The sequence below is a fragment of the Ovis canadensis genome, chromosome 1, assembly GCF_042477335.2.
Source record: "Ovis canadensis isolate MfBH-ARS-UI-01 breed Bighorn chromosome 1, ARS-UI_OviCan_v2, whole genome shotgun sequence".
Classification (NCBI taxonomy): domain Eukaryota; kingdom Metazoa; phylum Chordata; class Mammalia; order Artiodactyla; family Bovidae; genus Ovis; species Ovis canadensis.
In genome coordinates, this window is record NC_091245.1 from 258,695,978 (window position 1) to 258,759,252 (window position 63,275).

General features: G+C 42.5%; 1 protein-coding gene and 1 long non-coding RNA gene across 3 annotated transcripts; both read right to left on the reverse strand.

Moving 5' to 3' along the window:
• Positions 1-305: 305 nt before the first annotated feature.
• Positions 306-40,427, reverse strand: LOC138426722 (serotransferrin). The gene is made up of 17 exons (XM_070289438.1): positions 39,970-40,427; positions 37,912-38,081; positions 30,548-30,656; positions 29,638-29,814; positions 28,610-28,757; positions 27,781-27,836; positions 27,115-27,293; positions 26,242-26,419; positions 24,719-24,870; positions 22,301-22,391; positions 21,672-21,710; positions 20,190-20,345; positions 15,305-15,449; positions 13,522-13,586; positions 9,363-9,547; positions 7,981-8,167; positions 306-496 (listed from the first exon to the last, which is right to left on the reverse strand). The coding sequence occupies exons 1-17, from the start codon at positions 40,010-40,012 to the stop codon at positions 462-464; spliced, it is 2,115 nt and encodes a 704-aa protein (XP_070145539.1). The 5' UTR covers positions 40,013-40,427; the 3' UTR covers positions 306-461.
• An 8,119-nt stretch (positions 40,428-48,546) lies between these two features.
• Positions 48,547-58,346, reverse strand: LOC138426727 (uncharacterized). Of its 2 annotated transcripts, none has more exons than XR_011251725.1 (4): positions 57,947-58,346; positions 56,990-57,093; positions 52,122-52,206; positions 48,547-49,901 (listed from the first exon to the last, which is right to left on the reverse strand). It is a non-coding gene; the product is annotated as an uncharacterized lncRNA (long non-coding RNA). The 2 variants fall into 2 exon arrangements; XR_011251728.1 differs by having other exon boundaries at positions 52,122-52,244; positions 57,947-58,254.
• Between the last annotated feature and the right edge of the window lie 4,929 nt (positions 58,347-63,275).

Consider the following 63,275-nt stretch of genomic DNA (forward strand, 5'->3'; position numbering starts at 1 on the left):
TATATTATTTTTCTGTACTGCCTTGAGCACTCTATGTCAATATTTACTCTGCATCCTCCTTCCCGCCCTTTCCCCAACAACATACACACACACACACACACACACGTACACACCTGATTCAATCAAGCCTTTTACACTTGATTTTATTAAAATGACCATGCAGACCCCTTTTAGAAAGAATTCCTACTTGGACTGTACCCAGGAACTGTGGCTGTGGGAAAGAGCAAATGAATCTTGAGCTCTGAAGGAAAGGCTAGTTATAGACCAAGCATTAAGGGGGGGAAAATGAAGTTTTTTTTAAAAGATAAAACCAATAATAATGTTTATTTTTATTTTATCCTGCAGAGGCGCCACCACCAAATTGTGAGGGCAACCAAATCACTCAGACCAGTAAAACCAGATGCAACTTATGGGTCCCATGAGCTCCCATCTCCATCAGGTGTTGGCTCCGCTCTTGGATTTTAAGGTTTGTGGAAAGTGCATGCTTCCAGGAGTTCTGTGGGGGCAGAGCAGAGGGGTTGGACAATTAAAAATCTTCCTATATTTAGTTCCTGTTAAACGAATCAACAATTAAGCCCAATACAAAAGTACTCAGACCAGTTACCCTCCTCCTCTAGTGGGTGAACCTGACCCTCCTCCCAATGCTTCCTCCTCCTGCCTGCACACTGGGCAGTGCCCCACACCAAGGTCAGTCACAGGATTTCCCTGCCTTGCATCATCCTCTCCCTTATGTCCTATGGGCAGGGCTCCCACACCTGAGTCCATGTGGCTGGAATGAGCCTAAGAGAATTATCCTCTCAGATCCAGGCAAGGAACTAACATAATGAGATGCACTAAGCACCAGGCCTGGCTAGTTCCCCTGCTGGGGGCTAGTTCCCTTGCTGGGGGCTAGTCTCCACCGCCTCAACAGAACAGTAGCCAAGGATCCTTAAATCAGAATTATGTGGGCAGCTGTTAAAATACAGAAATCCTGAACCTGGCACAGACTTGCTGAATCAGTATCCCAGGGCCTGGGAATCAGTATCTTAAGGAATGTGGCTAATGGACCTGTACTCTGCAGTTGAAGAATAACCTCCCTTGAGCTACATGGTATTCTCCCAAATCTTCCAAATGATTCCAAGTCATTAAATGATGTCCAACATAGCTATAGCACAAACTGGTATTCTAGATAAGTGTAAGCACACCTTCTTTTGTTGTGCTGTGCTTTATTGCACTTTGGAGATACTGTTTTTTTCCAAATTGAAGGTTTGTGGCAGCCCTGTGTCAAGCAAGTCTCCTGGTACTATTTTTCCAATAGCGTTTGCTCACTTCCTGTCTCTGCATCACAGTTTAGTAACTTGAAATATTTCAGACTTCTTCATTACTGTTATTATCTTTGTCATGGTGATCTGTGTTCAGTGATCTTTGATGTTACTACTGTTAATTGTTTTGGGGCACCACAAACCATGCCCATTACTATGGCAAACTTAATTGATAAATATTATGTGTGTTCCTGCTGCTCCACTAGCACAACAATGTTGAAATTAGGCCAATTAATAGCCCTACATTGACTCTAAATGTTCATGTGGAAGGAAGAATTGCTCATCTCTCTCTTTAAAACAAAAGCTAAATGTGATTAAGCTTAGTGAGGAAGGCATGTCAAAAGCAAAGATGGGCCTCTTGTGCCAAAGAGTTAGCCGAACTGTGAATGAAAAGAGAAAGTTATTGAAGGAAATTAAAAGTGCTACTTCAGTGAACACAGAAATGATAAGCAACAGCCTTATTCCTGTTACAGAGAAAGTTTTAGTGGCCTAGATAAAATATCAAACCAGTCACAGCATTCCCTTAAGCCAGAGCTTCAGCTGCAGCAAGACCCTAACTCTCTTCAGTTCTGTGAAGGCTGAGAGAGGTGAGGAAGCTTCAGGAGAAATGCTTCAAGTGAGTACAAGTTGGTTCATGAGGAGGAAAGAAGTTGTCTCCGTAACGTTACAGTCAAGGCGGAGGCTTCCCTGGTGGCTCAGTGGTAAAGAATCTGCCTGCCAATGCAGGAGACACAGGTTCAATCCCTGGTCCAGGAAGATCCCACATGCTGTGGGGCAACTAAACCTGTGGACTGCAACTACTTGAAGCCTGTACCTCTAGAGCCCGTGCTCTGCAACAAAAGAAGCCGCCCCAGTGGGAAGTCAGAGCACCGTAGCAGAATAGCCCCTGCTCACCACAACTAAAGAGAGCCCACACACAGCAACAAAGGCCCAGTGAAGCCATTAATAAAATAAATAAATGAGATTTCTAAAAAATAAAATAAAAGTGCAAGGTGAAGCAGAAAGTGCTGATATAGAAGCTATAGTAAGTTACACAGAAGACCTACCCAAGATAGTTCATAAAGGTGGCTATACTAAATGAGATTTCCAATGTAGATGAAACAGCTTTCAATTGGAAGAAGATACCATCTAGGACTTTCATAGCTGGAGGGGAGAAGTCAGTGCCTGTCTTCATGATCAAATGATAGACTGACTCTCCTGTTAGGGGCTAATGCAGCTGGTGACTTGAAGCTGAAGCTAGTGCTCATTTACCATTTTTAAAAAACTTAGGGCCCTTAAGAATCATTCTCAGTCTGCTCTGCATGTGCTCTGTAAATGGAACAGCAAAGCCTGGATGACAGCACATCTGTTTATGAGAGTGTTTACTGCATATTTTAAGCCTGCTGCTGAAACCTACTTTTGCATTCCAGTCCGCTATAATGAAAAGGACATCTTTTTTGGGTGTTAGTTCTAAAAGGTCTTGTAGGTCTTCATAAAACCATTCAACTTCAGTATCTTCAGCGTTACTGGCTGGGGCATACCCTGCTTATTTAACTTATATGCAGAGAACATCATGAGAAATGCTGGACTGGAAGAGGCACAAGCTGGAATCAAGATTGCCAGGAGAAATATCAATAACCTCAGATATGCAGATGACACCACTCTTATGGTAGAAAGTGAAGAGGAGCTAAAAAGCCTCTTGATGAAAGTGAAAGAGGAGAGTGGAAAAAGTTGGCTTAAAGCTCAGCATTCAGAAAACGAAGATCATGGCATCTGGTCCCATCACTTCATGGGAAATAGATGGGGAAACAGTAGAAACAATGTCAGACTTTATTTTGGGGGGGCTCCAAAATCACTGCAGATGCTGACTGCAGCCATGAAATTAAAAGATGCTTACTCCTTGGAAGAAAAGTTATGACCAACCTAGATGGCATATTGAAAAGCAGAGACATTACTTTGCCGACTAAGGTCCGTCTAGTCAAGGCTATGGTTTTTCCTGTGGTCATGTATGGATGTGAGAGTTGGACTGTGAAGAAGGCTGAGCGCCGAAGAATTGATGCTTTTGAACTGTGGTGTTGGAGAAGACTCTTGAGAGTCCCTTGGACTGCAAGGAGATCCAACCAGTCCATTCTGAAGGAGATCAACCCTGGGATTTCTTTGGAAGGAATGATGCTAAAGCTGAAGCTCCAGTACTTTGGCCACCTCATGCGAAGAGTTGACTCACTGGAAAAGACTCTGATGCTGGGAGGGATTTGGGGGCAGGAGGAGAAGGGGACGACCGAGGATGAGATGGCTGGATGGCATCACGGACTCGATGGACATGAGTCTGAGTGAACTCCGGGAGATGGTGATGGACAGGGAGGCCTGGCGTGCTGCAATTCATGGGGTCGCAAGGAGTCAGACACGACTGAGTGACTGAACTGAACTGAACTGAACTGATTGAAGCCTACTGCTCAGAAAGAAACATTCCTTTTAAAATATGACTGCTCACTGAGCGCATACCTTGTCACCCAAGAGCTTGGATGGTGATGTACAAGATTAAAGTTGCTTTCATGCTTGCTTCCTGGTAGCTCAGATGGTAAAGTGTCTGCCTACAACGTGGGAGACCGGGGTTCAATCCCTGGGTCAGGAAGATCCCCTGGAGAAGGAAACAGCAACCCACTCCAGTATTCATACCTGGAAAATCCCATGGACCGAGGAACCTGGTAGGCTACACTCCATGGGGTCACAAAGAGCTGGACACGACTGAGCAACTTCACTTCATGCTTGCTAACACAACATCCATTCTACAACCCATGGATCAAGGAGTCATTCCAACTCTTAAGTTTTATTATTAAAGAAATATGTTTAATAACTGCCATAGACAGTCAGTCTTCTGCTGGATCTGGGCAAAGTCAACCGAAAACCTGGAAAATATTCCTCATTCCAGATGCCATTAAGAACATTTGTGATTCATGGAGTAAGGTCAAAATATCAGCATGAACAAGAATTTGAAAGAAGTTTATTTCAACCCTCATAAGTGACTATAAGGGATTCAAGATTTCAGTGGAGGAAGCAACTGCAGATGTGATGGAAATATTAAAAGATCTAGAATTAGAAGTGAAGCCTGAAGATATGACTGAATTACTGCAAATCTCATGATAAAACTTTAAGAGATGAGGAGCTGCTTCTTATGCATGAGCAAAGAGAGTGGTTTCTTGGGATGAAATCTACTCCTAGTGAAGATGCTGTGAAGATTGTTGAAATGACAAAAAGATTTAGAACATTATATAAACTTCACTGATAAAGCAATGGCAGGACTTGAGACGGTTGATTCCTATTTTGAAAGAAGTTCTACTGTGGGTAAAATGCTATCAAATAGCATTGGATGCTACAGAGGAATCAGTCATGAAAGAAGAGTTGATCCATCAATTTCAGGCTTCCAGTTGAAGATGGCAGACTAGAAGGATGTGTACTCATCTCCTCCTGTGAGAGTACCAAGATCACAACTAGCTGTTGAACAACTATTGACAGGAGAATGCTGGAACCCACCAAAAAAAGATACCCTACATCCAAAGACACAGAAGAAGCCACAGAAAGATGGTAGGAGGGGCACAATCATGATAAAATCAAGTCCCATACCCTCCAGGTGGGTGATCCACAAACTGGAGAACAATAATACCAAAGAAGTTCTCCCACTGTTGTGAAGGTTCTAAACCCCATGTTAGGCTTCTTGGCCTGGGGATCTGACAAAGGCACTGGGAATCCCCAGGGAATCTGATCTTGAAGGCCAGCAGGATTTGATTATAGAATTTCCACAGGACTGAGGGAAACAGAGACTCTAGTCTTAGAGGGCACAAACAAAATCTTGCACACACCAAGACCCAGAAGAAAGAATGACCCCACAGAAGACTGAACCCAAACTACCTGCTAGTGTTGGAAGGTCTCCTGTGGAGGTGTAGGAGGGCAGGGGCTCATAACAGGAACAGGGGCACTGGCAGCAGTCCTGGAAAGTCCCCGTTGGTGTAAGCCCTCTTGGAGGTCACCATTAACTCTACCATAGAGCCCATAAACCCCAAGGCTGGATCACCTCAGGCCAAAAAATCAGGGAGGGAGTGCATCCCCACCCTTCAGCAGATAATTGGATTAAAGCTTTACTGAGCAAAATCCTGCCCACCACAGAAGGACCCAGTTTTTCCCACTGCCAGCCCCTCCGATCAGGAAGCTTACACAAGCCTCTTAGCCTCCTCCATCAGAGGGCAGACAGAAGAAGCAAGCAGAACCACAATCCCACAGCAGCTAGAACAAAAACCACATTACAGAAAGTAAATCAGTATGAAGAAGCAGAAAGTTATGTCCCAGATGAAGGAACAAGATAAAACCCCAGAAAAACAACTAAATGAAGTGGAGATAGGCCACCTTTCAGAAAAAGAATTCAGAATAATGATCGTGAAGATGATCCAGGATCTTGGGAAAACAATGGAGAAGATGCAAGAAATGTTTACCAAAGACCTAGAAGAACTAGAGAACAAGCAAACCGAGATGAATAATACACTAGAAGGAATCAATAACAGAATAACTGAGGCAGAAGAATGAATAAATGACCTGGAGGACAGAATGGTGGACATCACTGCCAAAGAACAGAATATAGAAAAAAGAATGGAAGAAGACAGCTGAAGAGACCTCTGGGACAACATTAAACGCACCAACATTTGCATTATAGGGGTCCCAGAAGGAGAAGAGAGAAAGGACCTGAGAAAATATTTGAAGAGATAATACCCGAAAACTTCCCAAACATGGGAAAGGAAATAGTTAACCAAGACCAGGAAGCACAGAGAGTCCCAGGCAGGATAAGTGTGTTCAAGGAGGAACACACTGAGACACACAGCAATCAAACTGACAAAAATTAAAGACAGAGGTAAAATACTAAAAGCAACAAGGAAAAATGACAAATAACATGCAAGGGAACTCTCATCAAGCTATCAGCTGATTTCTCAAGAGAAACTCTACAAGCCAGAAGGGAATGGCATGATATATTTAAAGTGATGAAAGGGAAGAACCTACCACCAAGATACTCTAGCCAGTAAGACTCTTTTTCAGATCGGATGGAGAGATCAAAAGCTTTCCAAACAAGCAAAAGTTAAGAGAATTCAGCACCACCAAACCAGCTTTATAATGAATGCTAAAGGAACTTCTCTAGGCAGGAAACACAAGAGAAGGAAAAGACCTACACAAAATAAACCCCAAACAATTAAGAAAATGTTAATAGAACCATATATATCGAAAATTACCTTAATTGTAAATTGATTAAACCAACCCAAAGACATAGACTGGCTGGGCAGATGAAAACTTGTGCATGCATGCACTCCCATTTACCACATGACTCTGCTTGACCCATCAGATTGTGTGTAATTATTATATATTGTTAGGCTAATCATGTTCCCATTATGACTTGCAATTGTAATTATCTTTTTATTTTTGGGGGGTCTGGCTATTCATTGTGAAAACTAGTAAACATCTTTTTCTATTGTGATTATGAACCTTTGGCCTATCTAAAAAATTTATGACATTTTGATTCTACTTGTTTGATTTAATATGAAAAGCATGTTAGAATTCTAATTTTAAAAAAAATAGATATGCAGCAAGCAAAATAAATGAGTAAATAGGTTGTGTGTAGGATAAAAAAGAAATACATAATAAAAATATTTCAATAATAGTATCCTTTAAATTTTTTTCCAATGGTATTTATAATATCTAAATTAAACTGTACAATTTTTTAATGTATCTCTGATTCTCTAAAGAATCAAGAGAAAGTTTTTGTAATTTGTGAAAATAAAGGTTAAAACCCAGTCATCAAGGATTAAAAAAAAAAAAAAAAGAGTCGATTGATGGGGCAAACTGAATTGTTGTCTTTTTTTAAGGAACTGCCACAGTTGATCTGTCAGCAGCCCTCCACCAGCAAAGAGATTATGAAGGCTCAGATGAGAGTTAGCAATAAAGTATCTTTAATTAAGATACATACATTGTTAGACATTTTTTAGACAATGCTATTGCACACTTTATAGTGTAGTATAAAGGTAACTTTTATATGCGCTGGGAAACCAAAAACTTCATATGAGTTGCTTTGTTGCAATATTCTTTTATTGCAATGGTCTGAAACTGAACCTGTAGTATCTCTGAGGTATGCCTGTGGTGTGTATAGCAACTTTAGAGTTACTGGTACTTATCACCATTCAAGCTCTCAAGAACAGCGCCATGTAAAAGAACTCTCTGCAATGCTGGAAATGTTCTCTTTTGTCATCTATGTGGAGACATAGGTATCTACTGAGCACTTGAATTATGGCTGGTGTGACTGATTTAAAATTTTGTTTAATATGAATATAAATTTAAATATCCACAGGTAGCTAGAGGCTACCATTTTGAACAAGGCAGCCGGGTATAAAAAAGGTGTTCAGAGCAGAGCACTGGGCATGGGCACATAGCTCTCTTCTAAGTAATCGCATGGAATTCTGCATGTCCAGTGCCATCAGCCCATGTCCCCTTACCATCTGCCCATACAAGTAGCCTTTCACTCATGCTAGGCTGCATTGTTCCCTCATCATTTCATCTAGTCAATGGATCATCTCCTGGTGACTACAGTCTGCCCCTCCTTTTTAATCCAGCACCCAGAACCCCAACCATATTCACTCTGCAGGTTCCCCATGCTGTTCCTCCTACTCACTTGAGGTTGAGCATTGTCTCAGGTTAGTCATAGCTCTGACGTAGTCATCCCCTAAGTAGGAGTCATATGTTTTTTTCGCAATTGAAGCCAAACATTTAGTGTCATCCCTGAACAGAAGGTCCTTGGAAGTTGATTGGAATAAACAAAAATTGCTCGTGCAGTCGGTTACAGCTTTTCCGAAATCAGCCTGTCAAATGGACAGAAAGTACATGAGGATCTGTGGAAAAGAGCCGCTGGGAACACATGCATAGGATGGAGGAAACTGGAATCTGGGAACCAGCCCTGGGAAGAAAGGGAAGCTGCAGGGGATGCCTCGGGATCTTTCCACATCCATCCCTTGGCATTCACACAAATATGGGCCCCAAATCTAGGCTTCCTTGAGGCCCCAAAATCCTTTGTAGGGTCCAGCCTAGTCCCATCTCCTTGGGGAAGTCCCTCCCTCCCACCGACCCACTGCTAACCTCTCTGATCTCTCTTCCCCACTTCATTGGCCATGGCCTTGGGGATGACTGCCAGGAAATGAGAGGACAGAAACATGTCCCTTTTAAGTATTATTATCAAGAAGGTATTAAATAAGAGCCACCCAGTGAGGGGTGGTACAGGTAGCTGTTAGCTGCATCTCTGATCCTAAATTGATGAGGCTGGACTCGTCCACATCTTCTAAGATTATAAATGAAGTAATGATTACAAAAAGTTTAGCATTCTATCTAGCACTTAGGAAATGTTCATTAAATGTTCATTATTAGTGTCATTTACCTTAAGAGGACCCACAAAGGTGTGCTATCTTCATTTTTTAAAGGAGAAAACTAATGATGGATCAACAGGCAGGAGGCTGTCACTGAGGGGAGTTTGGTCTTAAGGGGTGGAAGGGTCTTTAGGATTAAAATATTCAGACAGCCCCTCTCCCCACAGGGCCAGCCCTGGGTTGGTTGTTTTCACCAGAGGACAAGCTCCCTGAGGGTAGGGTTCCTGGGTTTTTCCACCTTTTGGAATGGTTCTCAGTCTGTTTAAGCAAAAGAAACACAGTCCACATTTTATGACTTCTACCCAGAAAGAGTTGGGAAACAGGATTAATTGCCTTCATTTTTTTAAAAAAAAGGCAGAAGTGGGTAAAATGAGGGTACCACAGAGCAAGGTCAGGGTCTAGCTAGAAGGCAGATGCTTGGACCCTGGAACACATGCGTCAGTTGAGGTCTGATTTCCAGCAAGCAGAAGATATGAGTAGAGCCAAGTCTGGGAGATCCAGTCCACCCTCCATACCTTTACAGTTCTAACTTCCAGGAAAAGAATGCAGGAGTGTGGGCTTCTCCTCGCCTGCGAAATCCCTCAATAATCCATACCCAGACAAGAAAAACAGTTTGGAGTCCCTGGCTGGTCCATACCTGCTGTTTGTTTAATATTCGCTCCACACAAGTCGCCTTATCTTTCCGTGAGACCACAGCATGATTCGGAGCTCGGGCCAGGTAGCAGTTCTCCGCATCTTCCACAGCTTTCCTGGTGCCATCCTTGCATAGTAGTTCAAAATCTCCCTTCTTCAGATCTTTTGCCCATGCTTCACCATTATTTCCTAGGTTCAGAAAAGGTGCATCAGCTAAAGCTTTGATCAAAACACCCTCACTGGGAGATGTGACCACCCTCCACTAGCATGTGGGGGGCCTGGACCCAGTGGCCGGCAGAGGTTTCACTGATGTGGAGAGGAAGAGAGTTACCAGGAATTCCCTGGGGCCATTCCTTTCAGTCTTCCCAGCCACACAAGGGAGAGTGAACCACGTTCTGTGGATGATGTTCAAAAGGATCTTCATTTCTGCTAAGTTCCAAATTCCATTTAGACTCCAATGTAGGAAGCACATGACGCTCTAAGCAGATCAACAATCTCTGTACTATACCATCTGGCTGTGTGTGTGTGTATAGTTGCTCAGTCGTGTCCAACTCTTTGCAAACCCATGGGACCGTAGCCCACCAGGCTCCTCTGTCCATGATTCTCCAGGCAAGAATACTGGAGCAGGTTGCCACTTCCTCCTCCAGGGGAATCTTCCTGACCCAGGGATCAAACGTGCAACTCTTGGGTCTTCTGCAATGGCAGGCGGATTCTTTACCCCTGAGCCACGTGGAAAGCCCCATACCATCTGGCACTAGCAAGCAAAAGAATCTTCCCCAGAGGCTCTTTTGGAAGGTAGCCCAGTGCTTGAAATCTGGCTCATTCACACTAGTTCTATGTAAAATGCACAAACGCCTCTGTACATGAAGGCCCATATCCTGTTCTCAGCCCCTTGCTTCATCTTTTCTGTATTCTCTCTGAGAAAAGAACATCTCACCCATTCCCATGGTTTAAGTTCCTTCCTCCTGAGGCAATTCTCAAATCAGCTTTCCTGGTTTTTGCTTCTCTCCTAAGATTGCAGTCTTTTTCTTAATCTAATTTTCTCATTTAATTGAACAACAAAGTAAAAATACCCCTTTTCCTACACTCTTCAAATATACACTTTAGATTTTGATAGAAAACTCCAAATTGCCTGCCTCTCCTCCCACCAGTATCTGCACTTATCTTGCTCACCTTTTAACTTCTCGCCTTTCTTTTCTTACCACTCCCTCCAATTCAGTACCTTCTAAATGAAGTCCATCCTCCTTCTCTCCAAACCCATTCTGTTCTAGTTAGTAATTTATGCATTTATTCAATACTATGTTCCCATCCCTCTGTAGGACACAATCTTATTAAAAGTGGGAAATAGCGCACAAACCGAAAACAAAAGTGCAGGGCACAGATAATATCATTTTATATTTTGTGTAACACTCTCTAGATGCTGTGTGAGCAAGGCAAACAGCACAGTGAGAGTGTGTTAACTCGGGAAGCCTAGTTGGAGAGGGCAAGGATTCAGCAGTGTCCTGTAACATGTGTAGGACTGAGAAGAGAAAGGACTGCTTCTCTGAAGGGGGATGCAATGCTCTGGCAAGATTCAGGGACAGCTACATGCCTGGTGTTTCTAGTGGGTGGGGGAGAACAGCCCCGCTGGAACAGAGCCTTGGGCAGTCAGGCTAAAAACGCCCTTAAGATGGATGTGGGATAGAGTATGGCACTTTGTTATTCTTGTTTGGTTGCTAAGTCATGTCCAATTCTTTGTGACCCCATGGACTGTAGCCCACCAGGCTCCTCTCTGTGGGATTTCCCAGGTAAGAATACTGGAGTGGGTTGCCATTTCCTCCTCCAGGGGATCTTCCTGACCCAGGGATCAAACTCAGGTGTGCTGCATTGCAGGTGGATTCTTCACTGCTGAGCAACTACGGGAAGCCCTAGTGGGGCACTTAGGTAACAAGAAAGGTTGGTCTGTGAGAACTTAATGAATGGAAATCAATGTTAATGTGTGAGCTCCAAATAGGACAATTAGGAAAAATGAGAAGGGAGGTGATTTGGTCTGGGTTAGGGGCAGTGGGCATCTAGAAGGGCACGATAAAAAATTTTCTTTCCAGTAAAAATAATGCTTGTTTACTGTGGCTAATTTGTAAAACACTACATAGTTTTAAGGAATAAGACTTTGAAACCCAGTATAATTCCACAGCATTCACTTTCAACATTGATTAATCTAGGCTTGACTGACAGGACCTATAACAAAGTCCTCCGTAGGGACGAGGCTGTGTGAAGAGAGAAGTGTAAGGAGTTTGGATTTATTTTGGTTCAGGTTGCAGTATCAGTGTACTTCGTACATAAACATGACCACAGGGCAAACAGAGATCCTAGGATGGTGTTTAGGTAGGGAGTGTATAGGGAAGTAGGCCTCCTCTATAAATTCCCCTCAGAAGGTTATGGCTTTGGGAGTCTTGGCAAAGAGAACTGAGGTCTAGAGAGGAGAGCCCTATTGGAAGGATACAAAGAGAAATCAAGGAGTGGCAAAGAACCAGCCTAGGGTAACACTCAGGTAGCAGGAAAAGGACAGCCCTTAAAGGGAAAAGCAAAAGTTACACGAGGGGTGAAAGAAAAATTAGCCAAACCAATATTCCTTCAAGTAAGGACTTAGTAACTTCTGCGTAACTGACACTGTGATTGGTGTTGAGATGTAAGAAAAAAGTAGAGCTCCCTGTGACCATATTTTATTACAGAATGTGATGAATTTAATAATAATAGCATCATGGACAGAGGATTCTGTTGTGGGATGGAGGTGTGCCATTGGGGAAGGCTTCTTAGAGGAGTTGGTCCTGCACTAGAAGAAAAATTTGAAGTTGGGTAAAGGGAAGAGGGCTTCCCAAGTGGGTTAGTGGTAAAAAATCAACCTGCCAATGCAGGAGATATAAGAGACACAAGTTCAATTCCTGGGTCAAGAAGATTCGCTGGAGGAGGGCATGGCAACCCACTCCAGTATTCTTTCCCAGAGAATCCCATGGACAGAGGAGCCTGATGGGCTACAGTCCAAAGGGTCAGAAAAAAATTGGACATAACTTAGTGACTACACACACACACACACACACACACACAAAGGGTTATGAGGGAGGGAGGGACGTAATACTGCCTGGACTCTAGGGGGTGGTGTAAGCTGTTAGTGATACAGCATGGGCAGCTGGAATGCTCATTCTTACCAACATTTAAAAAACAGCTGTCTTGTTTTTAATGTCATAGCCATCTAATATCCACCCACTAGTTTTAGTACCCATTGATTGATGGTCCTGGCTTGAATCGATTATTGCTATATTGGTTGCCAAACGATAGTTGTTTAACTTCATGATTTTTTTCTACGTCTGTAATTAGCATTCTACAATAAAGAAGATGTTTCCCTTATACTCATTCATTTAATCAGGATGGATTCATGTGTTCTTATTTTATTCAATGGGTTGTTCAGTCTTACTACTGTTATTATTTCTTGTAGTGCTCAAAATGTCAGATATGGCCAGTGGAGGGCTTTCACAATAGTTCCAATGTGCTCTGACACGTTCCATCTCTCTGAGCACTTCAGCAAGATGCTCTTCGGTTCACCTTACACTTTTCCTGCCCCAGCCCCAGAATCAGCTGTTTTTCTGAGGGGCCATGGTTCCTCCTCTTGGAGAATGGTTTTAGAAGCCAAAGTCCTGGTGCTTATTCCTACAGGGGTGCTACTGTCTGTATGTTTTTCCGAGTGGATTTATAATATGGTTAAATATATATATTGGACCTAGAAATATGAGAAATAGTTATAAAGGGCCTTTGAGGGATAAGTTCACTAATTTTGAATAGGGACTGTGGATGTGATGAGTATTAAACCACGTTAGTATAAATTTCCTGATCTTGCTGATTATAATGTAAGTATGTAAAAGTCCTTGTTCTTAGGAGTATTTAGGGGAAAGAAGGCATAGTGCCTACACCTGTGAGAAGGCTTCTAGGAGAGATTTCAGAGCCACTGGGAAGCTCATGGTCCTCACCATTCTGCCTACGCAAGTGGATGCGTCTCTCATCAGTGAACAAACAAGTTGAAAATCACAGCTCTGGACCCTGACAAGAGCCCCTAACACTTCTACAAAGACATCCTGAACACAAGGGAACCAGCGACCCTGATTTACGGGGACAAAGTGTTGTGCACATACCATCAGTGTTCTGTTTGACAGTCTGGTCCTTCACAAAGGCCACATCTCCCTTCTCCACCAGACACCTGTGGAGTCCCAGACGGGGAGAGAGAAGAAAAGAGGTCAGAGTTACATCTGTCATTCAGAAGGGCCATCTTATAATCCAAGGTTTTTTAAAAAAATTTTTTAATTAGATGATAATTGCTTTACAATGTTGCGCTTGTTTCTGCTGTACAATGATGTGAGTCAGCTATACATATACATATATCTCCTCCCTCTTGAGCCTCCTTCTCACCCCCCATCTCACTCCTCTAGGTCATCACCAAGCACCAAGCTGAGCTCCTGGGTTATACAGCAACTTCCCACTAGTTATCTATTTTCATATATGGTAGTATATACCTATATATGTCAATAAGATTATCCCAATTTGTTTCACCCTCTCCTTACCTCCCTGTGCCCACAAGTCTGTTCTCTATGTCTGCATCTCTATTCTTCTCCTGCAAATAGGTTCATCAGTACTGTTTTTCTGGATTCCATATATATGCATTAATATACAATATACAATTTTTACAATATTGTTAAAAAACAATATGTTTTTGTCATTCTGACTTACTTCACTCTGTATAACAGACTAGGTTCATCCACATCACTACAGATGACCCAATTCATTCCTTTTTATGGCTGAGTATTATGCCACCTTAGAGAGCCAGGGCTGGCCATCTGATATCAGCAACTGTGACCCCCATTTGATCACTAATCTTATATATTACTAATATAAGTAATAAAAAGAAAACAAAACCTCTGATACGCTTTGTAGTTATACAGTTGCAGTTCTATATATTAAATTCTAAACTCTGGCACATTTTCTCCAACAGGTCTACATCCTTTCCCAAGCATCAATACAGATATTAGAGGAGCAGTTTTCCACCAAGCTGATTCCTTATGGACAGTCTGCTTGTGAAATTGGAAACTTGTGGACAGTGAATTGTTCTTATTCTAACTCACAAGGTGGTTCTAACTAGAAAATTGCGATAATCTTTGTTTTTCCTTTGCTAGTGAGCAGTTTAGTTATGAATACCACCATCATTGTGAAGTTGATGGATTCATGAACTACCAGGGTAGCAAAAGCCCAAGTCAGACAGGATAGTTAAAAACTAATAAGGTCATAAAGTGCATAGGTGTCTCTTTAAAAATGGTTGAAATTCCATGAGACAGAGATGTAAGCAAAGATGTAGAAATCATGGGCTTTCCTTTTGTGTATTTCCGTGGCCCCAGGCCCCCCAGGGGTGATTGGAAGAGTGTGCGCCAGATGCTTGACTCCTGCGCTTATTCAATTACGGCAGGGTTTCCTCACCTGGCACTAGTGACATTAGGGGCCAGATAATTCTTTGTTGTAGGTTGCTGCCCTGTGCATGGAGGATGTTCATCAGCCTCTCCCGACTAGCTGCCAGTTGCACCCCTTCAACCCTGCTGATAATCAAAAACATCTCCAGACACCGCCAAATGTCCCCTGAGGGGCAAATCCCTCCCCTGCTACCCCCTGCCATTGAGAACTGCCATGGAGAACTCCTGACCTGCACTATACCACCAGTCTTTGCTGTCTATGACAGCCAGTTCCAGAGATGGTGTCCCGGAGGGGCTTGGATGCCTCTTCACACAGGTTTCTACATATGTTTGTAAACATGCCACCCTAACATGCAGGACTAATGGGCTAGGAATGTAAGAATCTCACCTGAGCTCCTAAAAGGAACTCTTGTCAGGGCTGGGATTATTATTATTTTTGTATGAGGATTATAAGACTCACCTGAAAGCCCCTGTATAGCCATAGTATCTTTCATTGCTGTTGGGAACACACTCCTTTCCTGAACCCTTCTCTGAGCCAATGCACAGAGCACAGAGACTGGAATTTCGCTGAGATCCAGGTGCACAGCCTGCGCTGAAATATTCATCTGTTCAGAAGGACAAGAGAAAGTCAGCTCTTCCTGAGTCAGTATGAGTGGACTTTATCTAACACATCACAGGTGTGTGTGGCCCAGGTTCGGTAGAATGCTTATTATGTGACCTGCCATCAACTCAAGAGTTGCCAGGTGGTAGGCTCTGAAAGCAGAGAAGGCAATGGCAACCCATTCCAGTGTTCTTGCCTGGAGAATCCCAGGGACAGCGGAGCCTGGTGGGCTGCCGTCTATGGGGTCGCACAGAGTCAGACCCGACTGAAGCGACTTAGCAGCAGCAGCAGCAGCAGCAGGCTCTGAAAGAAAACTTAACTGAGGCTGGAAATGGTAAGTAACCATTACAATTCAGGTGGAGGGGACTCCATCAGCCTCCCAATAGTGTCATTACTCACCTAAAGAGAGATGAGATGGAAATTATGTGAAAGGTGACTGAAGCAGGTGTAAAATTGAAGGTCTCATTCCCTGAGTTGTGCCATTTGTTTTCAGGTGTGTTTTTTTTCCTCTGATATTTATTAGAAGAGCTTTTATTTACATTTATTTATAAATATTTATATATTTATGTTTAAGAGAAGAACTTAGAACTCCAAACCCAAGAAAATTCTGGGGAAATCTCACTCACAGCTCAGTGGCTCTCCCATGGCTGTATAACTGCCAGGAGGCTCAGGAGAGCAGATGTGGTGCCCTTGCTGGTGGGGAACAGAACTCCTGAAGTCGCCCCAGCTACCTTCCTGGCAAACTGATGTCACAGAGCATGTTAGTGCAAAGATGTGATTGCATCTCTGAATCTGAACCTCCTCTCCAATACACACAGGACTTGCCTGGCTCTAACTGTCTTTAGAGGCCTCTCCTTTTAAAGTTGCTACACATATTTGGAGGTGACGGGGGAAAGTACTCAGGAAGTTAAAGTAAATAAGAACCACAAGGAAACATATCCATGGTAAACTTATGCACAGATTTTAGGAGGTAGAACTAAGGCCCCACCTGAAGATATTCAGAGGACACAGAGAACAAACTGATTTCCACCCCTTCAAACGGGCCTAAGAGCTAAATCTGCCAAGATCTTAAAGAGACCTGAGAATCCCTTACACCATATTGCCTAGAAAGCTCCATGGCATGGCTTGTAGCCATCCACCAAATGGCCATTTCCTCTTGTTTCTCTGTAATAAAGATCAAGTTGGGTTTTTTTCTCTTAATTTTTTTCTCCATTAATTTTATATTGAGATATAATTGACGTGTGTGTGTGTTAGTTGCTCAGTTGTGTCCAACTCTTTGAGACCCCTGGACTGCAGTGTGCCAAGCACATTATATTAATTTCAGATGTACAACGTGATTCATTATTGTGACTATATTGTGAAATGATCACCACAATAGGTCTAGTTAATATCTATCAGCATACAGGGTTACATTTCTTTTGCTTTTGGCTAGGACTCTCAAAGTTATGTTGAATAAAAGTGGGAAGAGTAGACATCCTTGTCTTGGGGAATGCTTTTAGTTTTTCATTGTTGAGTATGATGTTAGCTGTACGCTTGTCATATATGGTCTTTATTATGTTGAGGTACGTTCCCTTCATGCCCACTTTCTGGAGACTCTTTGTCTTAAATAGATGATTGTTGTTGTTGTTCATTGCTTGATCGCTCATTTGTGTCCGAATTTTTGCAACCCCATGGACTACAGCACTCCAAGCTTCCCTGTCCTTCACCATCTCCTGGAGCTTACTCAAACTCATGTCCATTGAATCAGTGATGTCATCCAACCATCCCATTCTCTGTCGTCTCCTTTTCCTTTTGCCTTCAGTCTTTCCTAGCATCAGGGTCTTTTTTAAAGAATTGACTCTTCACATCAGGTGCCCGAAGTATTGGAGATTCAGCTTCAGCTTCAACATCGGTCCTTCTAAGGAATATTCAGGACTGATTTCCTTTAGGATTGACTGTTTTGATTCTCCTTGCAGTCCAAGGGGCTCTCAAGAGTGTTTTCCAACACCACATCTCAAAAGCATCAATTCTTCAGTTCAGCCTTCTTTATGGTTCAATTCTCATATCCATACATGACTACTGGAAAAACCATATCTTTGACTATATGAACCCTTATTGGCAAAGTATGTCTCTGCTTTTTAATACACTGTTTAGGTTTGTTATAACTTTTCTTCCAAGGAGCAAGCATCTTTTGATTTTGTGGCTGCAGTCACCATCTGCAGTGATTTTACAGCCCCCGCAAATAAAGTCTTTCAATGTTTCCATTGTTTCCCCATTTATTTGCCATGAAGTGATGGGACTGGATGCCATGATCTTTGTTTTTTGTATGTTGAGCTTTACACCAATGTTTTCACTCTCCCCTTTCACCTTCACCAAGAAGCTCTTTAGTTCCTCTTTGCTTTCTGCCATAAGGGTGGTGTCATCTGTATATCTGATGTTATTGATATTTCTCCTGGCAATCTGGATTCCAGCTGGTGCTTCATCCAGCCTGGCATTTCCCATGTTGTACTCTGCATATAAGTTAAATAAGCAAGGTGACTATATACAGCCTTGACATACTCCTTTCCCAATTTGGAACCAGTCCATTGTTCCATGTCCAGTTCTAACTGTTGCTTCTTGACCTGCATACAGGTTTTCCAGGAGGCAGGTCAGGTGGTCTGGTATTCCTGTCTCTTTAAGAATTTTCAACAGTTTGTCATGATCCACACAGTTAAAGGCCTTAGCATAGTCTATAAAGCAGAAGTAGATGTTTTTCTGGAATTCTCTTGCTTTTTCTATGGTACAACAGATGTTGGCCATTTGATCTCTGGCTCCTCTGCCTTTTCTAAATCCAGCATGAACATCTGGAAGTTCTTGGTTCATGTACTGCTGAAGCCTCGCTTGGAGAATTTTGACCATTATCTTGTTAGCATGTGAAATGAGTGCAATTGTGCAGTCGTTTGAACATTCTTTGGCATTGCCTTTCTTTGGAATTGGAATGAAAACTGACCTTTTCCATTCCTGTGGCCACTGCTGAGATTTCCATATTTGCTGGCATATTGAGTGCAGTACTTTAACAGCATCACCTTTTAGGATTTGAAATAGCTCAGATGGAATTCCTTGACCTTCACTGACTTTGTTCATAGTGATGCTTCCTAAGGCCCATTTGACTTCACACTCCAAGATGTTTGGCTTTTGGTGATAGATCACACCATTGTGGTTATTTGGGTCATGTAGATCTTTTTTGTACAGTTCTTCTGTGTGTTCTTGCCACCTCTTCTTAATATCTTCTGCTTCTTTTAGGTCCATACTGTTTCTGTCCTTTATTGTGCCCATCTTTGCATGAAATGTTCCCTTAGTGTCTCTAGTTTTCTTGAAGAAATCTTTAGTCTTTCCCATTCTGTTGTTTTCCTCTATTTCTTTGCATTGCTCACTTAGGAAGGCTTTCTTATCTTTCCTTGGTATTCTTTGGAATTTGCATTAAGTTGGGTATATCTTTCCTTTTCTTCTTTGCCTTTTGCTTCTCTTTTTCTCAATTATTTGTAAGGCCTCCTCAGACAACCATTTTGCCTTTCTGCATTTATGCATAGATGATGAATTTTATCAAAAGCTTTTTCTGCATCTATTGAGATGCTCATATGATTTTTATTACTTAATTTTTAATATGGTATATCACATTAAAAATTTTTTTCTTGTGATGAGAACTTTTAACAGCTACTCTCCTGGCAACTTTCAAATACACAGTATGGCATTAACTATAGTCACCAGGATATACGTTACATCCCTATGACTTATTTTACAACCAAAGTTCATACCTTTTGACTACCTTCACTCAATTTGCCTATCCCCAACCCCTGCCTCTGGCAACCACCAATGTTCTCTCTGTGTCTGTGAGCTCAGGTTGTTTTGTTTAGATTTCATGTATAAATGAGAGCAAATGGCATTTGTCTTTCTCTACCTGTTTTATTTCACTTATTTCACATAGTATTCTCAAGGTCCACCCATGTTGTTGCAAGTGGCAAGATTTCTTTCCCTCTTATGGCTGAGTGATAGTCTATCTATACATATAAACCACAGTTTCTTTGTTCATTCATTCGTGATGGACACAGGTTCTTCCCATATTATGTGTTGTTATGTAAATAATGCTGCCGTGAGCATGTGGGTGCATGTATCTTTTTGAGCTAGCATTTTTGTTTTTTTTTTCTAGTAAATACCCAGAAGTTAAATTGTTGGATCATACAATAATTCTATTTTTAATTTTTGAATAAAAATCTAAATAAAAGATGGCATTTTCCAGCCCCTTTTACAGGTAATTGTGACTATGTGCCTAAGTTAGGGGCAATGAGAAGTTAGCTGCAGTAATTGAGTTAGACCTCCTAATTGGCTCCTTTACCTCCTAACAAGGCTCCTTGTTCCTTAAGGTTGCCTGGATCATGGATGTAATGGCAACTGCGGGTAACCTTGAAGATGGAGGCCTCATGCTAAGAATGGGGAAGCAGGAAGACAGAGAAGCCTGGGTTTCTCATGACAATACCAACATGGACTCCTGTCTCTGGTCTTTTTCATGAGAGATACTAGTAAGCATATGTTCACTTAAGCCATTATGTGCAGCTGAGAAGAGTCATTCTGATCCACCTCCCAGCCCTACCGTTCCTTTTATTTCCTTGAAATTCACTGAACCAGATTGTATTATCATAGAACAAGGGCCTCTTGTACCATACTCCTCTTGCCAATGCACCTCTTTCCACCCAACCCTGACAACAGCACCCTCCCAGAGCTCACTCACCAAATTTACAGTTATTAATCTTGCTGTAGAGCAAACCCATGGGGATGTTCCAGCCAGCAGTTCTGTCTACTGCAGTGTGGCAGGACTTCTTGCCTTTCAGATTGTTCCAGTTGAGATCAGCATCTGATGCTTTAACCACAGCCACAGCAAGATACCCTACAAGAAAGACAGCCCAAAAGGGAGTATTAACCCCTCTGGACCCTCCAGAATGTCTGTCTACAGTCAAACCCAGTCATCATCCTATGGAATAAAAGTATCCCAAATCATTCCTTCTCTCTTTGAAAGGGTCTTCCTAATAACTGAGGTGGAGATTAATCTGAACTTAAAAAAACAAGACAGTAAGAATACTTAATCACTGGAGCAATGGATGATGATGGACAACACTTCCCCAAATGCCTGAAGCTACTGACATAAACTAGCAACTCACCCTCCACTGTGGAATAGCAGAGGAATGGATACTGAAGGGTACATGTAACTCCAACATTCTAAACATTAACAATTTTATTAGAAAAGAGTAGTAAATGTGCAACAAACTGTCGGTTTATTATTCTGGTCAGATGTTTTACGATAAGGAGAACAAAGGTTTGCACCAAAATAAATATGCAAAGTGAAACTATCATAATCAAGTTAGCTGCAATCATTGGCAGTAAAAACATGCTGATCTTTAAAACTGAGAATAGACTAGAAACTCATGATTTCAGTTCTCCAATTTAATTAATTCATGAAATTGTTACCAATAGAAAAGATACAAATCTTTTTGCTCATGGACTAAGAATGGTTCTATTTTTGGCTAAAGAGCTTGCTTCCTAGTATGATGGGGAGAGGCTGGGATGCTGTAACTGGAAAAAGTGATGAGAACAGACTTGTACACTAATGGCTGGAAATGACTTGCAGGGACTTAAGCATGGGATTCAGAGCCCAAATCCTTGATAAGATTTCCTGTCTTGCTCTTGCCACATCTTTCCAGATCTGTCCCAAGCCAGAGTCCTGGGTGAGAGCCAGGTTGGCCTGGGTTTCTAGGCTTAGCCCTGGCTGGGAGGCTGGGCAATTTCATGTCTCTAGACACCTTCCTTTGTGAGCCTCTCCCCTCAGGCCTACGAGGCACATGTCAGCAAGGTTTCTGGGCTGGTGCTAACTCTTGTTTATAACTTTGCAGGCCTCACACAATGCAAAGCAGTAGTGGGAGGGTCTGTATTCTCTTGTTGGATGTCAGAGTCTAGACAACGTGTAATCTCTCTAAGCTGTTGTTCCTCTATGAGTCCTTAGAAGATGACAAGACATATCTTATAGGATTAAATGAGAATTCCCATGTGTGTGTCGTGGCAAGTGTAATTATCTTGCCAACTATTTTCCTCCCATGGTTCTTTTGATTCTGAAAATTGGTCTCTTATCTACTTTTGATGTGAATTTAAACTTGCCTATGCTTTCCCAAAAGCAATGGGAATTTATCATAAACTCATGAGGTTACCAATACCAACTCACCTTTTTCTGGTGTGTTCGTACAATCTGTACCCTCATTTTCTGCAGAGGAAAAAACAAAGTCATTAAGCACTCATGTATAGATTGAAAATTGTCTTCCCCATATGCAGCTCAGAATTATAAGAGCCAGGAAAACTATCTACATATTACCAATTCCCCAAAAGTCCAGGCTCTGGATTATGCAAACTCATTTTAGCTCCCTGGCCTCCGGAATTTAGCCCCAAAATTTAAATTTCAAGTTTCCCACTGTATCTATCCTGTGACCAAGCTAACTGTACTTGAATCCCTGCACCAGGGCAACAGGCAAAGTGCAGACTTTGGAAGCAAGATCTGCCAGGAATCCCAGCTGAGAACCTAGCTGTCCTCTGCAGAGGGGTCCCTTTCAGCTAGAACTTCCCAGTGCAGTCTCCAATTCCCTTGTTGGAGTACAGTAGAAGGTATGGTAGAAGATTCTCACCCTTCAAGATAATGGAAGGGACGAGAGATGAGGGAGCCCAGAGCCTAGGAAGTAGGAGGTGCTCAATAAGCAAGAGCTTTATGCTTCCTGTGGCTGAATCAGCCTGTGATTTTGTCTCCTGTCTCAGGTTGTTTTTTTTTAACAGAGGAAATGAACCACTGCCCTTCCCACTTACTGTAGTTCTCTGCCAGGACAGGCACCAGGCCACATTTGCCTGCTATGTAGAGGTAGCCTCCATCCAAGCTCATGGCATCAGCTTCTCCTTTCTGCAAAGACACAACACATCACAGCAGGTAAAAAGAGATCCTCTCCAGTCCCACATGCCCATCTGGTTGTTCCCTTGAAGCAACCTTGCCGGCACAGGTTTGTGAAGAGACAGAAGGTGCTGGTAATGGACCCTCAAAGGATCAGTCAGGCAGACCTGACATAGAAAATAAAAGGTACTCCCATTGTCACCCAAACCATGGTGGACTGATGATCAGCTCTGGATGATTTGCTTTGTTTCTTCAGGAGCAAAGACCCACATTCAGTCCCCTTGGCCTCTCATAGGACACACTGTTCCAGATACACTCACAATACCTTTCTGACACCAAGAATTCTCATTTGTAAGACAAACAAATGGAGTCAGAGACATAGGGCTGTGTCTGTGGCATGGAGTGCCTCGCCCTGAATCTTGACGTCGTTAGCTGAGTGCTATTTCAGTGCTAAAGATCTTATTTTATTTCTGATTTTATTTCAGATCTAAAGATCTTCAATAAAAGATCTTTAATGAATGAGTAAAATAAGCTCAAAGGAGTCAAATAAACTGAACTGCAATGTTGAAGAAGACTCTTGAGAGTCCCTTGGACTGCAAGGAGATCCAACCAGTCCATCCTACAGGAAATCAGTTCTGAATATTCATTAGAAGAACTGAGGCTGAAGCTGAAATTCTGATCCTTTGGCCATCTGATGCAAAGAACTGACTCATTTGAAAAGACCCTGATGCTGGGAAAGATTGAAGGCAGGAGGAGGAGAGGATGACAGAGGATGAGATGGTTGGACTTGATGGACATGAGTTTGAACAAGCTCCGAGGGTTGGTGATAGACTAGGAATTCCGCCTGGCATGCTGCAGTCCATGGGGTCTCAAAGAATTGGACACAACTGAGCGACTGAATTGAGCCGAACTGAATAGAGCTAATAAGCCCCAAATTTCAGAGAAGCTTAATTCAGTAAGACTGCCAAGCTTCCCATTAGGCCTAGAAATATACTTTTGAGGAATATACCCTAAAGGAACAATCAGATATGTGGCAAGCTATTTGGGCAAAATGTGTAAGTAGGCAAAAACATGCATGTATGATTCATAATAGCAATGAGACAGGACCAGACTTAATACTCAATAGCAAGGAAATGGCTCAATAAATTGCAGCATACCCACGCTCTGGAATAACTATCCACATTAGAGCATCATGTTTTCATGGAAACAACCTAAACGTCCATCGACAGACGAGTGGATGAAGAAGATGTGGTGCATATATACAGTGGGATACTACTCAGCTATAAAAGCAGAATGAAACAATGCCATTTGCAGCAACATGGACGGATCGAGACATTATCATACTACGCGAAGTCACTCAGAGAAAGACAAATACCATGTGATATCACTTATATGTGGAGTCTAAAATATGACACAAATGGATTTATCTGCAAAACAGAGATAGACTCGCAGACATAGAGGGCAGACTTGTGGTTGCCAAGGTAGAGAGGGATGGAGGAGGAATGGACTGGGAGTTTGGGATTAGCGGGTGCAAACTATTATATTTATACATAGACTAGAGAAGCAGCAAGTCCCATTGTATAGCACAGAGAACTGTATTCAGTATCCTATAATAAACCATAATGGAAAAGAAAAATAAAATTTGAATTAAAAAAAAAGAGAAAAAAAGAAATGAAAGAGATAGTTCCTCATAAACTTGGTCCCCAGACAAACCACTGTAAACAGGATAGTGTATAGTCTTTAAAAAATAAAATACATTTTAAAAAGTCATGTTTTCAAAAAGTGATTTTTTTCTTTGGGAACATGGGAGCAAGTCATTCTCTGAAAACAAGAAAAAGGCTCCCTAGATAACCTTAGGGGAGAAAAGGGTAATAAATTTCATGTATGATATGAGCCCAGCTAACAGGATTTTTTCTGATTTATAAGGTTACAGTTACTTTTTATGTATTTTCTTATTTATATCCTTCGGTTTTTCAGCACTTCCAAAAGCAAATGTGGAATGCCCTCGTGAGCAACAAAGCTTTCACAGTAACATGACCTTGTCACACTTGCCATGGGCACACCAGTGGGTCTCAGGCACACTCACGCTGAGGTCTGGCCTCCCTAAGTAGACACAGCTCAGATTGCCCTCCACAGAGTTCTGACACTAGGAAGAAACAAGCCCGCAGGAGCCGTTCAGGTTCACAGGCTCAAAGGTTCCGAGGCTCCTGTGGGGCTGGGCTCCCACGGTGCGGGCGAGGCTCCCGGGAGCCCTGCTTTCGTGTACTCCCGGGAGCGATCGCTCAGCCTTGGGGACAGGGCGGCGGCAGCGCTGCCCTGCGGAGGCAGGAGGGACGCACCATGATCTTGGCGATGCATTCTTCAGTGTTCTCTGCCGTCTCACACTCTATTGCTCCGCCACTGAACCCACTCCACTGATCACACTTTGTCCTCTCCTGGTGACCGATTGCACACCACTTCACCTTGCACTCATCCGTTGAGGTGTCTGGAGCTAGGACATAAGCAAGAAAACCAGCGATGAGAAGAGGCTCAGATGTGGCTTGCTGATTTTGCTGCTGTCTTCAGGAAGACTCTGGGATTTTTTTTAGCAATACACAAACAGATTCCATTCAAGGAATTAATTTCTTAGAAATTAAAGGCAATAACAGTCCCTTGGCTGGCTTCCTATCATTTATATTTAACTTAAAATTACTTCTTCTGAGAAGTCCACTCTCCTCCCAACTCCAAGGCACTCTATCACTTCAGGCTGGGGTTATTTTTCCCTCATTTAGAAATAGCACTTAACCATCGGAGCAGATGTATATTTATTCATTGCTTACTGTCTGTTCCCTGCAGGAGAACATAAGCTTGGCCAGGGCGGGGGTCATGCCTGTCTTGTTCTCCATGGCACCCTTAATGCCAGGTTCACGGTCAGTACCATAAATGTTTGCTGAATAAACAAACACCTACCCAGCTTTCAGAGCGGCTCAAGAGGCGTGTCCTCAGGGAAGCTTTACCTCAATTCTGGGATCTGTTTGTCTTTGTTTTTGCACTCTTGTAGAGCCGTGATATTTTTTTCTGGAGTTTTGTTTTCTTTCTGCTGAGGAAATCTCTCATTTCAATTGAACATTCAGTGGAGTGACTATTCCTTCAACATTTGTCTTCCCCACTGGTCTGAAAGTTCTATGACAACAGACTCTAATACATCTTTGCCTCACCATTATCTGCCCAGCATGTTACACAGTTTATAGCTATTAATGGTAGATGGTCAATACATGTCTGTTGAATAAATGAGTGTTCAAACACATCTCTAATGACCCAAGGAGATTCAGGAGAAAGACTGACCCGTCTAAAGCTCCAGCTTCACTATGGCACATGGTTATCACAGCACTGGCCGCAGATGTGCTTATTCGTAGCAGTTTCATTCTATTTGACTTACTTCGTACCAGGCTAACTGGCTTCATGAAGTGGGTAGGGGAGCCCTGACTTATACAAGGGAAGCAATACTGGTATCAATACAAATTTTCTTCTTTTTGGGTGGGGGGCCTGCCTTGTGGCTTGTGGGATCTTCGTTCCCCGACCAGGAATCGAGCTTGGGCTCTCTGTAGTGAAAGCAGAGAGTCTTAACTACTTGGTCTCCAGAGAGTTTCCAATACGAATAATTTTAAGTGTGAATTTCCTTTAATGTCCTTTGGTGATGCTCAGGTCCATCTCATGATGGCCAAAGTCATTTAGCATCCATCTAACACTGGGCTGGACAGGCAGGGCAGAGGAAGGATTGTTGGGACAGGTGTTCAGTACCTGGAAAGACTCTACTCTCCAATCCCCACCCTCACCAGATTTCCAGACTCCTAGAGCCACATGGTCCTTTCCAAATACTTACGTTTACTTTCTCTTAGATTCTGAAGAGCAGTGACATATTCATATCCCAAGTACAGCTCGAAATCCATCTTAGAAGGAATCTTTAAAAACCCATCAGCAGAGTCCTTAAACAGCAGGTCCTTCCCATGAGGGGATTGGAAGAGCTGGAAATTGTCTGGTTTATCTTTGCCAAAATGTTCCTGTTTGTAGTAAAACACAGGTCTGAATGGCTACAGCAACAAAGGATGCTGCAAAATGGGCCCAAAGAAAGATTAAAACTGTGAAATTTTCAAGATGCCAGGAGAGAGGGCAGTCAGACCTGCTCTTTCCCACCCAGCACCTTCTCCATTCACAGCCCTTTTGGGCCATGTAACAAATACCTGATACCCTGAACTTTTTTCTATGCCTGTCTCCCTGGTTGGATGATAGCTCACTGGGTGTAAGAAACTCAACTTCAGAGGCTGTGGGGTTGCCTTGATGGACAGATGGGAGGGCTGGACAAGAGAAACTGGCTCGAGTCTGGCATTCTGCTACTCTGGGAAAGGAAGGCTGGCTGTGCATGCAACTCCCTTTCTGTTAGGCTGAGGGACCTTGGAAAAGAGACCATTTCCTTTCCAATGGGAGAGAAAGGAAAGAGAGCAAGAAGGAGCAGCTTCATATCACTGACCCAGAATGTAAGGGTCTGGCAGAAGACAACGCAGGACTAGGCTATGTGCGACTCCAAGAGGGCTTTACTGGGTGGGTGTCTTCATGCACGTGGGCGTTGTATGTGGCGTGGTCCCAGGCGTATGTCCTGAACACAGAATGACTTCCACAGTGGCTGAGAGGGAGTGAAGGAAACACCCAGATCCAAGCAGGGACCGCTAAGCAGGAGAGAGGATAGGGGATTTGATACCTGGGAGTGGTTGAGAAGTTCCCAGATCACATCCTCCTTGCCGCCTACAGTTCGAGCCACAACCGCATGGGAAGGGACTTTTGCCAAGTGGCACCCATGGTAATCATCTACAGACTTCCGGGTGTTGTCCCCGCAGAGCAGCTCATAGTCTTTCCTGTCGTCTGGGTTAGGCAGGTTGTCTGGGGAGGGAAGCCCATATGAGTCGATGGCAGGTGTCCCCTCCTCTCCCTTGCAACCTCACTGAATCAAGAACTGTGTGAGCTGAGAATCCAAGAGCAAACAGTGAAGGCCAGAAGGAAACTGACTTGCTCACGATCCCATAGCCAGTTACAGGTCGAGAAGCTTCTGATGCCCAGTGCAGGGGTGACTGCCCACATCCCATAGGAAATTTCATCTCGGCAGGCCGACTACAGGCCAGGGTCAGCCAGACCTGCTCCTGATCCTTTGCTATTGCAACACTGGCCTGGTATTCAGTAAGCTGAATGGTAGGATGAGGCCCAGGAGTCCAGGTGGGGACCCTATGGGCACACACCTCCTCACAGGTTAACATCCCAGCAGTGAGAAAGGAGGAACACATTATGCTCACGTCTGACACCTGAGCATGAAGACAAAGAAAAGGAAGGCCCTCTGCTTGAAGGGTCCACAGATTCTTCTCCTATCACCCACCGAATACTGTTGAGTGCTTGACAAAGGCCACGTCCCCACTGCCCTCCGCCAGACACCTGTGGAGAGGAGACACATTAGGGAGTTCTTGCAGGGCAGGCCCTTCTCCTCAGGCTCCAGTGTCTGACCACACCATCCAGCCTTGGGACAAGGATAGGGCCTGGGGGAGGCCTCCGTGGAGACCCACAGCTGAGGAAGCACCACGGGGGAGCTGATCCCCAGGGCACCATGGAGATGTGGGGTGAGTTCACAGAAGCTGGAGGGCTATCACCATGTGCCCCAAAGCATCAAAATGGTATTGAAGATACTTTAATAGTGAAAAGTGCTTTCAAACTTCTGGTGAAGGATAAAGGCATAATGTTTCCTAAGGGACTCTTTGCTGGCTCTAAAACTTTAGGGTATAACCAAGCGAGAAGAGGGAGCAAGAAATCAGCCATGAGCTGCCTGTACAGGAACAGAGAGAGGAGGCAGGAGAGAGGCCAGGGCACTGAGCAGCTGACACAGATGCCACGGAGAGCAGAGGGCCGTCATCACAGAGCACCCTGGGTGCCAGGGCAGTGCCTGTCACTTCTGGTTCTGCGTAGCCCAGTGAGAAACTCTGGGGAGACAGAAAGGGTCCCAGGAGGGGACTTCCTTGTCAACGTCACATGAAGAGAGTATGCACTGGCCTGGCCTGGAGAGTCCCAGCTGTGTCACTGAGTTCCTGGGAGGGGATTAGGTACCCTGGATGCCCCTTTGCAGGCTGGGCTCTGCTACAGGTCAGGGAAGCCCCCCAACCTGAAGACACTGGACACTTAGGAGCCAGGATGGAGAAGCAGCCAGTCTCACTCACTTAAAGGCCCCTGCGTAGCCGAAGTATGGTTCGTGGTTGGAGCAGGCACACTTGTCTGTCCCTTTCCCCGCACACAGTTGACACAGTTTGGGAAATGATGACTGATCTGCACAGGGGACACAGCTGGCAGAGAAGAAGCTGGCCGCAGCTGCTCAACACAGAGACACAGAAAAACAGGGCATGAGCCAGCCTGGCCAGAGGCAACTACAGCTCCCAGTCCAGGCTCACAAGAGAGATCCAAACAAAACCAGCACCCCCACAGTTACAGCTTGCCTTTATGAATGTGTGTTTGCACTCAGTCGTGTCCAACTCTTTACAATCCCACGGACTGTAACCCACCAGGCTCCTCTCTTCATGGGATTTCCCAGGCAAGAGTAGTGGAATGGGTTGCCATGTCCTCCAGGGGATCTTCCCGACCCAGGGATTCAACCCATGTCTCTTGAGTCTCCTGCATTAGCAGGCAGGTTCTTTACCGCTAGGGCCACCTGAGAAGCCTCTCTTCAAGACTAAAGGGTTTCAAAAAGGGACACATTTAACCCCTTCCCTCCCTACCTCCTCCCCAAGAACCAGACTGGCATAGGCCTATGTGTCCCGTTGAATTTGGCCTCCAAGACCAGATGGAGGACCCACTCAGAGAGGTGTAGGCCAAGTTCATAGCCAGCAGATGGCCATTAGGAAAGCTCCAGAAGAATGGGGAAGTCATCAGCCATGACATGAAAGCACCCCAGGGAAGTGGACAAAAGGGCCCAGGAGCCTTGGCCCTGAATGAAGCCCTCTGTTCCCTTCCGCCAGTTCCACAGGACAGCCTCTGGTGGGGTATCAGGGGCTTCGAGGTAAAAAGGACTCTTGACAGCCCCCATTAGCTGCTAATGCAGCAGATTTGCCCGTTTAAAGCAGGTTGATCTCCCTCCTCCACTCCCAGAGCCATCACACGTCATCACCTGACCATGTCTGAGCGGTGCCAGTGTGGCCCGTGTGGGCATCTGAAGAGATTCCTGCTGAGGGCGCTCACCCTCCTGCCCACTTACCTCTCTGAATGGATTCCTGTGGATCAGGCAATTCCTTATAAAGTCTTCCCATGGGGATGTTCCACCCAGCGGACCTGCCGAGGCCTGTGTGGCAGGACTTCTTGCCTTTGAGCTCATTCAGATTGAAGTCAGTGCCCTTCTTCACCACCGCCACAGCATAATAGTGAGTCTGCGGGTCTACGAAGGGACAGTGTGGATGAAAGACTCTCAAACCGCCCACCAGAGAAGCATTGTTCATTACTACTGGGCTCCTAAGCAGGGAAGGGGTACCCAGAGGTAACATTAATGATGGATTGGGTCCTAAAGAGGACCGGAAAAAGCCTTCCTAGGCTTACAGGGGAAAGGACGGACCACAGAGAGACGTTTGTAATAATCCTCCAGGCACACCCAGGAGCAAGGAAGCTATGTGCACACGTGCTCCAATGCCCTTGCCTACCCTGGCCTTGCAGGGAGTGTCTGCCTGTACCCTGGAAACTGGAACTGTGGCAACAGAGGCCACATTCCTAACTTTCTCTAAGTATTTTTGCTCCTCACACAGACCCAGGAACAGTTGAGTTGCTCTCAGATGAGATCCAAGGCTGTGGGGGCTCCAGGTACATGCTCCTGTGTGGTCTCTCCCCTGCATGTGGTTCTTGGAGAATTCCTCTTTATTCTAAACCCCAGTGGTTCAGTTCATTGCACACAGCCTGCCTAGGAGGTCAGTGTCATGCGCACCAGTCCTCAACCAGCCCAAAGCTCCCAGAGACCTTGAGTTGTATCTATGACAGGGCCCCTCATTCCCCTCACTCCCCAGTGGGGAAAGCTCATAAGTAGTTAACCTCTATTACCTGCCTGAATGAGACAAGACCCAGTATCTACCAGGAGAGTACAAGGGCTACAGATTACTTTTTGGGTCCGAGGGAGAGCTTACTATCTTTTGTCCCATGGAACTCTGCCACTACAGGCTTCAGGTTGTTGGGCTTCAGGCCTGCCTCATACACCAAACCTCCATCCAACGTCACAGCATCTGCTTCGTTATTCTGAAAGGGAACAAACCAGAGTTCAGTGAAGCCCTTACTTCCAAGAAAGGCCCACCTATACTTGGGTGTGTGGAAGTGACTGGTAGTGCTTCTCAGATCGGAGGCCAGACGAACCCTCAGCTTGCCCAGACCTCATGTAACACCACGGGCTTTAGTTAACTCAGCTTCCCTGGTGAGGGGTTTTGGCCACCATTTTCCTTATTCCTGCAGAGATGGAATGAATCATTTTTCTCTTTTCCCTGGGGAGGAGTCTAGCTACTGGCCCAGAAAACTATTGTGATTTGCAAAGTTGACCTAACTTACAGAGGCTTTGCCAACCGGCCTCTTGGGGGAAAGTTCCAACAAGAGACTGGGTGCACAGTCCATTCACTACAGGCTCTGAAGGAGCTGCAGTCAAGGACTGCAGTCTCTCTGCCTAGCCATGCTTTTACACATATTTATATTTCAAGTTCAGGTCCAACCTCTTTATCTTGGGCCTTCGGCTGAGATCGTCCTCAGATGTCTTTGTGGAGAACTCTCAGTGGGGAGGAGGAGACTTGAAGACATCCTTCTCCACTGCAATTCAGTACTCAGTGCATTTCCTTCCTGTCCTGGGTCCACATAACCACAGGAGTCTTTTGTTTAGGGACTGGAGCTTTCTCTGGCTTTAACTTCATGCTTATACTCTAAACCGACTGCTTAATGCTCATTATGAGCATTAATGAGTGTTTAGTTCCATTATGGCTGACGGTTCATTTAATCAACTACTCAGACATCATTGTCCAACTCAGCTCCATCTTACACATGAAAAAATAGAGGCAGAGAAAGTTTAAATCACCTCCCCAGCCCACATAAATAGTAAGTCATATAGCTGGGATTTGAATCCACGCAGTGTGGGTTTATTTCTTCCATTACACTGTTACTTTCTGGGGTTTGTTTTGCTTTGTTTTGTTTTTAGTTTTTGCTTTTACTAATTCTCTTCTTTAAACCAACATTTCATTTGAAGTATTATAAATACCTTCCCACTAGGTCTAGAATTTATTTTCTCTCGAAATGAGATGCACCACCTTTATATAGACACTTCGTAACATATTTTTATTGCTTTTCTTCTTGCTTCAAACATCTTTAATCAAAATGACTTTTCTTGAATCCCTTGCTAGTACTCCATAAATAAATAGTTCTTATGAATTAAATTACAAAGGAGAAACTATAACTCCACAATCTGCATCATGTTATAGGTAAATAACAAGAAAATAGTATTTACAAATGAAATAGAATAATAATGTAAGCCAAAATATATATTTGTCTAGCTGAAACTTTTCTTTCAATGGTTGGAGTTCTTTTTGTTGTTTTATTGTAATAAGATAATGTAACATAAAGTTTATCATTTAACCATTTTTACGTGTACATTTCAGTGCCATGTATGGCAACTGAACATGCCCGTATGGCAACATGCATGTTGGTGAAAGACTCTTTTATTCCACAACTAGACTCCTTATATGAAGCAATCTTTATGGCTTTCTTGGTATCCCAAAGGTAGGTGAAACCTCCAGAGACTTTCCTCACCCACCCCACCCACCACAGAATAAAAATAAATGAGTAAAAAACAGAGCTTTTCTTAAAGCAGTGAGGTTGGGGCTTTCTTGGCTCAGACACCAGTATCTTGGGCAGGAATCACTGGGGCCTCAGGGGCTCAGAAATCAAGAAGCCAAGGTCTAACTCATGTGGCCCTAACTCCACGAGGGCCACAGGGATTCTGAAGGGAACCTGAACCCCCAGGAAGGTGGAGGATTAAAATCAAGCATGACTTCCCAAGTGCAGATAACCAAATGCAGAAGAAGGGAAGCCACGATGCATGGGCATCGACAGGGGCAGCAGACTTAGGCCCTCAAGGACTGCGGAGTTTGGAATGGCCAGAAGCAATGGAGAAGAGCTATATATGGGCTTTATGCACAAAGTGAAGGCCATAATCACAGAGAGAAGCACAGAAAAGGAGATTACCAGGAATAAAAAGAAAAATTAACTCGTATTTCTAGAAGCAAAAAGTGTAATCATTGAAATGTGAAAAGTGAATGAATAGGCAACTGATAAGACAGATTAAAATTGAGAATTAGGGAACTGAAAGTTATATCTGAATAATTCATCCTGGATGAATTTGATGCCCATCTGTACCAAAAAGAGGTGCAGAGACAGAAGCTATGAAAGAGGGATCAAAAGATATGGAAGCTAGATTAAAGAAAGCCTGACATGTGTCTTCTTGGAATTTTAGAATTAAAAAAAGAAAGAAACAGAAGGAAGGCAGCACTTTTTCCAGACCTCCTGAAAAGCATGATTCCACAGATCCAACATACTCTAAGCAAGGTAAGCACCAAGATCCCCACAACTGGAAACATCATGGCGAATCTAGGCAACATCATCAACCAAGGGCACGAGGTTACCAGTGAGATGACTAAAGGACCAACAGGATGATACCGGACTTCTCAGTGACTACAGTGGAAGTCAGGAAACAGTGGAAATATTTTTAAATAGTGTAAAAGCATCAAACTAAAACTACACATTCAGCAAAATTACCATTCAAGAATAAAGGGGAGACCAGCATTTGCAGAGAAAACAAGCAAGCAACGGACAGAGTTCAATACCAAGAAATTGACTCTAAAGTATCCCCAAAAGAACACATTTCAAAAGCAAACATCCCAGAAGGATGGTTGGAAACATAAGAAGGAATACTAGCAAGCTCCCTGGTGGTCTGGTGGTTAGGATTTGGCCCTTTCACCGCCATGGCCTGAACTCCATCTCTGGTTTTGTAGTTGTTTTCATTGCTGAATCATGTTTGACTCTTTTCGACCCCATGAACTGTAGCCTGCCAGGCTCCTCTGTACATGGAATTTTCCAGGAAAGAATACTGGAATGGATTGCTATTTCCTTCTCCAGGGGATCTTCCCCACTCAGAGAACAAACTCGCATCTCCTAAATTGGCAGGCAGATTCTTTACCACTGAGCCACCAGGGAAGCCCCAATCCCTGGTTGGGGAACTGAGATCCCACAAGTCACACACCATGGCCAAAATTTTTCTTAAAGCTTAAAAAAAAAAGAGGAAGAAATGGTAAATGGATTAAATGGCAAAAATGCAGATAAATCCAAATTTCTCTCTCTCTATGTCTTCCTCTATCTGAACTTTTGGGCACATATACAAACTTACACTGATGATGCTGTGAAAGGGTTGCACTCAATATGCCAGCAAATTTGGAAAATTCAGCAGTGGCCACAGGACTGGAAAAGGTCAGCTTTCACTCCAGTCCCAAAGAAAGGCAATGCCAAAGAATGTTCAAACTACTGCACAATTGCACTCATCTCACACGCTAGTAAACTAATGCTCAAAATTCACCAAGGCAGGCTTCAACAGTACGTGAACCATGAACTTCCAGATGTTCAAGCTGGATTTAGGAAAGGCAGAGGAACCAGAGATCAAATTGTCAACATCTGTTGGATCATCAAAAAAGCAAGAGAGTTCCAGAAAAACTTCTATTTCTGGTTTATTGACTATGCCAAAGCCTTTGTGTGTGGATCACAACAAACTGTGGAAAATTCTGAAAGAGATGGGAATACCTGACCACCTGATCTGCCTCTTGAGAAACCTGTATGCAGGTCAGGAAGCAACAGTCAGAACAGGACATGGAACAACAGACTGGTTCCAAATCAGGAAAGGAGTATGTCAAGGCTGTATATTGTCATCCTGATTATTTAACTTATATGCAGAGTACATCATGAGAAACGCTGGGCTGGAAGAGGCACAAGCTGGAATCAAGATTGCTAGCAGAAATATCAATAACCTCAGATATGCAGATGACACCACCTTTATGGCAGAAAGTGAAGAGGAGCTAAAAAGCCTCTTGATGAAAGTGAAAGAGGAGAGTGAAAAAGTTGGCTTAAAGCTCAACATTCAGAAAACGAAGATCATGGCATCCAGTCCCATCACTCCATGGCAAATAGATGGGAAACAGTGGAAACAGTGTCAGACTTTATGTTTTTGGGCTTCCAAGTCACTGCAGATGGTGAGTGCAGCCATGAAATTAAAAGACGCTTACTCCTTGGAAGGAAAGTTATGACCAACATAGACAGCATGTTAAAAAGTAGAGACATTACTTTGCTAACAAAGGTCCGTCTAGTCAAGGCTATGGTTTTTCTAGTGGTCATGTATGGATGTGAGAGTTGGACTATAAAGAAAACTGAGCACTGAAGAATTGATGCTTTTGAACTGTGGTGTTGGAGAAGACTCTTGAGAGTCCCTTGGACTGCAAGGAGATCCAACCAGTCCATCCTAAAGATCAGTCCTGAGTGTTCACTGGGAGGACTGATGTTGAAGCTGAAACTCCAATACTTTGGCCACCTGATGTGAAGAACTGACTCCTTGGAAAAGACCCTGATGCTGGGAGAGACTGAAGGCGAGAAGAGAAGGGGATGACAGAGGGTGAGATGGCTGGATGGCATCACTGACTCAATGGACATGCATTTGGGTAAACTCCGGGAGTTGATGATGGACAGGGATGTCTGGCATGCTGCACTCCATGGGGTCGGAAAGAGTCAGACACGACTGAGTGACTGAACTGAACTGAACAAACTTATACATGTATACACACACATACTTAGTTATATAATATGTATGTATACTGTCACGAAATACATGAAGTATCTACATTCCAGGGTTAGTTAAGAAAAGACAGACATAAAATATCAATATAGTCCAGAGTTCTCTTTCTGTTTCAGAAAGAGGTGGGGGGGTGGTTAAGATTATTTTACTGTTAACACTTTGTTAAGCTAAAATTATACAGTAAAAATTTAAGGGAAGTCATTAAAGAATATCAACAAATTGTTTAAATTTACTTCCAACGGGGGAAAGATGGAATAAAGGGAACACAATCCAAATGAACACACACATATGCAAACTCAATTTTTAAAAATAAGAAATCTGAGGGAAAGGAGGACTATGAGAAATCAAAAAGTAATATGGCAGAAATAAGTACAAATTTATCATTAATGAAAGCAAGAATTTATTAATGGTTTAAATTTACCACAGAAAATAAATGAGATTACCAGATTTAATTAATAAACAAAATCCCCAGCAACATACCATTTTCATAAGACACACCTGAAGGATAATCACACAGGAAGTTGAAAATAAAGGAATGGAAAGAGACATAGAAGGACAATCCTAGTTAAAAGAAAGTTAATGTAGTATGTTAATATCAGAGAAATAAACTTTAGTTAAAAAGCACTGCCAGAGACAGTGATTAATTTGTAATGATAAAATATCAAAATCACCAAGAATTATATGAATTATTCTTTCATATTTGGCTGGTGACAGTGGAAATTTGAATAACCACATTGTATTTGCTTAAAAACCCAAATACACTTGGCAGTGTTTTTGAAGTCAAATACTCACACATTCCATGGCACAGAAAATCTGTTTGTACATATATATTACAGAGAAACTAGTAATGCTTGTGTACCAGGAGATCTGTATAAAAATATTCCTCTAACCCTGATTAGAATAACAGAAAACAGAAAACAATTCAAATGCGTAATGACCAGAAAAGAAAAAATAAATTGTGGTATACTAACACAATGGACTTTTGCAGAGCTCTGAAAATGAATGAACAATAGCTGTATTCAAAAACATGGGTGAAATCCTAGTATAACGTTGAGGAGGAAAAAGCAAGTATGAGAAGACAACACATAGTAATGACATGTTTATAAAATATTTTAAGAAGAAATACTAAGCAATCATCCATATATACCTATGAAAGTGAAAGTGAAGTCACTCAGTCGTGTCCAACTCTTTGCAACCCCGTGGACTGTAGCCTACCAGGCTCCTCCGTCCATGGGATTCTCCAGGCAAGAATACTGGAGTGGGTTGCTATTTCCTTCTCCAGGGGATCTTCCCAACCCAGGGATTGAACCAGGGTCTCCCACATTGGAGAAAGACGCTTTAACCTCAGAGCTACCAGGGAAGCCCAATATATACCTATACAAGTCTTTAAATAAAAAGCAAGAAAGTTTTGGGATTCTGTTTGCTCTGGATAGGGAAACACATGGATAGTTCTAAGCAGGGTTAGAGGGTGCCCCAAGTGATGAAGTTCCTGTAGAATCCATGCTGCCACACAGTAGCCCTAGAACTCAGCTACTGGCAGTGGTGAAGTTTTAAGAAACTCTGGTAGGTTTGTAGATAGTATTGTTTCATATTATTAATGTTTTTTAACACAAAGAGGGGTATGCATATACCAAATCTGAAAGTGAGTCATAAATCAAGAGTTATAATTAACTCTGGATGGTAACTGGATGGTGACTGAGGTTCAGTACACACACACAACAGACTAGTTATTCATACCAAAGCACTGATTTCTTCAGTTAATCACGCTCCATCTGACCGAGTCTACATCTGCCCCTCACTCCTTCCAGTCTCCTGCTTGCTCTGCTCCAGTCACCCTAGCTTCCCTACAGAAAATCAAACAAGCCCCACTCTCCCCTGTCTCAGGCCCTTTGCACATGCTATGGTTCACTGCCCGACATACTCAACCTGTAGCTTTTGGCAGGCTCACCCATACTTATCCCTGGGGTCTCAGAGTCACTGCTCCCTTTCAGGGAGATTATCATTGTCACCCAGACCAGAGCAAGTTTCCTCTGGAAGTTCTGTTTCTTTTCCTCCATTGTACATCACACAATTTGAAATTTCATGTCTACTTGTTTGCATGTTTTTCTTCTCTCCTGACTGGACTGTAAGCTACTCAAGAATCAGGACCATGTGTGCTTAAAGTCACCACTGCAGCCCCATTGCCCAGCACAGGGTCTGACCCAAGTTCAGATGAGCAGGAACAATGCTGAACAAGTATTTTGGAAAACCTAGAACAAAAGGATCAGCTATCATCTCCAACCATGACAATGTATTCCTCTTCCTTGTGCATATCATTCGTCTACTTCTTGTGACGCATCAAGAACCCCCAAAATAGTGTTACATGGTCATTTTGACAGCATGCATTTCTTCTCTGAGTTCAGAGAACTTAGTGGGTCAAAAACAGTCCTCTTTTAGAGTATGTTATATGTTGCATTAAGCCATTAAAGATGACTGCTTCTATTTTCAGGTCTAAAATGATTTTACTAGCACTAGGGGCTGACTGTTTCACACATCAGTCTCCTACCTGTGAGTACAGAATCATTTCAAATGACAGGGAAGAGAAAGTATGGATTTTCTTCCACTCTCTTTTAGGTGGCAGTGACTTACCGAAATAGCCTTGATGCAATCCATGTGTGAGGTTTTCTTCACACAGGAGACAAAAGGACCATTCTCAAAGATACGAAGCATATTTTCACGAAAACTGGCACACTTATTAGCCTCATGAGTTGAAATGGTGCACCATCTCACAGTTTTCTCGGGGTCCGCCAGACACAGCCCTAGGGGAGAGAGGCCACAGGTCCCTGTGTCAGTGGGAAGGACAGCAGCAGCCTCTGGAGGGTCATGGAGGCCACTTCCTCTCCATTCTCTGCTCTTCACCCCACTCCTGTCCATGAACAACAAGGGCAGAGGTTCCACTGCTTTCTGAGTCTGGGGACAAGTGACGGGTATTCAAATGGCCTCTTAGTTTCCCACTGACCAGCATGTGCTGATCAGAGGGATGCTGGCTTGATTGTTAGCTCTCAGTTGGCGACAACAACCTGTTCCTCTGTGTTCTCTGAGCCTCCTTCGTTCACCTCATGACGTGTGGCCTGCCACGGAATACAAACTTCCACATCCACGGGGGATTTTTAGTTACATCAAGCTGTTGGTTCAATGCTATAACTCTGGGAAGCCAGCAGGGTAGGAATTACATTTTCTCCTAATTAGCATCTTTCAGAGAGTGATGCTTTACCCACAGTTACCTAGCCTCTTAATAGCTGAGTGGTCTAGAAATCAGGTCTCCAGACTTTGGTCTCTGCCCAGGTGACAAAAAAAGATAACATTCTGAGTTGTTTTCCATCCGCTTGGCCAGAAGAAAGGGGTAAATGATTGATGAGATGCTCATCTATCATCCTCCATTCTAGGAAAAACTAGAAACTCCACATAGTCAATATTTCTCTGTTTCCAATGACCCCTCCTTCAATTTCCACAATTAAGCCTTTGGACTGTCATTAGCAGAAGCTAAAGCCAGCCTTGTCTGTGAAAATCAATCCCCATGGTTGCAGATGTGTTGTCTCCATGATATGAGCATTTGGCACTCTCGCCAAAGCCCTCTGTCACCTCCACTCTGTGGACCAACAACACAGGGCTGACTCAAAGCTGATAAATATCTATGATGCACAAAGCAGGAGATGGGGAGGGAATGGTTCTCCAGGATAGAAAAAGAGTGGACCACAGGAAATTTACTCCTCCAATCACCCTTAACCCCATCTCCACCTGCAGGGTATTGAACCAGGCAACAAGGGGTCAGTGGCAGACTTCCCCAAACCCACTCCTCCAGACCCTCACCAAACCAGCCCTCCTGAGGCCCCAAAGACAGACGTTTGTCCTCAGTCATGCATTTCCCTTCCACAGCCTTGTGAGATCCTCTGAGGTTGGGAGGGGGAAGGGTAAAGGTAAGTGAGGTGGGTGGAGTCTCAAGGGCTAACTTTTTTCAAGAGAATCAAGTAACTTAACACAGAAGGCTCCAAAGGTAAGATAAAGGCACCACGAGTGGCTAGCAGAAGTCAGAGGACAAAGGGGGCCCAACAGCGACAGGCAGATCTGTGCAGCAAGGTGCCCTCCACCAGTGCCTGGATCTGTGGCCTTACTTACTTCCATGGGACCTTCCCAGGCCAAGCGGCACCACCCTTCAGTCTGGCTTCAAATCCCATGCTCAGAACCCTTCATTAGTGTCTGTCTCATTAGTGTGGCGCGGTCAGCACCAAGGGCACTCATGGGACATCGGAGTGTCAGTGGAGGCGGGACCAGCTGTGGGAAGGCCTTGATGGCCATCCTAAGCAGTTTGGACTTATCTGAGGCCGCAACAAAGGGATTTGATAAACCGGGACGGGAGCGCTCTAATTTCCTGTATTCCGCTACCACAAGATTTACTGGATACGAGGGGAAACCCAGGAGAGAGTGAAAATGTGGCAGAGGCACCAGCAGGACCAGAAGGTGCGCGCAGGCGCAGAGCTGTCCCTGAGGCAGTGCGGAAGCAGGTGCAAGGGTGCGGCGGGTAGAAGCGAAGGAAAGGTCCCAGGCTTCCAGCTCCAGCGCGGAGCCCAGGCAGGGTGCAGAGAGCTCCGAAATGCAGGGGGGGCCACGGCCGGCGACATTGAGGGCCTTCCCAGCGGCCACACTCACCCAGAACCGCGCAGGTTAACAGAGCGCGGACAGCGGGCCTCATCCTCCCCGCGTGGAGTGCAGAGCACAGACCGAACGGCTTCTGCGTCGCCTCCCTGCTCCCCGCGCCCCTATATCTCCCGCGGGGCTGGCCGAGCACAATCCTTGACCCCTTGTGTTTGCGCAGCCCGCTTGCCCAATTTCCCCTCAGCCCTCCCCCTTCATTCCTCGCCGAGGCTGATCACATCATTTCCTGACCTCTGGAACAGACCCGTGGGTGGAATCCAACAAAAAAGTGCTGATTGGAAGGGAATGAAAGAAAAATCAACCCGTTGTTAATCTGTGCTTGCTCTGTACCAGGAGCAGAGCTGCAGCCGGCTGGTGTGGGGGGTGGCTCTGCTTCTGAATCCGGGGGAGCCAGAGCTGGTCCTGAATCAACCTCTGTGCTCATTCCATAAAAGAGGGAAGCCGACTGCCCCAGAGGCAGACTAGAATAGGAGGAAGACAGGTAGAGACCTTCCTGGGAGAGTGTGTGAGAGAAGAATAAGCTGATCACAAGTCAAAGACAATAGGCTCATCCTTTTTCACTTGTTTCCAGGTGTATCCAGAAACCCTGCTCCTGTTTGGGCCCTAAAAACCCCAAGGACGAGTTTTCATCCCTGTGTACCCTCCTGAGCACAGGATCCTAGACAGGTAACCTTCCTTCCCTTCATGCAGACTGCTGAGCACCTTGACTAGGGACAGAGTCACAGGGGAGACAATGTCTCTCCCACAAGAAGCTGTGCAGGCGTGTGGTTGAGACTCTGTGACACTCAGAACAAGAGACTCATGAACACAAAAAAAGGGATCCAGGAGAGGATGTGGCCTGATCTCAGTGCCCTGTTTCATCCCTAGCTCCCTCTGAAAAAGTGGTCTCCAAACCATTTTGATCACCCATCCTTATCAGGAAAAATAGTGAAGCTGTACATTCCATATATATACTTAAAACTAACATCATGTTTATTTCAATCATGAAAGGAATAGAAAAAATTTGAACTATGGGAAAGATGAAACATTCATTTAAAAATGTCTATTTGCCTTATATACAATGAAAAATATCTCCAAGCAAAATATACACTTAGGGGGAGAGCAAGGTTCCTGATATTAGTTGTAAATCCATATTCCATGGGGTCATTAAGATAATTTCAGGGTTTTCTTAAGTTACTTAAGAAAGCTGCTTATCCAACTTGATCAGATGGTCATTGTTATTGATTTTATTTACACTAACTTACACCAGGCCTAGCAGATATGTCAGTAGTGCCATTTTAACCCACTTATGTTTTTGGTTTCAGAATCATCTTCTAGTTTCTTTGTGGAAATCTTTCTAGGGCACTTGTGCATCTTGTGAGATCTGATGAGTTAAATCATATTACTTCATCTGTACGTCCATTTTACTGGGCATATGCAAACCACAAAATGTGGAGTCACAAAAATCAAAAGTAAAGAACAGGTCAGGGAATCACAACCTTCCAGCATTCCCGTCCCCACCTCACTCTTTGTGAGACTTTGCACTTCTTTCCTCAGGACACCTCAAAGGCGCTCAATGCTGTGCGTCTGTCTGGCCTGCACTCCAGATGGGAGCTAGTGCTAATCCTCATGTGAAGCAGGAGTGAATATTAACTTATTTATCTTTTGCAGGAGGTGTAAATATTACCTGAAGCTAAGATGAATTCCCAACACCTCAGTAGATTGTCTGATGTGCAAGGGGTCACACACACCCCAGTACAGAGAGCACTGCATTAGCAGGAACTTTCTGTTTATAGTGGGGACAGAAGACAAGCCCAGCTCTCCAAATCTCTGCTGCTCTTCTTCTGCCCCTGCCCTCAGGGTGGGAGGGCCTCTGCTCCAGCCTTGGGAAAGCCAGCATCTTACCAGGAGAGGTGTGTTTCTGCTGCCCCCTGCATCAGGCATTAGGGGGTGGTCTGGCTTCATGCGGACACCTTGAGGTACAGAGAGAAAGATGGAGGGAGAGAGTCAAGGGCAGGGGTGGCTGGGTGAGACTCTGCAAGTCAGGGTGCCCCTCTCAGCTCACGCCTTCTACAGGTCCTGCAGTGAGCTTGCAGAGTCTGCCCAGAAGCAGAAAGGAGAGCTGTCAAATGTTGAGCTGCTTCACAAACTCAGGGGAGCTCGGTGGAGGAGAGACGGACCATGATCCCCGCCTCGGGCCCCTTCTACACTTACAAGTGAGCCTTTCCTGATTCAGTTCCTCCGGGAACAGCCCCACCGCCTAGCCTGAGCCCCTCAGAGGGAGCACTCTGGCCAGGCAGAGTTGTCTTCAGGCCAGCCAAGCCCATGCCTTGCCTCAGTGGAGCCCTCAGAATCTGAGCCTCAGACATTCAGCCCCATGGAATCTGAAGAAGGGCCAGATAAGACACAGAGAACAGGATCACATGTCCTTTTCTCACGTGGGCCTCGGTTCTTGCTCAAGAGGACAGGATAGAGGCCTGTGTCTGCCACTTCTGGGAGGCAAGGGGTGAAGCTGCCTGTGATGGTCCGTGTGTGTGTGGCCCTGGTGGTATGGCCGTGCCCACATCTATAATGTGTAAGGGGGTGTGTGGAAGTGAGAGGTTAGAGTCAGTGTTTTGTGTCCTTGGTGGCCCATGACACTTGTCCCTGTCTCATGACAATTGTCCCTGTCCCATGACACTTGCTTTCCCTTCTGGTGTTTAATTCTTTACTAGAGACACTCTGGCCTCATGAAACTCATCATCCCTCTTTTACAGTTTGATGATGACTAACACTTGCTGAGAGATTCACTGGGCCCTCACCCTAGCTCTGTAAGATAGGTACATTAGATTCGCCATTTTAGAGATGAGATGAAGACACTGAGGTCCTGAGGGGTTAATAACTTGTTCAAGGTCAGCTGGCGAGCCAGGTGCAAAATCAGGCTGTCTGGTTCCAGAGTGTGCGAACCCATCCACCAGGGACACTGCCTCTGCCACCAAACAGGGACAAACATAGAGGCCAAGAGGTTTGTTTGGGGTGACTCTCAGAGAGAGACAGATCTAGAACCTCCAGCCCTGCCATTTCTCCACAGACACACGGACCCATTTTCTACTGCAGAAGAGCTTGTCTCTGGGAGAAATCTGAGTGCCCCAACTGCAGCATCTCAGGCACATGTTGGCTTATCATGTTCAGATGATAGGAAAGAATCATATTTTCAACTGTTCCACATCCCAGGCACTGTCCTGAGGCAAGACATTATGATCTTGACCAACTGCCTAAGGAGATAAGATTTGAAATTGAAATTGAAGTCACTTAGTCGTGTCCGACTCTTTGCAACCCCATGGACTATAGCCTGCCAGGATCCTCTGTCCATGGGATTTTCCAGGCAAGAATACTGGAGTGGGTTGTCATTTAGCAGTGGACATCATAGTAAAATGAAATTCCTCATTCACAGAGCTCTGGGACCTAAACTCAAATCTCCTAAGTCCCAGGCTTCTCTAGATCACAGCTGCCTTCTTGATGTTGATCTTCTCTCCTTTTTTAGAAAATATTGATCCTCTCTGTTTTATAGTGATCTTCTTTCCTTTTTTCCTGTGTTGATCTTCTCTTCATTTGTCCAGAAAAGGTGAGGAGAAAGAGAGAAAGGAAGGGAGGAAGGAAAGGGGGAAGGGAGGAAGAAGAGAGAGAGAGAGCTTCCAGTTACAGATGAATCTAAGTCTTGACCCGAATCTTCCACCATAAGCTGAATAAAAGTCTTAAATTTCAACAAGCCTCCTTGTTGAAAGAGCTGAACTTGTGTGTACGTGCAGGGAGGTTAGGTAGCTGACCTAAAGGAGATGGCATGAAGGCATTAGTCCTCTGAGCCAATATTTGTTTCCAAATGTTGCCTCATTTACAACATAAGTATTTACATAAGCAGAGCAAACAAAGAGCCTCTGTCTGCTTAAACCCGTTACTCCTCCCCCGCCCCTCACAGCTCTCTGCCCAGCACCATTGAGAGACTTGCCTCTGGGTCATTGGGAAGATGGGATCAGGCAGCTTGAGAACTATGCTCAGAGACTCATTATCCCACAGGTCTGCCAGCTCAGAGATGTGTGTCATGACAATCGGTAAACAAGAGCAGAGTGTCTTTAGGAAAGTGTCAGATAATTTGAAATGCCATACACCATTACTTCCATCTCTCTCTCATTTCTACCCCCACAGAAGTCCCTGAACAATGAATGATTCTTAGGTTTTCTATTCTTTCCCTGGGGAAACCCATAAAAATATCCTTTTCAAGAAGAATAGTCCAGGGCCAGATAGCTTCATGGATGAATTCTACCAAATATTGGAGAAGAATTCTTACCACACTTTTCCATGTAATAGAAAAAGAAGGAACACTCCTTGACTAAGTTTTTGAAGCCAACGTGTGTGTATGTGTTAAGTTGCTCAGTTGTGTCCAACTGTTTACTCACTAGGCTCCTCTGTCCATGGGATTTTTCCAGGCAAGAGGACTGGAGTGTGTTGCCATTTTCTCCTCCAGGGGATCTTCCTGACCCAGGGATCAATCTCATGTCTCCTGTGTCTCCTGCATTGCAGGCAAATTCTTTATCACTGAAGGAAGTCCCCTTCCACCAGTGAAGTCCCCTTTGAGGCAAGTATGGCAAAAAGGAAAAACCATCAAAGATGTCATAAGAAAGATTAAAAAGTTCTTTTTATGAACATAGATGCAAAAATCTTAAGGAAAATATTAGCAGATTGAATCCAGCAACATCTAAAAAAGTGAGGTTGCTCAGTTGTGTCCAACTCTTTGCAACCCCATGGACTATAGCCTACAAGGTTCCTCTGTCCTTGGGATTTTCCAGGCAAGAATACTGGAATGGGTTGCCATTTCCTTCTCCAGGAGATCTTCCCAACCCAGGGATTGAACCCGGGTCTCCCGCATTGTACGCAGATGCTTTACTGTCTGAGCCACCAGGGAAAAAGGGATACTAAATCATTACCAAGTTGAGTTTATTCCAGCAATGCAGTTGTCTTTAAAAAAAAAATCAATCAGTGTAACTGATCACAATAACAGCATAAAGAAGAAAAATTGTATGATCGTCAGTAGGTAGAGGAACAGCATTTGGTAAAATCCAACAACCACTCATTTTAAAACCCTCTTAGCAAATTTTTCTAAGACATATGCTTAATCTGATAGAGTATGTATGTGTGTGTGAAATATGAATAAAAGAAATATATAAAAAATATATAAGAAACATATATGAAATTGTCATATTCAGTGGTGAAATGTGCATAAAAACTTTCCCTTTGAGGTCAAGAAAAAGATCAGAAGGTCTACTATTATCATTCTATTCAACATTTTTACTCCACTCCTACCTGACAGTCTGCTCAGGTATGAAAAAGATACAGTATGTAAAAGAATTGAAAAGGAAAAAATAAAACTGTTATTTTCACAAATGAAATGATTGAAAATACATAAAAGTCTAAAAAAACTAGATCAAATATTAGAAATGTAATTGAGTTAGGCAGTGTTTCTGGATACAAGATAAATATGCAAAATCAACTATATTTCTGTATTCAGAAATTTTTAAGAAATGCTATTTAAAATAGCATAATGAAGCCTACTTTACCATCTATTAACTCTCTCTGTAAACCTGAGTTTCTTCACGTAGAGACAGGGAATGATGATGAGGAACTGCTAATGGCATCAACCTCACAGGGCTACAAAGATGATCGAGCCAAACCAAGCATTTGCTGAGCCTCATTTTAGTGATGTAGCCACATCACTGTGGCTACATGTCATGTGATCACTGCTGAGTTGGATGTGACTGGGTCTCTAAGGAAACACAGCTTCCACTCACTTCTGTTTCCAGCAGAGTCTGCTTCCAATCTGAGAATTAATTTGCAATATGGTTTCTTCTTGGGCTTCCCTGGTGGCTCAGAGGTTAAAGCGTCTGCCTCCAATGTGGGAGACCCGGGTTCAATCCCTGGATTGGGAAGATCCCCTGGAGAAGGAAATGGCAACCCACTCCAGTATTCTTGCCTGGAGAATCCCATGGAAAGAGGAGCCTAGTTTTCAAAAAATTGCATGCTTTTTATTCCCCAAAAGGAACTTGTGATTTAAGCAGCAATTTAGGCATTTAGAGAAACATTGGATTTTCTTGAGCTTCACAGAAATGGACAACTTTTAAAATATTTTTTTTGGAGACTTTATCTGCATCATGTTTACACGTGAGACCTCTGAGGCAGTGCAAAGTAATGGCCGAAAACACAGATTGCTCTCTGGAAGGCCTGACTACCATTTACTAAATGTGCATTTCTGACAAGTTACTCTCTCTGGGTCCCAGTTTAAACCTCTGTGAAACAGCAGTAATAAAGTATTTAATTCATATGAAAAAAAAGTATAAGAACTACAAATGTCCAAGAATAAATCCATCAAAAGATGTCTAAATTTTTTACACACCAAACTATAAAATATTGATGAGAAAAATTAAAGAAACTCTGAGTTAATGAAGGGCTATACCCAGAAAATGTAGTGGTGACCCAATATTACAAAGATTTCAGTTCTTCTCAGATTACAATATTTAGGTTCAATGCACTCCCAACCCAACTCCCAAGAAGTTTTTTTATACTTTTTGGTGGAAATTGACAACATAATTCTAAAGTTTATAAAGAAATACAAAAGACCTTAAAGAGACATTTGGTTGATTGTGCAAGTTGTAGCATTCCAAAATTAGAACAGAATGTATTTGATATTTCTAAATTTTTATGCCAATTCTAAGTAGTGACATCTGAAATATAATTGTCATGTCTATATAATTCAGGTGTTCATTATCAATAAAATTACCTATGTGCTTTCTATAACTTGATACTGGACTAGTAGTATGAGTGAAAAATATATACAGTCCACTAAATAAGTATTTGTAAACATACATCTATACTAGTTCATATTCTACAAGGTCACAATCACCCTGATACCAAACAGGCAAAGACAACACAAAAAAAGAAAATCACAAGTCAATATCACTGATGAACATAGATGCAAAAATCCTCAACAAAATTTTAGGAAACAGAATTCAACAACACATTAAAAAGCTCACACACCATGATCAAGTGGGATTTATTCCAGGGATACAAGGATTTTTTCAATATATGCAAATCAATCAATATGATAGACCACATTAAACTGAAAGATAAAAGTCATATGATCATCTCAATAGATGCAAAAACCTTCAGCACCCATTTATGATATAAATGCTTCAAAAAGTGGACATAGAAGGAACCTACTTCAACATAGTAAAGGCCATATATGACAAGCCCACAGCAAACATTATTCTCAATGGTAAAAAATAAAAGCATTTCCTCTAAGATCAGGAATGAGACAAGAGTGACCACTCTCACACTGTTATTCAGCATAGTTTTGGAAGTCCTAGCTATGACATTTAGAGAAGAAAAACAAATAAAAGGAATCCAAATTGGAAAAGAAGTAAAACTCTCACTGTTTGCAGGTCATATGATACTATCCATAGAAAAAGCAAAAGAAGGTATCAAAAAATTACTAGAGCTAATCAGTGAGTTCAGTAAAGTCATGGGATACAAGGTCAACACACAGAAATCACTTACATTCCTATATACGAACAATGAAAAATAAGAAAGAGAAATTAAGGAATCAATCCCATTCACCATTGCAACAAAAAGAATAAAATATCTAGGAATAAACTTATCTAAGGAGGCAAAAGAACTGTACACAGAAGACTATAGGACACTTATGAAAGAAATCGAAGATAACATAAGCAGATGGAGAGATATTCCATGTTCCTGGGTAGGAAGAATCAATATTTTGAAAATGATTATACTACCAAATGCAATCTACAGATTCAATGTGATCCCTATCAAATTACTAATGGATTTTTTACAGAACTAGAACAAAAAAAATTCACAATTCAAAAGACCAAAAACAGTTAAAACCCAAAAGACCCTGAACAGTTAAAGGAGTCTTGAGAAAGAACACTGGAGCTGGTGGAATCAACCTTACTGAGTTCAGACAATACTACAAAGCTACAGTCATCGAGACAGTATGGTACTGACACACACAAAAAAGAAATATAGACCAAAGGAACAAGACAGGGAGCCCAGAGATAAACCCTTGCACTTTATTTTTGACAAAGCAGGCAAGAATACACAATGGGGCAAAAATAGCCTCTTCAATAAATGGTGCTGGGAAAACTGGACAGCTACATACAAAAGAATGAAAGTAGAATACTTCCTAATGCCATACACAAAGGTAAACTCAAAATGGAAAATAAAACTCTTAGAGGAAAACATAGGCAGAACATTCGATGACATAAATCAAAGCAAGAAAGTCTGTGACCCACCTCCTGTTCGGGCGCCACTTGCCGGGTTCCAGCCCCAGTGGATCCAGGGTGATTCGAAGGTGGGGACGGAGTCAGCATCTTTGGAAAAATACATATTTAATCACAGATATAGAGAGATTAGAAATGGATAGTGTAGTAGGAAGATTAGTGGAGAAAAAGAGGCTGAATAACTTGGATTACGTGGAATAGCATCCATGCTCCAGATGGGAATTCAGCCAGAAAAACGGGAGCAAGAAAGAAGCGACATGGGGGAATCAGTCTTTCCGGAAACTGATCCGATTTCTTTATTTTTGGGTTTGCTTATATACCTTTTGTTACAAATAGGGATGAATACAGAGTCACGCGGGAGTCAGCAGTCCTGACCTTTATCAAAATCAGGTGCTTCACATAAATGTATAAAAAAGGTACATCATCTTCTAGCCATGAGTGAGACCTGCTGACATTTTATGATCCTTTCTTTCTGGTAACCCAAAATCTTATTTTTTCCAAGGGTGTTTTCTCTTAAACCAGGAACCACCCTCCAAATACAGTTGCATTCCTATAGGGTGAGGGTGTAGTGAGTTACAATCAAGAAAGGAATTTATTTAACCCAAGGTTAACATGATTAGTCTTAAGGGTTAATACTTATTTCTCCTATATGTTAGTTATATTCATTATAAGGGTAGGGAACATGGAGATTTAACAGCAAACATCAGCCCAACAAATGAAAATCCTTTCACCAATGTTCCCCTTAAGATCTATTTAGTCTTAAGATAGTGATAAAGTTACATTTTTACATAACAAGGACACAGTGATTTATAACAAAGTACAGTGATCTATTACAAAAGAGAAAATCCATTAACTCAAAAAGTGTAGTATTGCTAACATCAAAAACTACTATATTTCCTTTGCTATATTCCAAATACATTGATTAATATATTCCCAGGTGCCTAAGGATATGGAGGCCTGTCGGCAATCATTGACTCAACAAGAAGAAAAAGCCCTATGCTAATTAAGACTCTCAAAATAATCCAAAACTCTCTGTGCTGTTTATGGTTAAGAGGTAGTAAACAATCATGTGGCAGGAGTATGGATAATCCTGTCACACAAGCTAGTCTGTCCGCAGAAAGGTTTGACCTGAGACATACTTGTCCCACCCAGAGCAGGGAATTAGCAGCAATTATTGACACAACAAATGAAAAAACCCTTCACCAATATAATTCCTAACCAACCCATTATACTAATAATTTCTAACTCCCCAAAACATCTCGTGCCTCTCAGATTGGGAGGCTGTAAACAATCACATGTGGCAGGACTAACCTATACAGGCGGGCTAGATAACCTTCAGAGCAGTCCGTAAGCTGAAAACACTCTAGTCACGCCCAAGAATTTTTATTGCCTTGGAGCTGCACGTTTACTCCTTCTCCGAGAGAAACGGTTATGGGGGAGAGCCCCTCGTAAAGTCAGAGTTGTAAGTGAGAGCATAAAACAGACTCTGGTTTTGGGGTTAGATGCTCGGGAACAGGCGGTTTCCTGAGGCTTGATCACGCCTTTGCGTATGCCAAGCCTCCTTCCTCATGACCTTCACCATGGGCGGAGTTCCTCACGCTGGCCCCCGGCACTTCCCATCTCCTATAGTAATGGAAATAAAAACAAAAATTAAACAAGTGTGACCTGAATAAACTTAAAAGCTTTAGCACAGCAAAGAAACTACACACAAGTAGTTTGTAGTTTGTCTACAAAGACACCATCAGAATGGGAGAAAATAATAGCAAAGGAAACAACTGACAAAGAATTAATTTCCAAAACATACAAGCAGCTCATACAACTCAATAACAGAAAAACAAACAACCCAATCAAAGAGTGGGAAAAAGACTTAAACAGACATTTCTCCAAAGAAGTCATACAGATGGCTAACAAACAATGAAAAGATGCTCAACATTACTCATTATTTTAAAAATGCAAATCAAAACTACAATGAGATACCACCTCACACCAGTCAGAATGGCCATCGCCAAAAAGTCTACAATCAATGTTGCAGAGGATGTGGAGAAAAGGAAACCCTCTGGCATTGCTGGTGGGAATGTAAATTGATACAGCCACTATGGAAGATAGTATGGAGATTCCTTAAAACATTAGGAATAAAAAAACTATGAATAAAACCACCATATGACCTAGCAATCCCACTCCTAGGCATATACCCTGAGGAAACCAAAATTGAAAAAGACACATTAACTTATATGCAGAGTACATGATGTGAAATGCCAGACTGGATGATGCACAAGCTGGAATCAAGATTGCCAGGAGAAATATCAATAACCTCAGATACGCAGATGACACCACCCTAATGGCAGAAAGCAAAGAACTTTCTTGATGAAAGTGAAAGAGGAGAGCGAAAAAGTTAGCTTAAAACTCAACATTCAGAAAACTAAGATCATCGCATCTGGTCCCATCACTTCATGGCAAATAGATGGGGAAACAATGAAAACAGTGAGAGACTATTTTTCAAGGCTCCAAAATCACTGCAGATGGTGACTGCAGCCATGAAATTAAAAGATGCTTACTCTTTGGAAGAAAAGCTATGACCAACCTAGACAACATATTAAAAAGCAGAGAGATTACTTTGCTGACAAAGGTCCATCTAGTTGAAGTTATGGTTTTCCCAGCGGTCATTTATGGATGTGAGAGTTGGACTATAAAGAAAGCCGAGCACCAAAGAATCGATGCTTTTGAACTGTGATGTTGGAGAAGATTTTTGAGAGTCCCTTGGGCTGCAAGGAGATCAAACCAGTCAATCCTAAAGGAAATCAACCCTGAATATTCACTGGAAGGACTGATAGTGAAGTTAAAACTCCAATACTTTGGCCTCCTGATGAGAAGAAGTGACTCAATGGAAAAGACCCTGATTCTGGGAAAGATTGAAGGCAGGAAGAGAAGGGGATGACAGAGGATGAGATGGTTGGATGGCATCACCTACTCAATGGACATGAGTTTGAGCAAGCTCCAGGAGTTGGTGAAAGACAGGGAAGCCTGGCCTGCTGCAGTCCATGGGGTCACAAAGAGTCAGACACAACTGAGCAAATGAACTGAACTGGACCCCAGTGTTCATTTCAGCACTGCTTACAATAGCTAGAACATGGAAGCAACCTAGATGTCCATTGACAGATGACTGGGTAAAGAAGCTGTGGTACATATATACAATGGAATATTGCTCAGTCATAAAAAGGAATGCATTTGAGTCAGTTCTAATGAGGTGGATAAACCTAGAGCCTACTATACAGAGTGAAGTAAGTCAGAAAGAGAAATATAAATATCATATACTAATGCATATATTGGAATCTAGAAAGATGGTACTGATAAATTTATTTGCAGGGCAGCAATGGAGAAACAGACATGCAGAACAGACCTATGGATGTGGGGGAAGGAGAGGAAGGAGAGGATGAGATGTATGGAGAGAGTAACATGGAAACTTTCAATACCGTATGTAAAATAGATAGCCAATGGGAATTTGCTGTATGACTCAGGGAACTCAAACAGGGACTCTGTGACAATCTAGAGGGGTGCGATGGAGAGAGAGATGGGAGAGAGGTTTAGGAGGGAGGAGACATGGGTGTACCTATGACTGATTCTTGTTGATGTTTGACAGAAATCAACAAAATTCTGTTAAGCAATTATCTTTCAATTAAAAAATAAATGAAGTGGCAAAACAGAAGCAAATTAAATTCTTTACTAGTTATGGTTTAGGATGTATTTCAGATTCTTCTCCTCTTTCTCCTCCTTCTTTTACATAGACATAGGAAATTTTCAAATATACATAGAAAATGATGTAATAAACTCCCATGCACACCTTACCTGGGGCTTCCTTGGTGGTTCAGCAGTAAAGAATTCTCTGGCAATGCAGGAGATGCAGGTTCAATCCCTGGGTTGGAAAGATCCCCTGGAGAAGGAAATGGTAGCCCACTCCAGTATTCTTGCCTGGGAAATCCCATAGACAAAGGAGCCTGGTGGGTTACAGTCTATAGGGTCGCCAAGAGTTGGACATGTCTGAGCGATTAAATAACAATAACCCCTTATCCAACTTCAACAACTGTCAACATTTTGCCAATATTATTTCATCTATCCTCCCACTTCCCACCTTTTTTCTAGAACAGCAGACATTGCATTATTTCACCCACAAAATGTGTGTCTCTAACAACTAAAGAAATTTTAACATATAACCAAAATGTTTATCACATCTGTCAAAAGATTAATTATTCCATATTATCATCTAATTCCCAGGGAATATGCCAATTTCCCTGGTTGTCAAAAAATTTTTAAGTTACCTTTTTCAAATTAGAACTTAAAATAAGACCCAGGGTTTGAATTGGTTATATATCTTAAAACTCTTCTACTCTTTTCTTTTACCTTTTATGCTAGTTACTTGAAGAAACGGCATCTTTTGTTCTTTGGTATCTCCAATATTCTGAATTTGGCTTATGTGATTTAACATGTTATTTTGCATTTAATAGCATTTTACAGAAAGTCCCTCAATTTGGGTCTGTCTGAAATTGCTTCATGATTTCATTCATGATTTTTGCAGCAACATCACAGAAGTGATGCTGGCTTCTCAGAGAATTGCACTAGAAGGAAGCCAATAGTAATATGTCCCATTATCATTTCTGTTAACTGTATTTGCTTGGTTAAGGTGCTGTCTGGCAGGTTTCTACACTGTAAATTTTCCTTTGTAATTAATGAGCAGTTTGTGAGGAGATACTTTGAGACTACTTTTCTTCCTCATCAAACTTTCATCCTCCAGTTTTAGTATCCATTGATGATTCTTGCCTGAATCAATTATTACTATATTCATTGTCAAATAGTGATTTTCTGAGTATATCATTCCTTATACATTTATCGACTGACATTCTAAAGTAAACAAGTATTTCTCTTTCTCTATTTGCTTGTTTTTATCAGCATGGGCTTAGGGGTTTCTTTTATATTCAGTGGGTTATAATACATTTCTATCATCCCTTCTCCCATTTTTTATTGTGGTTAAGAAACACGTACCATAACATTTATCATCTTGGCCATTTTAAAATGTACAATTCAGTGGTATTAAGTACATCCATACTGCTGTGCAGACTGCCACCACCATTCATCTCTAGAACTCTTCATCTGGCAAAATTAAAACTATACCAAGTAACCAATAATTCCTCATTTTTCCCTACTTCCAGCCCCTGGCAACCACCTCTTTACTTTCTATCTCCATGATTTTGACTACACTAAATACTTCGTTTAAGCAGAATCATATAATATTTGCCTTTTGCTTCATCCATGCTGTAGTATATGTCAATACTTTCCTTCTTTTAAGGCTGAAAAATATTCCATTGTGTGTATATATCATATTTGCTTCTCCATTCATCAAGCAATGGACACTTGGGTTTCTTCCACACTTTAGCTATTGCAAAGAATACTTCTATAAACCATGAGTGTATAAATATCTCTATGAGACCTTGCTTTCAATTCTTATGGGTATATACTCTGAAGTGAAATTTCTGGATTATATGGTAACCCTATATCAAAATTTTTTGAGAAATTTGCTTACTATTTTCCACAATGGCTGCACTACTTTACATTCCAACCAACAGGGTTTTGATTTATCCACATTCTCACCACTTAAAATATTCTGGTTTGTTAATAGTAGTTTTCCAATGCATTCAGTTCACTTTCAGTTCAGTCGCTCAGTCATTTCTGACTCTTTATAACCCTGTGGACTGCAGCACGCCAAGCTTCCCTATCCATCACCAATTCCCAGAGCTTACTCAGACTCATGTCCATCACTTTATATTCAATCTATCTGTGTCTTTGGATCAAAGCAAATCCATTCTAGACAATGTATTATTAGATCTTTTTTCCCCATTCTACTAATTTCTGTCTTTTTGTTGGAAAGTTTAATCTGTTTTTATTGAAAGTAATTACTGATAAGGAGGGACTTCTGTCATATTACTACTTGTTTGCTGCAAACCATATAGTTTTTTTGTTCCTCATTTTCAGCATTACTGTCTTCTCCTGTGTTTAGTTGATTTTTTTTAGTAGTGAAATATTTTCATTTCCTTCTCATTTCCTTTTGTGTGTTTCCTATAGCTATTTACCTTGTGGTTACTATAGATTATATAATTTAACTTATACCACTCTAATTTGAATTTATATCATCTTAAGGAGATCCAACCAGTCCATCCTAAAGGAGATCAGTCCTGGGTGTTCATTGGCGGGACTGATGCTGAAGCTGAAACTCCAGTACTTTGGCCACTTGATGCGAAGAGCTGACTCATTTGCAAAGACCCTGATGCTGGGAAAGATTGAGGGCAGGAGGAGAAGGGGACGACAGAGGATGAGATGGTTGGATGGCATCACCGACCCAAGGGACATGGGTTTGGGTGAACTCTGGGAGTTGGTGATGGACAGGGAGGCCTGGTGTGCTGCAATTCATGGGGTCACGAAGAGTCAGACACGACTGAGCGACTGAACTGAACTGAACTGAAGTAACATGCAAACACTGCTCCTTTACAGCTCCATTCCCTACTCTTCCAATAGTTTATTTCACAAAATCACATCTTTATACACTGTGTTTGAAAACATAGACTAATAATTGATTTTGCCTTGCATGTGTGCTAAGTCACTTCAGCTATGCCTGGCTCTGTGTGATGGCCTGAGGTCTGTCAGACTCCTCTGTCCGTGGGATTCACCAGGCAAGAATACTGGAGTAGGTGGTCATGCCCTCCTACAGGGGATCTTGCTGACTTAGGGATCAAACTTGCATCTCCTCAGTCTCCTACACTGGCGGGCAGGTTCTTTACCACTAAAGCCACCTGGCCTTGTACCTACAGAAAACAAAATAGGGGATTGCACACCGTTGTTACAATAATATTAGCTTCTATAATCACTCTGTATCTTCTTTTAATGTGACCTTTATTTCTGCATAAGGCTTCAAGTTATTGTCTGGTGTCCTTTGATTTTAACCTGCAGGATCACCTTTACTATATTTCGTAGAACAGATCTAGTGGTAACAATCGTCCCTAGCTTTTGTTTCTCTGAGACTATCTTAATTTCTCCCTCACTTTTGAAAGACAATTTTGCTGGATACAGGATTCTTGGTTGATCGTGCTTTGCCCTTTAGCACCTTAAATATTTCAGCCCACTGCCTTCTGACCTCCAAAGCTTTTGAGGAGGAATTTGTTAATAATCTTGTCAAAGATTGCTTGTATGTCAAGAACTTCTTCCCTCTTGCTGCATTCAGGATTATCTTACTGTCTCTGGCTTTTGATACTTTGGTTTTGTCTCACTGTGAGTCCTGAGGTCACCCTAGTTGGTGTTCCTTGAGATTCTTGGATTTATGTTCATATCTCTCATCAAATCTGGGAGATTTTTGACCATGTTTTCAAATATTCTCTCTGCTCCTTTCTCTTCTCCTCTGGGACTCCCATAAGGTATATGTTATTCTGCATTATGATGACCCACAGTTTCCTTATTCTTCGTTCACTTTTCCTCTATATTTTTTCCTTTGTTCCTCAGACTCAATTTCAGTTCACTGATTCTTCTCCCTTTTCAAATATGCTTTGAATTCTTCTAGTGAATTTTATTTCAGTTATTATACTTTTAACTTCAGAAATTCTAAGTTTCTTTTGAGGTTTTCTATCTCTTTCTTGATATTTCCACTTTGTTTATACATCTTCTTTTATAAAAAAAAAAAACTTCCTCTACATCTCCTTTTAGTTCTTTGAGCATTTTTAAAGCAGCCATTTTAAAGTTTTTGTCTAGTACATCCACCATCAGGTCTTTTTCAGGGACCTTTTTTGTTGATTTTTTCCCCCCTTTGAATGTTTCTTTGCATGTCTTGTGTTTTTGTTGTTGTTGAAAATGAGACATTTGAATTTAACAATATATTAACTCTGGAAATCAGATTCTCCTTCTTCATTGGGGTTTGCAGTTTTGTTTTGTTTTGTTTTGCTTTTAAATGGCTGTGTACTAGCTCTGTGCCAAGAATCAATCAGAAGTACAAAGTTAAGGTCTTTTCAGGTATTTTTGATCCCACATCTTTCCCTGTGTATGCACAATGACTTCTTAATTTTCTCTGACTATAAAGTTGCTTTTTAAGTCTTAAATGCCTCACTCTCAAAAGGGAGAAAGGGAGAAAAGTGAAAAAGTGTGATAAAAAGATTGTTGTTGTTGTTTAGTCTCTAAGTGATGTCCAACATTTTTGTGACCTCATGGACTATAACCCACTAGGCTCCTCTGTCCATGGCATTTCCCAGGCAAGAATACTGGAGTGGGTTGCCATTTCCTTCTCCAGGGGATTTTCCTAACCCAGAGATTGAATTCAAGTCTCCTGCATTGCTAGTGGATTCTTTACCACTAAACCACCTGGAAAGCCCAGGTAAAATTATGAATGTGAACGTGAAGTTGCTCAGTCGTGTCCGACTTTTTGCAACCCCATGGACTGTAGCCTACCAGGCTCCCCTGTCCATGGGATTTTCCAGGCAATAGTACTGGAGTGGATTGCCATTTATATTGGCCCTTGAAATTCTCTGGAAGTCACTCAGTGGAGGAGGGTCTTGCAACAAAGAGGTAAAATACAATAACAATGACATCCCTCCTCTGTACCTGCCCCTCCATGTTCGTAAGCAACTATCAATGACCCTAACATTAGATTCTAAATATTTCATAACAGAGTCCTTATTGCTCACCTTGATTCCACAAGCTATGTGCAAGCTGCTCCTGGAATACATGCACAGCTGTCCGATGCGGGGCAGTGGGGATGGAGATAGGTAGCCATTGCTAAGAACTGAAACTGACCAAAATTAATAACAATTTACCCTTTAAACCTTCCCCTAGAAGTTGGAAGCCTCCAAAAATGCTTAAGCCAAACAATTCTACTAGTGCCATTGTTGTTTGAGTAGGAAGACTGATTTTTGGTGTTTTATACTCTGCCATCTTGCCAGAACTCTACTCCTCATTTATTTGGATGATCAGACGGTTGTGGACCTTCAAGCTTACTCCTGTGTATTTTTTACAAGCCTTATAATTTTTCAAGCACTTCACTTTTTGGCAGAATATGACATTCAGCCCTATCTCACACTTTCCCTATACCAGTTCTAGACTCTCTGTTTCATCTCATTTCTCTAAGAAACTTTATCATTGTAGTATAGAATGGTATTTAGGAAGCAAAATGTGGGTGCTAGGTATGGGAACTGCTTGGGAGAGAAACTGATAATAGGGTCTTTCAACAGACATATATAGATATATCTTAGGTATAGATATGGATCTCCATACGAACACACATCTACATTCATTTCTCTCTCTCTCTCTCCAACCATGAGTTCACACTGATTCCTGCAATTCAAGTTGATGCTACCGCAAGTCTTAGTTTTCTCCCTCCGCATATTTGTAATTCCCTTCTCCTTGACCTAAATATTCTCAATATTTGTAGCCCTTGTTCCCTTCCCGTATATATTATCAATCTCCTGATCCTCCAACTGCCTCTTTGACCCAGTCTCTCAGGCTTCACTCCCCCCGACACACTCAAGGAAATGAAATGAATGAGAACAAATATTTATAACTGAAAAAAACAAAGAACAAAAAGAGAAGAGAAAGAGAAAAGTAGAGAAAAGTAAAAGGAAGAGGAACCTTTTTACCCTTTTTACCTGTCTCCATAGTTAAACAGTATTCTGTGAAGGGCAGAATGAAGGATCATGTGTGGAATGAGGAATAACTGAACAGAGATAGTCAGCACTTTTCACCATTAAACAAAGCTCTGGACTCTTTCTCCTCAACCCAATCATTCTTCTATAGAGTATTGGGAGAGTCTAGCAGATGTTTCTCCTTGCTTCAAAAGTCAAAGATATCCATTCTGCAAGCAAAAAATCTCCTAAGAAAACCTTTTCCTTATCAGTATAATGTTCAACCTAACCTGGCCAATCTGACCTCTAGGCCAATAGATGCACAGGCCACTGACCCTGGAACTGAGTGGACTCTGGTCATAGGCAAAGGGACAAAAGTCCCTGATCAAAGGCAGGCATGCAGGAAAAGTTGGTCTTCTCTGGTGTACTCTTTGCAGAGAACTCGGACAGATTTGCCCAAGATGGGAAAGCAGTTAGACGTTAGGGGCAGGACGCAGTTTAGAATTCCACGATAGGGCTGATTTCAGGCAAAACTGTGAAACAGGCAGGATCTGTCCCAGGGTGGAACTGTCCAGAGGTGACTCCGACAATTGACTTCTCCTAGACCACTCAGTGGGATAATATGGAGGGGAAAGGAAGCCTGGGAAATCCTGAGAGTTCAGTATACAGTGGGACAGAACACCAGGGTATCAAGGAGTCTGGATTTTTAAATAAAGGAAGAATTTCAGACAGAAGAATCTGCTCCCAGAAGTGGAGTTAATTCCCAGATTTGAATTTGGAAATCATCTGCCCAGTGCTAAATAGGAATGTCGTGGTGATAGCAGTAGGATTAAGTCAACATGAGAAATGATCACAACTGCAAAGATTGGGACAAGAAGGGAATGAGACCCTGGTTCTCCCTAACTAGTGTGGTTTGATCATTTGCTTCTGCACTTTCACTTCTATTCTACCGAATAGACTTTCAGTTGTTTAGTGAGTTAGGCAAGTTAATCTAACTCTCATTGCCTCAGTTCCTTACCTAGAAAATGAGAATAATAATATTCACTTTTGTAGGGTTATTATGAGAAGTAAATTAGCAATTAAGGTAAATCATCTACTACAGTACCCATCACATTATTTTCCTTATTTTTATTTTTGTCATGACCAATATCTTCCCCTTCAATTTCTGTTTGCACAGTGCTGTGACCCCAGCTCCTCAAGTCATACCACATCAGGGAGCCCTGAAAGAATACCGACCAGTAAATCCTAGACAATGTATTATAAAGAATATAGCAAACAGATGCTGCAAACCTTTTTCTCCTTATGCTAGTTACGTATGCACACTTTTTATTCACTTGTCCATTATTGAGGACAGATGCTGGGTATTATGTGCAATCTGTGGAACAAAATGGATATGAAATTGGAGTCAGGGACTCCTGGTTTTGAATCACAGGCCCCTTAGAAAATACATGATGCTGCACAGGTTACTTATCTATTCCTAGCATCTGTTTTCTCCTTAATAATAAAAATATGATCACCTACATTCTTGGGTCATTTTGAAGATTACTTACAGTGCTATTAAGGTACAAGTCCTGCCTGACATGTAGCAGTCACCAATAAATGGCAATGCTATCATTATTACAGAACACTCAGCATAGACTGCTGCTGCTAAGTCGCTTCAGTTGTGTCCGACTCTGTGCGACCCCATAGACGGCAGCCCACCAGGCTCCCCTGTCCCTGGGATTCTCCAGGCAAGAACACTGGAGTGGGTTGCCATTTCCTTCTCCAATGCATGAAAGTGAAAAGTCAAAGTGAAGTCGCTCAGTCGTGTCCGACTCTTTGCAACCCCATGGACTGCAGCCTCCCAGGCTCCTCCATCCACGGGATTTTCCAGGCAAGAGTACTGGAGTGGGTTGCCATTGCCTTCTTTGTAACATAGACTAGGTACTAATAATACATTCAGTGAATTAATGAAGTGACTTACCATAATTTCTTTATGGCACCTTTCATTGTTAATGGACTCTTCAGCAAAACATATTCTATAAGACCATCCAGTACAATGATCTTGTTTTATAGAGAGAAAAACTGAGGCCCAGCCAGAGGACATAACTGGTAGGGTACCCAGCAAGGCAGACAAAGCCGGAAACCAGAACTTTAGACTCAATATCCTGAGCTATCCCCACCAGCCTGTGACATGCTTTCTGGAAAGTTGTTATTCATAATGTTTTCTAAGTCATTTAGGGATTTCACTTCCCATTCTCATTCACCAAGAGAAGCCAAGTCCCAAGACCTTCAAATGGGCCATGAGCAGTGGCTGGTGAAGCTGGGCAAAGTCTGGTGCTCCTGGGGCAAAACAAACAGCAGATTTCCTCTACTGCCCGGACAGCAAATGCCATTGTTTGATGTTCCTGCTCTGCATGGGAAGAAGATGGCAAAGTCCACCTTGTTTCTCAGCTGTCCCAAAGTAAACCTCTGATCTTTACAGATTTGTAGAAATTGGTGTCAACTGTTGGTATCTACAGTTGAATTATCTTCCTCTTTTAATTGTCATAAATGTTCCACAGATAAATGTTCCTTTAACATAAATATATGCAACTTGTGCAACAAGACTTATTAACCCCACAGGATAGCATCAGCCTGAAAGCAGATTAAGTAGCCTTTATCCCTATTAACTCTAAACACCCTAGGGGAAGGTGGTGTGAGGTTGTGGAAGAATCACTGGACTGGAGGTATAAATATACAAAAATTACGCACCAAGGTGTGTGTGTGTGTGTGTGTTACTAGGGTGAGAGTCCCAGGACTTTATTAATCCTCAAAAGGGTCCATTAGTACCTCAAACATGTTGAAATACTAAACATTCATAATCTGCTCTGGTTTTCTTTCCAAGTGATAAGGTACTTGATAGCTCTTTCCCGATCAGGGAGAGGTCCCTGTTGGACCAGAATCTTCAGGCTTCTGCCTCAGGTCTATTCCACTGAAGACTGCATGGGTGGCTCTCCTGGTGGGGGAAACTGATGGTAGAAACTCAAGCCAGTCAGAGGCCATAGTCACTGTGTAAAGGATAAAAGCCCCAGTGTAAAGGATAAGCATGCCTGTGGCTTCCTAGGGATATCTTGCAAGGAGATAACCTAGGACCAGGTGTGAAAATACCTTTCCCAATCAAGTAGGACAAAATGACCTAGAGCTGTCTGGAGCAAGAGACCACTGAGAGTGGAATCAAATTTGTATAGGAAAAGGAAAACAAGGAGGAAGTAAAAAGAAGGTCTAGACCAAAAGTGGACAAAGACATAAAACCAAGAAACCCAAGAAAGCACGGAACTATGTTTTTGAATAATGCACAAAACAACCGAAGATGGAGCTCTGTAAAGTAAGAAATGCTTTCTTGAAAATAGCCTTATTCTAAAAGCTCAGGAAAGCAAATTTCACCTAAAACTGAATAACAGAAAGTATCATGGTCAAATACTATATAAAGTTATTACCAAAAATTAAATAAGATGAAAAATAACATATCTACAGACAATAAAGCAAGCCAGAAAGATGTATCCACAAAATATCTAAAATCTCCAAGCTACACAAAGTATGGAGAGAGCCAGAAACAGTAAAGATGTGGGTAAATATTAAAGATTTTTTTCATTTTCTGTTGTTGTTCAGTAGCTAAGTCATGTTAGACTCTTTGCAATGCTATGGACTGCAACATGCGAGGCTTTCCCTGTCCTTCACCATCTCCCGGAGGTTGCTCAAACTCATGTCCATCGAGTTGACGATACCATTCCAACAATCTCATCCTCTGTTGTTCCCTTCTCCTCCTGCCTTTTATCGTTCCCAGCATCAGGGCCTTTTCCAATGAGTCCACTCTTCACATTAGGTGGCCAAAGTCCTGGAGCTTCAACTTCACTATCAGTCCTTCCAGTGAATATTTAGGATTGATTTCCTTTAGGATTAACTGGTTTGATCTCCTTGCAGTCCAAGGGACTCTCAAGAGTCTTCTCCAACACCACAGTTTGAAAGCATCAATTCTTCGGTGCTCAGCCTTCTTTATGGTCCAACTCTCACACCCATAAATGACTACTGGAAAAACCATAGCTTTGACTATATGGACCTTTGTTGGCAAAGTAATGTCTCTGCTTTTTAATACACTATGTAGGTTTGTCATAGCTTTTCTTCCAAAGAGCAAGCGTCTTTTAATTTCATGGCTGCAGTCACCATCTGCAGAGATTTTAGAGCCCAAGAAAATAAAATCTTTTGCTGTTTCCATTGTTTCCTCATCTATTTGCTGTGAAGTGATGGGACTGGATGCCATGATCTTAGTTTTTTGCATGTTGAGTTTTAAGCCTCTTTTACCTTCATCAAGAGTCTCTTTAATTCCTCTTTACTTTCTGCAATAAGGGTGGTGTCATCTGCATATCTGAGGCTATTGATATTTCTCCCAGAAATCTTGATTTCGGCTTGTGCTTCATCCAGTTTGGCATTTTGCATGATGTACTCTGCGTATAAGTTAAATAAGCAGGGTGACAGTATACAACTTTGATGTACTCCTTTCTGAATTCTGAACCAGTCTAACCATTGTTAGACTGATTGCTCCATGTCCAGTTCTAACTGTTGCTTCTTGACTTGTGTACAGGTTTCTCAGGAGACAGGTAAGGTGGTCTCATATTCCTATTTCTTCAAGAATTTTCAACAGTTTGTCATGATCCACACAGTCAAAGGCTTTAGCATAGTCAATGGAGCAGATATTTTTCCGGAATTCTCTTGCTTTTTCTATGATCCAATGGATGTTGGCAATTCCATCTCTGGTTCCTCTGCTTTTTCTAAATCCAGCTTGTACATCTGGGAGTTCTCAGTTCACGTACTGTTGATGTCTCGCTTGGAGGATTTTGAGCATTACCTTGCTAGCATGTGAAATGAGTGCTACTGTGCAGAAGTTTGAACATTCTTTGGCATTGCCCCTCTTTGGGACTGCAATGAAAACTAACCTTTTCCAGTCCTGTGGCCCCTGCTGAGTTTCCCAAATTTGCTGGCATATTAAGTGCAGCATTTTAACAGCATCATCTTTTAGGATTTGAAATAGCAGCTAGAGCTATTTCAAATTCATTTTTAAATATCATTAAAAGGTAACTGACAGCTTGATGTAAAAATATCACTTTCATTATTTTGTATATATTTTATTGTGGAGTTTCTAACATATGTAGGAGTGAAATGTCTGATAATAAAAGCACAAAAAATAAAACAAGGAAGTCAGGGAGGTAGTGCAGCTAGCTTGTGCTGGCTTGCAAAGGCTGACTGTGTATCTCTTCTCATCTCTGACATTACTTTGATAGTTTGAAATCATCCATGGCAAGAGAATGCGCTCTGTGAAACTGGCAAATAATAACAA

Excerpts from the sequence above, each read along its gene's own strand:
- LOC138426722 (XM_070289438.1), bottom strand. The coding sequence starts at position 40,012 with ATGAGGCCCGCTGTCCGCGCTCTGTTAACCTGCGCGGTTCTGG. Across the intron at positions 38,082-39,969 it reads GTTAACCTGCGCGGTTCTGG|GGCTGTGTCTGGCGGACCCC; the intron begins GTGAGTGTGGCC and ends TCTCTCCCCTAG. Across the intron at positions 27,837-28,609 it reads GGCTACGCAGGGGCCTTTAA|GTGTCTGGCGGAGGGCAGTG; the intron begins GTGAGTGAGACT and ends TCCTCTCCACAG.